The sequence below is a fragment of the Elaeis guineensis genome, chromosome 3, assembly GCF_000442705.2.
Source record: "Elaeis guineensis isolate ETL-2024a chromosome 3, EG11, whole genome shotgun sequence".
NCBI classification, from domain to species: Eukaryota; Viridiplantae; Streptophyta; class Magnoliopsida; order Arecales; family Arecaceae; genus Elaeis; species Elaeis guineensis.
The window spans coordinates 116,266,623-116,327,570 of NC_025995.2; the positions used below are offsets into that span (position 1 = coordinate 116,266,623).

At 38.4% G+C, this 60,948-nt stretch overlaps 4 protein-coding genes across 12 annotated transcripts; 2 read left to right on the top strand and 2 right to left on the bottom strand.

Annotated features, from left to right (window-relative positions):
• Positions 1-13,664: 13,664 nt before the first annotated feature.
• On the top strand, positions 13,665-19,982 carry LOC105040669 (protein trichome birefringence-like 39). Its single transcript, XM_010917316.4, has 5 exons — positions 13,665-14,072; positions 14,171-14,342; positions 16,863-17,038; positions 17,135-17,293; positions 19,374-19,982. The coding sequence occupies exons 1-5, from the start codon at positions 13,750-13,752 to the stop codon at positions 19,663-19,665; spliced, it is 1,122 nt and encodes a 373-aa protein (XP_010915618.1). The 5' UTR covers positions 13,665-13,749; the 3' UTR covers positions 19,666-19,982.
• A 3,478-nt stretch (positions 19,983-23,460) lies between these two features.
• On the bottom strand, positions 23,461-37,022 carry LOC105040668 (protein INCREASED PETAL GROWTH ANISOTROPY 1). 2 transcript variants are annotated; one of them, XM_073254557.1, is made up of 6 exons: positions 35,217-37,022; positions 34,783-34,914; positions 34,513-34,694; positions 34,291-34,414; positions 25,872-26,006; positions 23,461-25,778 (listed from the first exon to the last, which is right to left on the bottom strand). In XM_073254557.1, the coding sequence occupies exons 1-6, from the start codon at positions 36,438-36,440 to the stop codon at positions 25,662-25,664; spliced, it is 1,914 nt and encodes a 637-aa protein (XP_073110658.1). In that variant the 5' UTR covers positions 36,441-37,022; the 3' UTR covers positions 23,461-25,661. The 2 variants fall into 2 exon arrangements, with proteins under 2 accessions (XP_073110658.1, XP_010915617.1); XM_010917315.4 differs by having other exon boundaries at positions 34,303-34,414; positions 35,217-37,015.
• On the top strand, positions 24,008-25,690 carry LOC105040667 (uncharacterized). Its single transcript, XM_010917314.4, has 2 exons — positions 24,008-25,027; positions 25,167-25,690. The coding sequence occupies exons 1-2, from the start codon at positions 24,008-24,010 to the stop codon at positions 25,500-25,502; spliced, it is 1,356 nt and encodes a 451-aa protein (XP_010915616.1). The 3' UTR covers positions 25,503-25,690.
• Positions 37,023-41,242: 4,220 nt separating the features above from the next.
• On the bottom strand, positions 41,243-45,144 carry LOC105040666 (GDSL esterase/lipase At5g45910). Of its 8 annotated transcripts, none has more exons than XM_073254558.1 (7): positions 44,821-45,144; positions 44,226-44,441; positions 43,955-44,120; positions 43,640-43,855; positions 43,369-43,517; positions 43,014-43,290; positions 41,243-41,963 (listed from the first exon to the last, which is right to left on the bottom strand). In XM_073254558.1, exons 3-7 carry the CDS (start codon positions 44,016-44,018, stop codon positions 41,629-41,631), a joined length of 1,041 nt encoding a protein of 346 aa, XP_073110659.1. In that variant the 5' UTR covers positions 44,019-44,120; positions 44,226-44,441; positions 44,821-45,144; the 3' UTR covers positions 41,243-41,628. The 8 variants fall into 8 exon arrangements, with proteins under 8 accessions (XP_073110659.1, XP_019704586.1, XP_010915612.1 ...); XM_019849027.3 differs by having other exon boundaries at positions 44,644-45,144; XM_010917310.4 differs by having other exon boundaries at positions 43,955-44,123; positions 44,644-45,144.
• Between the last annotated feature and the right edge of the window lie 15,804 nt (positions 45,145-60,948).

A 60,948-nucleotide genomic window follows, 5' to 3' on the forward strand; every position in this document is an offset into this window, starting at 1 on the left:
AGCTCCTATGTGTCGCTGATGTTGGTAAGTCTTCATCCTTTTTACTCGATGTTGAATTATTTTTCTTTTACCGACTAGTTGTAGTTGCCGAGTAGGTGACTTAACCAATTTTTCTCTTTTTATAGCTGGCTCACGATGCAACAATTTTGTATGAGGGGTTGACCACCTTTGCATGGCTCAACATCCAGCTTGAAGATAAGACCTAGACTGCTCATGCTCGGATCGAAGTCACTAAAGAACTTCTCCACACTGTTGAGGAGTGAGAGAAAAAATACCAAGAGAAGATCACTTTGCTGGAAGCCAAGTTGGTGTCTTCCCGAGATAAGGCCACCAATTTGGAGACTCAACAGAAGAAAGAAAAGGAGGAGAAGGAGGAATCTGACAGGCTGAGGGCCGACTTTCAAAAGAAGGTTGAGTTGGTAGAAATTACCTTCAATGAGGAGAAGGGTAAAAAGCAAGAAGCTGAGGAAGCCACTCAAGAGCTGAAGGAAAAGTTGTCGGCTATAGAAACTTGGGCTCAAGAGGTAGCTTTTCGGGCATTGATCGAGTTTCAGGAGTCCCAAGAATATGAGGATGAGCTTGCCGAAGGCTCCGCGGGCACTTACTGACTCGGATTCAAGGACTGTGAGAAGGATATAAGCCGAATGCAACCCAAGTTGGACCTGAGCGGGCTGCAACCGAAGAACCTTCCAAACGAGGAAGGCTTGAGAAGCGAAGAAGCAGATGCCATGGAAGACCATCCTCTATCTTCTTAGATTTTATTTCTTCTGCTCTTGCCTTGTACTTTTGTTTCTTTCCTCAACTTTGTAATGAACTCATCTTTTTTGAATAAAATGATCTTCTTTTACTTTCCAATTTTGACTTATACTTGTGTTTGTTTGCATATCTTCCTTCTTTGCCTGTCTCTACGAAATGACTAAGTAAAATAGTTGGTAAGACTAAATAAGATAGATGGTAGGAAATTGCAAACTCATAACTGAGTAGATCATAACCGAATAGATAGACTTAAAAAAAAAATTGTAAGTTAAATAGTCGATTTTTATAGGAAACTTAGTCAGATTTGAAACATAGTTGTAGATCATTAGTCGTTGATCGTTCCATTGAATCGGAACTTAGTTGGTTAGAGAAAATTTTTTTATCTTATTTCAGATCATTTGATCCTTAGTCGACTGGGTCCAAGCCAATTAACTACTTTACTGTTTGCTTTGGCCTGCGTGCACACCGTAGTTGATAGGCTTGCGGCTCTTAAACCATAGCTGATATGCTTACGGTAGTCGGGCCTTACAGCTCATCAAATTATTTTGCTTTTTCATTAATCGAGTGTTAGCTGAATAACGTTTCATTGGGTACGAGCCGACGATGCAATTGTTTAACCGGATGTCAAGCGACCATGTTGTTCCATAAATTATCAAGTATTTGAACTATTCGACATAGAATTGTAGGAAAAAATTTTTTATTTATAAAGTATTCTTACTGATAGTACATCTATAGATTCTCGATATTTCAAATTCGAAGAATTTTTGTACCATCTAAGTTCTCAATTTTGTATACCCCTGACCATAGAATTGTCGAGATTTTGTAGGGGGCCTTCCCAATTTGAAGATAATTTTTCTTGCTCAGTTGATTTGGAGACTTCGGCTCTTCTAAGGACAAGATCTCCCACTCAGAAGATCTTGAGCTTGACTCAAAAATTATAGTACCGAGCTATTCTTTGTTAGTAAGAAGCCATCCTTAGTTGAGCTTGTCTTTGAGATACATTGAGCAAGTCCAGATCACCTCGTCGCTTATCCGAATTAGTCAATTCATCATAACGCTCCATCTGAGTCGAACGTAGATCGATTTCTATTGGGATCATGACTTCTGTTTTGAATGTCAATTTAAAAGAAGTTTCTCCGATCGAAATTTGAAAAATTGTTCGATAAAACCACAAGATATTGTAGAGTTCGTTGGTCCAATTTTTATTAAGCCTGATCAATTCTTATGTTTAGGTCTTGTAGTATTATTCTATTAGTTATCTCAGCTTCTCCATTAGATTATGGGTATCCGATCGAAGAAAATTTATGGATGATATGATATTTAGCATAAAATTCTTCAATTTTGGCATTATTGAATTATCGATCGTTGTCGGTGATGATCACTCGGGGTAGACCAAATCGATAGATGATAGATTTTCATAAGAAGTTGGTAATCTTTTTTTTCATTATTTGTGCTAGTGGTTCAGCTTCCACCCACTTGATGAAGTAGTCAATGGCTACGATGATAAACTTTCTTTATCCACTAGCAAGCGAAAAAGGATCAAGTATATCAACTCCCCACTGATCAAATCGTCAAGGTGCTAAAATGGTTGTAAGATGACTTGATGGAAGCTTTTAGATATTGGCAAACTTTAGACATTGGTCACACTTCTGCACTAAGTCGGCAGCATCTTTTTGCATGGTTAGCCAATAATATTCTTACTGAAGAATCTTGTAAGATAGTGATTTGCTCCCTAAGTGGTTATCTCAAATGCCTTCATGTACCTCTTAAAGATCATAGTCGGCTTTGGAAGGTCGAAAATACTTAAGCAAGGGTAGAGACACCAATCTTCGATAAAGCTGATCATCGATGATCACGTACTGAGCCATCTATCTCTTTATTCGGTGTGCCTCAGTAGGATTAGCGGGTAAGATTTTATTAGCTAAGAATTCGACGAACGGATCAATCCAGCTTGGCTCATGATCGATTTAGACTTGGTGCACTTCTTCTTCAGAGTCAATACTTGGATTCTCAAGATGTTCGATGAAGATTTTTTCTAACTTGCTGCAGTCAGAAGTAGTGAATCGAGATAAAGATTTAGTCAGATATTTTTCTAACTCATCGTAGTTCGATCAATACCCGAGAAGAATAGGATCTCGGATCTCATATTCTCCTCGGGATTAGTCGGCAATGAGCTGAGAGTCGGTGAATGCCTTTAGGTGTTTTACATCGAGATCTCTGGTGATCTTCAATCCAGCTATCAGAACTTCGTACTCAGCTTGATTGTTCGATGCTTTGAAGCCAAATTAGAGAGTATACTTTGTCACCATCCCATCAATGTTGGTTACAATGAGACCCATGCTACATCCTTGAGCATTTGAAGCTTCATCCATTTGTAGAATTCATGCTGGCTCTGAAGTCTCTTTATGGGGTTGATCTTTGACTTGACTATCATCGGTTAGCGTGCAATCGACAATAAAATTGATAAATATCTTAGCCTTTATTGAGGATCATGGAATATAAGAAAGATTGAACTCATTGTGTTCGACCGCCCATTTGGCCATTCTTCGCGAAGTGTCTAGGCATTGGAGTAGAGTTCTCAAGGAAAGATCGGTCAAGATCATTATCAAATGGGCTTGGAAGTAGGGGCACAGTCATCGAATAGTCATAATGATCGTGAAGATGATCTTTTCCATTTGACAATATCTTATTTCGGCCCCGTGCAACACCTGACTTATGTAGTAGATGGATTTTTGCACTTTATTTTTTTCTCGAACTAGCACCGAGCTAACAGCTTCAGAAGTCATAGCCAAATATATGAAAAGTTTTTTGCCTGTATTTGGCTTTGTTGGCAGTGGAGGAGAGCTTAAATATTTTTTTAGGTTGTCGAAAGTCTTCTGGCACTCTTCTATCCAAGTGAAATCCTTCATCTGCTTGAGGATTTTGAAGAAGGAGAGACATTGCTCTGTGGATTTGGAGATGAATCGGCTTAAAGATAAAACATATCCTGCTAATTTTTGAATATTCCATCGAGAAGTCAGAGGCTTCATGTTGAGAACAGCCTTGATCTTCTCGGAGTTGGCCTCGATGCCCCATTTTATTACCATGAAATCGAAAAATTTTTTCGAAGTGATGCCGAAGACGTACTTAGTCGGGTTAAGTTTCATTTGATGTCTCCTTAAGGCGTCAAAAACTTCTGCTAGATCATTAATATAGAGAGAAGTTTCATTGCTCTTTATGAGCATGTCGTCGATATAAATTTTTATATTGCGATCGATTTGATCTTGAAGATTTTGTTAATCAGTCTTTGATATGTAGCTCTGATATTTTTAAGATCGAAAGGTATGATTTTGTAGCAATATAAGTCTTTATCAATAATAAACACTATCTTCTCTTCATCCTCGGGCACCATCTAGATTTGATTGTATCTGGAGAAGGCATCCATAAAGCTCAACAGTTGATGATCTGAAGTTGCGTTAACTAGTTGATCGATCCGTGGAAGTGAAAAGCTATCTTTTGGATAAAATTTATTCAAATCAGTGTCGTCGATGCATATTTTTTATTTGCCATTAGCCTTTTTGACCATCACGATGTTCGCGAGCTAATCAGGATAAGTTACCTCACGAATAAAATTGACTGCTAGCAACTTGTTAACTTCCTCGTCGATGATTTTTTATCGCTCGAGAGTGAAACTTCTTTTCTTTTATCTCATCAACTTATGGTTGGCATCGATATTTAGTCGATAGACAATCACATCAGAAGGGATGCCTGACATATCTGAGGCAAATCAGACGAAAACATCAGTATTCTTCTTCAAAAAAATCACAAGCTTCTCCTACAGATCATCGCTTAATAAAGATCCGACTTAGATGGTTTTAGTTGGGTCTTCGTCATTGAGGGGTACTAAAATGACCTGCTCTATGGGTTCTTTCTGACTTTTTTTTTCTCTCTAATCCAGTCCGTCGATGGAAAGAGCTTCAGTTGGCTTCTTTCTTTTGATCATAGTTTAGCAATATTGTCGGGCCATATATTGATTTTTCCTCATTTCACCAGTCCCATTCCTCATCAGAAAGCGTACGAGCAAGTGATATATTAAAACAATTGCTCAAAGCGTATTTAGTCCAGATCGTCCCAAGATAACATTATAGATGGAAGGAATCCAGATCATGAGAAAGTTTAGTCGCATGATCGATTGCCAAGATTGTTGTCTGATAATAACAGGGAGTTCTATCTCTCTTTTTACTTTGATCGAGTCGCAAGTGAACCCAATTAGAGAAATATTGACTGATTTTAGTTAGTTAGTAGAAAGTTACATTCGGAAAAAAGCATCATAAAAAATCACATCAGCGGAGCTTTTATTATCAACAAGACACCATTTTATATCATAATTAGCTATTGTCATAGATACAGCAACAGCATCGTTATGAGAAGTTTGGACTCCTCGTAGATCTTCTTCAGAGAAAATAATATTGTCGTTTGTCTACTGATGTTTGGAGAAACTTTTCGAGTCGTCTACCCCCCATAATCTCAATTTTGTCGAGATCATGTTGATCACGTCCATCATAGGTTAAGCGTGAGTTTCTTCTTCGAAATACGACTGTGGTGGTGGATCAGCAGGCAACTACACAAGTTGGTCCTATAGATATTTTTTAAGATATCCCCATCTAATTAGGGCTTTGATCTTATCCTTCAACTGGATGTACCATTCAGTTTCGTGATTGTGGTTACGATGGAGCCGACAATAGCATTTTCTATTTTGAGATGATGGTCGAGACTTCATCGATTGAGGTCGTCAAAGGTAGCTCTCCTCCTCCATCTCCATAAAAATCTATGCACGAGTAGTAGTTAAAGGGGTGTAAGAGTCATACCTATTGTCGAAATTTTTAGGCCTCGAACTTGATCAGAAAGGTTGAACTTCTCTCTCAGCATGGGTTCAGCTTTGTCCCATGGAGGTTTCTTCCTTTTTCATTTTCTTCTTTTGACCTTTGCCCTCAGATTAGCATCGGTCAGTTGCACCTTCCTCGGTGCGAATATACTTCTGCGTGCACTCGAGGAGCTCGACGTATATCTGGAGAAGTATTTTGTCTAGAGAATAAGCAAATCTGGAGCTTCGTAATCTCCGCTTCATGGCCGCTATGGCTGTTGATTCATTGAGGTCCCAGACCTCCAAGGTGGCAACATTAAAACATGTCACAAAATTACGTAGAGATTCTCCGTCTTGCTATCTGATAGAGAAAAGACCATTTAAAGTTCATGGCATCCTTCTGCTGGTGCTGAAGTACACCATGAAAAGCTGTTCAAACTACTTGAGCAAATGGATACTCCCCAATTGAAGTTTGAAGTACCAGGTCCGAATAGTTTTTCAGAAAGTAACCGAAAAAATAATACAAAGGAAGGCATCGGATTCCTCTTGAAAAAGTATGAGAGTCTTGTAACTCTCAAGGTGGTCGAGTGAGTTAGAGGAGCTGTCGTACGGCTTAATCTGTGGCATCTTGAACTGACTGAGAATCGATTCAACGAGAATCCATCAAGAGAAGAGTGGACAAGTGTTGATGCCAAGTTCATCGGTAGGATCTCGATTATTTATCTGGAGCTGATTCAGCTGGTCATCCAGCTCCCTCAGTTTGCGGTCGTATTCGTCCAACCACCTCTGAGATTTATTAGGATACTGAGAATATCTTGGGATTGAGCCTTCCTCAGAAGAACTTGATAGAGATTGTGGTCTCTTCCCCTTGTGTGAAACTCGTCGATGAGAAAGAGGCCGACAATCCCTGGAGTTGGCACATGGGATGTGTCGGGAGTCAGGATGAGGTGAGTGTCGGATAAATCGATGACTCATCCAATAGGAATGTCGAGTCGAATGGTGGGATAGAGAACGGGGTCGGTGGCTATGCCGAGAGGGCACAGCACGCAGCGCTGGCTCCTCCGACCGTCGTTGTTGCCACTGTTGCTGTTGCTGTTTTATAGTCTATTGGAGATTGTGAACAGCCTCCGTCAGGATCTTTACTTGCTGTACTAGGACAGTAAATTACTGTTAGTCCGCAGTCACCATCGGTCGTGAAGCACTGGGCTCATGGAGAGTCACCGGAGGTGCATCACACCGTGATGAACATCGAGCAGAACTCGTGGAAGCATTTTGTGCTCTCGTTTTGGCCATTATGATGAAAAAATATTTTTTTTCCTCTTCTTGATGTGCCAAACTATTGCAGCTTGTCTCCGACAAGTTAGTCGGATGGAAATCGAGTTGTTGCGCTTGGTGTTGATCGACAAAAAACTTGCAAAACAAGTCTTCTTACTGGAAGTTGTCTAATGAAAAACTCTCCGATGCCTAAGTCAGCCAGAGAAAGAAAACAGCCAGAGCCAAAATGAGAGCTCAAAAGCCTATAATTAGCAAGGAAGTGCCTACCTGGTCTCCTGTAACTTATTACTTTATATAGAGCTAGGAAAGCTATTTCTATACAACTCTCATCCCTGAATACTCTAGACGTAGGAGTTATAATATTTAGTGGATGGTTATCTCATTAACTACTATTAAGGTTGAGTAATGGGCCATTCGTGGGTGATAATTACGCTCCACATTCATATGTAGTTAATGTTCATGCTGAATAACCGTCGTTTGATTCCCAAGTGTACAGGATTAGATAGTCGGTATGGCACCGAAGATGTAGTCAGTTTGGTGTTGGTTATATTTCGAATTCTATCGACTAATCGTCGATTGTATGCCGAACCAAGTTAGTTAGATGCCGACTTGATTAGGTCTATCGTCCTTAGTCGGTGGTCAAGAATTGTCGATCTTAGTCGATCGAATGCCAATTAGAACAAAATCCATTGATCCAAGTCGGATTGAATCATAACAACTCAGCCAGTGAAAAAGAATCGATTGTCGTGCACTTGGTCGATTGGGAGGCGAGAAAAAAGATTAGTCGGCTAAGCGATGAGAATTTATTTCAATAATTCTTATTTGCATTCTAAGAGAAAATAAAAATATTCTAATTCTCTGAAGTTCAATCTCTATTTTTTTTATAATATCCAAATTTTATTTCGCGTTCAATTTTTATTTTAATCACAAATCAAATATATCTGGGAAGGATCAGATATTCATGTCAATCATCCCGACTTCGGTCCCGAAGCAAATGCGCCCTCAATGCCATCTAACCTTCGTAACTTGTTAACGTCCAAAAAAGTAAAGAACCGTGTCAACATTGACTTTAATAGTCCGATCCAATTCTTGCCTCCTGGCTAGGACATCCAGGGTTTCGTCAGATCCTATCATGGTAATTGTAGTTTAAATTTAACAAGTTCTCACGCATAATTGTTTGTCTTGTCTCTATCCTCCTGGAGAGTCCTTGTCACCATAAGAATTAGTGCCAACATATGATGAACCTTGGTTGATGTCTGACCGCTTTCTTTTGGGCAAAACTAATAGTATTTGACAGTAAAATGTTTGGAATGGTGCCATGCTTCAGGTTTGTCCTTCGTCATTTCAAAACCTTGATTTCATTCCATCATTTCTTGCAGTTGAATTTGGGGGAGCTCGGATCTTTGCTTGAAGTACAAATATTTCAAGGAGGTATTCAACCCTAGGCTCCATGGCTGGAGTCTTCTTACAGTCAGCTGCAGAATATAGGCATGTTACCATCCCTTGCCACTTGGGGAAGAAGTCAAGGGTCCAGTCCTAGTTACAATCAACCTAGAGGGATGGAATGGAAAAAGAGTGAGAGAGGGGACGAGGGCATGGCATAAGTGGCATAATGGTACAGGGTAAATGCCATGATATGGTTGTACAATGTTAGTCCATGGGCTTTTCTAAATTTTGGACCATCTATGACCCATCCTTCAGAGCCATGATTGCATGTACAAGCCTACCATGCCGTCATCATAAAAATGATGTCGCATGCAGTACCACCATCTAGCTGGATGCACTTCCCTGTTCACAATTGTTATCTAGTCAAAAATGCCTGAATGCGGGCGGCCACCATCTTTTCTTCACGTCGAACACGTGTCAATCCGCACAAAAATGGCTAAAACTAAGAAAGTTTGTGTTGTGGGCAGACCACGGAGGGATCTACTTTAATAATTTCACATCGAACAATTTTGATGTGTATATATATTTAAATGAAATACGAACACGTATTTTTTCACGAGACATCTTTTGTCTTCCGACCGAAAGACAAAATCGTGAGAGATGGTGCTGTGATTCTCTGTAGCAGACACACGTCGTTTTAGAACGGACAATACTTCGTGGGGTTCGAGGCGATGCCTCCAACGACCCTTGACATGTGTGCATAATAGTTTGGATGTGAGATCCTAGCCTACATGGTTTCCTATTTGGATAAATTACATGCTGCTATACAGGGATCTAGTAATCTATTTATCAAACATAACATATTGTAAAATCTCAGGACCATATATTTTGAAAAATAATTTCTGGATCCTCTACTCTAACATATAACCTCAAGTGTACTGTTCGAGTGGAAATTGTAGCAGAGACTCTTCGGGAGGTACAAGAAAATTCACACTTTATTACTACTCTAAACTCAAGAGGTAAGGATGAGCTTCAGCAATTAAAAGCACTTCTTGATGGAATAATTCTTTCAAATGGAGAAGATGAAGTAAAGTGGAAATGGGATGGTTCAAAAGACTTTAAAGTACAACATTGTTACTCTTTTTTCATGTATGGGGGAATGGTGTCACACTTTGGAAAATTCAATTGGAAGCTATCCATTCCAGAGAAAATCAAAATTTTTAACTGGCTTGTATATCATAAAAAGTTTTTCACCGTAGAAAATCTTCGGAGGAGAAACTGGCAAGCTATCTCTGAATGCATTCTCTGTGGTAATGCAGAAGAGACAATAGATCATTTGTTTCTTAACTGTGATTTCACCAAAATGGTTTGGAAGGCTATTATTTCAAAATTATCCCTTCCCCTTCTTGCAGATTTCGTTATGGGATTATGGAATGGATGGAGAAAAACTTTAAAAAACAAAGGGAGAAGAGCAGCATGGGACTCGCTGGTTGTTGTAGTGGAATGGAGCATATGAAAGGAATGAAATAATGAAATATTTTGCTTAGAAGCCACATCACCGGATATCATCCTTAAGCAAGTAATATTTTTTTTACAAAGCTGGACGACTGCATATGAGAGACAGCACAAGCAGCATGTGATAGAGTTGATCGAACAATTGAAATGTTGAGACAAAAGTTATACATACGCTTGAAGGTGATCAGACTTCAAGAGGAAAAAAGGAGAAAAAGCTAATAAAGGGACAAATGAACAACATATATTTTCTCATTGGTGAAAGGCACTGATAGCAAGGATTAATGGCTGACTCTAGCCACAAAAAAGTTTCAGTGAAACAATTTTTTTTTTGTCAGACTGCACCTAGCAGTCTTACTTCTTCTCTTTTCCTATCTTTTTATATTGTGTACATATTTTTTTTTCAATAAAATATTCTGGGTGGTTCAAAGCCTCTTCAATCAAAAATATTTCTTGGCTAGCAATGCATTGACAAATTAATTATCTTGAATTAATGCATTTTTATGTGAATTTTCAAAACTTTTTGCAAGCAATTCTCAAAATTGATTCTGGACAATATAGTTAATTGGGAATTATTCGATACCTTGTGAGTTTTATACAAGACATCCGTCTTTTGTTCTTGTTTTGTTCTTTGGACTCCTATTTATATTTTAATACTCTCTCTTTTTTAACCTCTCACGTTCATCAGAATCTCTTATTGCTAGCTTTATTGTTTCCTAATGTTAAATCTGTCACTGTAGAGGGGGAAAAAAAGAAAGATATGATGTCATGCTTTGTCAGCCAATATATATTCTTATCATATAAAAGAACCATGTTTAACTGATTACACAGGATAAAATTTGGAAGTAGAAACAGTTCCATTTAGTTATTCTGTAATGAAACTTAGGCAGTCACTCATATGCTGCAACAAGTTAAAAGACATATTTCACATCAGTGACAGCAAGCCATTCCAGCACGGAACCAGCAAAGAGTCCGTCAGGTGCTGCAGCCATGCTTTTCTATTTAGATGTGTATGTGGAAGAGGCGGCTATGTCCAAAGTTTAGGCATTCGGACAATAAGGACGACAACGCCAGGCCTAACCGCTACTAGAGACTGAATAGAATCACCCTATTGAAGCACCCACAATCCTTCTTGGACTATACCACGAATTTCCTATACTCCACCGGATGCCAATGTACCTAGAAAAGAAAAAGAGGAGTTTTTAGAGCTATATATCAAATTAACCACTAAGCAACAGTTGTAGCTCAATCGATTCTTATGAGTGGGGTTGGACTGGATCTCACTAGTTTACCACCTTAAGACACTCGTGACGCAGTGTGATTTTTGTAGCAGGATTTTTTTTTAAAATATTATTTTTTTAATATTTTTTTAACTTATTTTTTAAAATATGGTTGTTTGGACGAGGCGGAGAAACCGCAACTTCAATATGAGATTTCAAATAATGTAGATAAAATATTTAAAATTAAAATTTAATTTTAAATTTAATATTAGAATCACATGGAACACACGGTTTTAATTTTCGATATGAAATTGCATCTTCAAGGTTTTTTTTTTTTCGTTTTGGAACGGTGCTATTTTTTTTTTTTGATTTTGAAATGTCGCTAATTTTTTTTTTATGTTCGACATGGTATGGTACCAGAAAACTTCATCAGGATCAGGAAAGAGAGGAGGGGGATTGCCGATTGGCTGGGGCAGTGGCCGGACAGTGGGGGCGGTGGCGTGCGGCGTCGGAGGGGGTGGGTGGGGGTGTTTTTGTGTTCACGCAGATGGCTGCTGGGGCCCGAGGGGGAGGGAAAGGGGTGGTGGTCGCACGGAGCCGGAGGTGGATGGCAGCGGGACGGTGCAGGGCTACGATGGGTGCAGCGAGGACGGTAGTGGGGTAGGGCGGGGCAGGGTCGCGATGGGTGTGCATGGATCGCCGCGATGGATGCCTCGCAAGGAGAGAGAGAGGCGACCATGGCAGTGGGGTAGAATGGACATGGGGCCCGCGACGAACGACATGGAGGATTGTGGTGGGGCGGGGCGGGGCTGTGGGGGGTGCGCTGAGGAGGTGGGTTTGGATCGATCGCCAGCAAAGGATGGTCGACCGGGAGGATGGGAGGAACGAAAGGAAGAAACGAAGGAAAAAAAGAAAAAAATATATAAATAATAAAATATTTTTATTTTATTAATAATAAAATATTATTATTTGATTAATAATAAATTAATATTATTATTATTTGATTAATAATGTTATTTTAAAATATATTTACCACTAAAAACCAATAAATATATTTCATTAAAAAGCAATAAATATATTTATCACCAAAATAGAAAATTTATATAATAATAAAATATATATTATTTTAAAATTTTATATAATAAAATAATAATTATTATTATTTTGAAAAAAAGTATTGACCTGCCTTTTTAGGCTGGTATGCAAAAAGAGACGACCCTATGCCAGGATACCACTTTTTGAGTGGTTTTGTATTCGCATGGAGCGATGGGGTTGCAGGCTTCGTCAAGGTCGGGGAGGCGGGAGGGGTAGGGGGCGGTGGTGCAAGAGGGACATCTCCTCAAATAATAATATTTTATTATTAATCAAATAATAATAATTAATTATAATAAAAAAATAATATTTTTATTAATCAAATAATAATATTAATAAAATAATAATATTTAATTACTAATTAATAATAATATTATATTATTAATCAAATAATAATATATTATTATTAATTAAATAAGAATATCTTACTATTAAGTAAATAATAATATTTTATTATTAATCAAATAATAATATTTTAATAATAAAAATATTATTTTTTACCTTCCCTTCTCTCTGTCTCTTGTCTCGACGAAGCCCCCATCCACGCCCCTGATTGTCCAATGTGATTTCAATTTATTTTTCTCTTACAATATTTTTTTCTTTTAATTTATATTTATTGATTTTCAATGATAAATATATTTTAAGATAATCTTATTAATCAAATAATAATAATAATAATTTATTATTAATCAAATAATAATTTATTATTAATCAAATAATAATATTTTATTATTTATATAATAATAATAATATTTTATTATTTATTTTTTTTATTTTTTTCTCTTGTTTCTCTCTTTTCTTCCTCCTACCTCCGATCGATCTTCCTCTGTTGACGGCTGACCTGCACCCACCCCCTCAAGTGCGCCATCTGTGGCCCCACCCCACCGCCGTCCTTAGCACCATCTACCGCAGGCCCCATGCCCGTTTCGTCCCACTATCATAGCAGCCTCCTTCTCCCCTCGCACCGCACCCATCTCGCCACTGTCCGCGCCGCATCTGCCATCCACCTCCAGCTCCATGTAACCACTACCTCCTCTCCCCCCCGACCTTAGTGGTCATCCGCGTGAACACAAAAACACCCCACCCTCCACAACTCCCTTCACTCTCCTCCGGCCATTGCACTCGCACCCATGCCCCTCCCCGACACCGCACGCCACCACCGCTGCCCTCGCTGTGCGGCCACTGTCTCAACTGATCGGCGGCCCCCCTCCCCTCCCTCCGTAGTGTCGGTGAAGCCTCCCGTCCGGTACAAAGCCTCCCGTCCGGTATTCCGAAATGAAGAAAAAAATAGTTTTTTTTTAAAATAAAAAAAAATGATACCTTAAAAATATAATTTCATCTTAAAAATTGAGACCGGACGTTTAACATTCGATTTTAAATTTAAATTTTAAATATTTTATTCATATCATTTAAAATTTTAAATATTTTATTCATATCATTTAAAATCTTAAATATTTTATTCTTAGAAAGGGGTAGAATGGGAAATAAATATAAAAAAAATAATATTAAAAAAAAAAAAAACCTTTTGTAGCGGTCATCATCATGTGACAAATACGTCCAAGGAAAACTACAGAGAGCCTTATTTTCCCCTCCTTATGTTAATCTCCCTCCCTCGCCGAGGCTTCTTCGCTCTCTTGTTCTACAGTATCCTATTCTTATTCTTCAATGGGAGTCAAAACCCATTCTGGGTTTTGGTTCCACTATTCTTGCTTAGCTATCCTGGTTGCCTCCCTGCAAGGAGCATTTCTAGAGGGCTATCACCATGAGAATGAGCAGCTCCATCATAATTCGACGGATGGGAAGGAAGGGACGAGTGACATCCGCTGCAACTGGTTCCAAGGGAGTTGGGTGTATGACAACTCCTACCCCCTTTACGACTCGTGGCGCTGCCCGTTCATAGACCCTGAGTTCGACTGCCAGAAGTACGGCCGGCCGGACAAGGTGTACCTCAAGTACAGATGGAAGCCAAATGGATGCGAGCTCCCGAGGTTGGCCGTAGGATACAAGTAGAATTGAAATACCTATTTTCTGTTGCTCACTATATCTGTGAATCTTCTTAACCTCTTGAGTTGGAAATGTCGCGTAGGTTTGATGGGAAGGATTTCTTGTGGAGATGGAGAGGGAAGAAGATAATGTTTGTTGGGGACTCCATAAGTTTGAACCAGTGGGTCTCGCTCAATTGCATGCTCCTTGCTGCAGTGCCCGATACCAGAAGCTCATTCATCAGAAGTGATCCCCTATCCTACGTTAGATTTGAGGTCGGTATCTCTCTCTCTCTCTCTCTCTCGCGGACACATCTCCATTGAATTCTTGGTTTAGTATACGTTCAGTGCAACTTTTGTTCGCTGGTTCTGCCTGCTCTTTTGTCTGCAAAGAACCTGGAATGACTTTGCGAATTGCATGTGCAGGCATACATTTTTCTTTTTTTCTCTTTTTAATGCTGAACGAGGGTATAAATCATGGCAGACAGCAGTGCATATTTAACCTTTTGCTTGAGGTGGTTCCCACCACTTCCGATGTCATGTGGTGTTCATCTTTTACCCAATAAAAGACTCTAACTCTCCAACTCAATACGGATAGACAAGATTCATCCACCAACAACCATTTGTAACCAGTCTGATCCATAGTTAGTACAGTAATTTTCTCGAATTTTAGAGTCCTATTCATGCCGACATGACTGATCGGGAGTGTGATTTTTTAAAATTGAGGGACTTCATCCGGATGGCCTCCTCCCTCCTTCAGCCCGATCCCCACTCTGCCGACGAAGGCAGAGAAATGGCAGGGAGACGGGTGCCGGCAACAAGGCAGGTGATGACAGGAAGATGGACAGAGGAGGTGAGGGGGTGTGGAGGTGGATGGAGGCCAATTGGCAAGGAGTTGAGCGACGACGGAGAGGTGGCCAGCGGCGAGGATGCAAGTGGCAAGGAAGAAATGGGCTCTAGTTGGGAGAAATAGGATCCACATATAGAAGATAGATCAAGGATGGGGGGGAGGCCGTTGAAAATATAAAAAATAAAAATGCTTTTTAATAAAAACGATATGGGCTCAGCCAGCTTTAGACCTGACTTATCTTAGAATATCTGACTTGGTTCAACCAAGTGGGAATGCTTTTCAAAAAAAATAATTAATAAAAAATGGCAACCAGATAATTGTCTTCGTAACTCTTATATCCAGTGAATAGTTAGGATTTTTCCCACCTTTTCATAAGAAATAATAAAAAAGCACCATATTAAATAATCATGCTAGACATCCGGTGTTTCTGGGAAAAGAAAAACTCCTATGTACTATTTCATTTTAAGATTAATTAAATCGGATCACATGCATGTCATTTTCTGGGTTGGGATGCCGAAAGCTACTCTCCCGTCGGTGTCTTGAAGACTCCAAGACTTCTTTCAAATGAACATTTTCTTTGTTAAATCAAACTCTTCTACCTTTGTTGACAGTGGTAGAGCACAGAGCACATAACACTCTTCTCCAACTTGCATTATTTTTTCTGGTAGATGCAAGAGTAACACCAGTCGTTTTTTCACACTTGTGTCAAACGTTTGAAAAATACCTCTCCAGGTTTGAAATAGAAACATCCCTTCTAACGAAACAGACATGCAACCAGTAAGTTATTAGGCAGCTCTTTAATCTCTTTCCAGGCCTACTACAAGCCTATTAATCTCTTCTAGAGACTGGTGGCTTTGCACTCTCTCCTAAAGCAGAGAGTTTTAAATGATGTGCGAGTCCGTACCATTGGTTGATTGGTAATTGGAACCTTGTCAACAACATCAAAGGTACCGGCAGCAATCACGCGTCCATTAATGGGTTAGTCTCAGTAAAAGTTGATCTTTATCATCTTCGGCCGTAAATAAAGACAATAGAATAACGAATAAAGTAGTCCAAAGGTTTCTGCACCGCAATACCAACAACCACTACATGATAAAGAATGCTCCGACCAGGAGGCCAGCAAAGAAAAAGGAGTGCAGAATCTACAGATATCACGTCATTTCTCTCTTTTTTTTATAAAAAAAATGTCATCTCATCTAGGAATGCTCGATCATATGACTCACCTAAAAATTGCGGGTATTCACTGATAAATCCTTCATAATACACATTCAGAGTGACGAATCCCACCTCTTTTTTAAGTTTTACTTGCTACCTGACTCACTTAAGTGCCTATTTACATTTTCCTCTATTCCTTTTCTGGTGGAAACTTGTTCATAAACAGCAGTAAAAGGTAGAGCACTGTGCACTGCCCCTTCGTCCCAAAACTACTTGCATTACATGGCAATTGCAATGACCGTGGTGTCTCGTCTCTTTCACCTTTTCTTTTTCTTCTTCTTCTTCTTCTTCTTCTTTTTTCCCGAACGAAAGGGAGGTGTAAGCCACCCAATTCGTCTTTTCTTCTTGTCCTTGTCCATTTCCTCCATGCTTCAAAGGCACCTCTGCCGGGTCACCGGCACGCCAGATGGCGAGGGCCCAGAGCCTCACCCACTACCAAGAAACACTTCGGGAGAGTCCTCTTTGGCCTGTGAAAGAAGACTTGGAAGAGCATACGCACAGATAAGTCTTCGTTGGAATACTGCTTTAAATAAATGATGAATCCTTGCGTCCATGATCCCACATGATTTTTATTTATTTATCTATTTTTGTTGTTGTTGTTGTTGTTTTGACCCTTCACCAAGACAAATGATGTAAACCACTTGCTTTTGTCCCACCTCCCATATTGGTAACACTAGGTCCCCTGATTTCTGAACCGAAGAAGCTAACATGGGCATGCAACACTGCTGCAGGACTACGGCGTCTCAGTTATGTATTACCGGACAACGTACCTAGTGGACATCGTCCGTGAAAGGATTGGACGGGTCCTCAAACTAGACTCCATACAAAGTGGAAGGGCATGGATTGGTGCTGACCTGCTGATCTTTAACACATGGCACTGGTGGACTCACAGAGGAAAAAGCCAGCCGTATGAGATCTATCCTGTCTCTTGAGACTTCTCTTTGTGGATCAAGTGGGTTTCTTTGCGGTAGAGTACATTACAGTATGGGCTTTTGTGATGTAGATGGGACTATGTGCAAGATGGAAACCGTATATACCGAGACATGGATCGCTTGGTGGCCTTCTATAAGGGACTTTCTACATGGGCCGGATGGGTTGATGCCAACGTCAATCCAGCCACCACTAAAGTCTTCTTCCAAGGGATCTCTCCAACACATTATCAGTAAGTTGTCTCGCAATTAATACATAAAAACGAAAAAGGATCACTCAATGACCAATTTAGTTGCAGTCTACTTCATGAGATATTTAATGCAAATGACGCTTATTGCTAAAGACCAAACTTCACGCAGGCAAACCAGGAAATTGATAGCAAGATTGTGATGGTTAAATAACAGTCAACAAGGGCCTAACTTGCATAACAAATGACATGAAGTCGGTTTACTTGCTGTTGTTTTAATAGCATTGCTCTTTGGTTCTGTTAGGTTGATATTTTAACTCTTTTCAGTTAATTTCCAGAGTGTTCGTTTCCATCGTTAACCTAGCTGACAAGAATTTTTACAGGGATTAGCTCTAGAAAAACCATTTAATTCTAGCTGCACTTGTATGTTAAAACACATGGCTATATCAACCCAAATCTTCCCTTGACACTGTACTGGTGCAGACAAAAAATTTATTGCATCAACTCACTTTTCTCACTACCCTTCCTTCCACATCAATTTTCTGATCTCCATCATGTTATCCTTGTTAATCACCTAACGCTTGAACCTGTTTGATGCTACCTTAGAATTATCCCTCCACTCTTGCACGCTTGCTGCAAACACCTAACTATACTTCAATCAGATTAGCTTAATCTATGTACGTTTCTAGAGTGCATAGAGCACAACATAGGCGCATTATGCCGACTGTCAGCTGTGGCTCTTTTTCTCACTTAAGGAGAGGCAAATTCTAACAAAGTGCACATATCTCCCAGCACAAACATTGACATAGCTGGAGTCTGGTCATTCCAATACAGCAGATATTTTTGTAACCGATCCTAACTCCTACAAATATCATGACTGCCAAATAAATTGTTTAAATCAAATTTCAAGATTTATTCTGCAATCATGAAAATTCTGACCAACATTCATCATTATCTTATTCTCTCGCCGCATCTAGTTAAGCATTTTATTTGTATGTCAGAATTGCATTGAGATCTCGTCTCCAGATCAGCAGTTAATCAACTATTTTCTTGCATTTTGCTTTCACTCCATTACCTATATCTATTTGTAAATAAGGCATTTTCTCTATCTTTCTTATATACTACCAAATGTTCTCTCTTTCAGTACTTGCTCTGAAATTTAGTAGTGTAGTTCCTCAGCAAGAAGTAGGCTCAGAATACTGACTCATAAAATGACATAGGCCATATCTAATCATTTTATTCCCTAAGTTTTTAAATGCGACTCTTCAAGTTCCTCATCGCTCAGTGTCATTATGTGCATCATCTAATTTTTACATCCACAAATCATTTTGCATCTTTTCTTGTACTTCCAAATCTCAGTGAATAGGTTAATAGAATATGCTATCCTCAAAGTTTCTATGAGATTTTATATACACTGTTCACTCTACGGAATAATTTCTACACGATTCTATTGGTCTTTTGACCAACTGTAATTTAATCTTCTATATCTTTCTTAAACATTTCTTAATCCCATCACATCTCATAACTTACTCTCATCTTTAGTAAACTGAATATATGCCCACCATTTCATGTTTCCCGAGAAATCCCTTTGCTTGTTTAACATACTTGAAATTTTTGAAGTCTTCTATTTCGTTTACTTTTATAACTCGGTAGACAAGAGCAAACTATTTTCATCAATTGTCCTACATCATCAGGTCCAACAGAAATTCAGAAGACCAAGATTCATTTAAAGCATGCCACTCATGCTTAGGCTATTTTAAGCATTTTTAGCTGATCTTTTTCGCTTTCCAAGATTTACCATCTAATCAACCGGCTTAAATTATAGTATTACTTTAAAAAACTGTTTCAATGGTTTCTTTTTTGTACTTTAGTATGCCTCATTTCCCCCTTTGAATTGCACAGCATCTTCTGGTATATTTTGGTTTCTCAGCTTTACTTTCTGCTTATAATGTATGCATGACAATATTTGCCCATATTGATCTCATATCAAACTTATGATAATTTGGTTGTAAGATATAGGAGATCAGAAAATATTACTTTAGAAAAGGATAATGTAATTTTTGTACCTTTTGTAGCTTATATATCTCTTGTCTTTTCTCGTCCTTGTGAATACTGTGGGAATCAGAGGAAGGGACTGGGGTGAACCAAATGCAAAGAGATGCTATGGACAGACTCAACCATTGATTAGACCAAGATATCCAGGAGGTTCCCTTCCAGCACAGGCCATAGTAAAGAGAGTGTTGCAGACCATGTCAATGCCAGTATATCTACTGGATGTCACGTTTCTCTCGCAGCTTAGAAAGGATGCTCACCCATCTGTGTACAATAGGGACGATTCAGGCATGGACTGCAGCCACTGGTGTGTTGCAGGCCTTCCAGATACCTGGAACCAGCTCCTGTATGCAGCTCTCCATTAATTATAGTGGAGATAAGGCTGTATGAAAGGAGAAGCAAACAAGAAAGATCTCACCATAAACTATTCTGAACACAATATTGTTTCTAGGATGGATTTTTCATTTCCAAGTTGTTTGCAACAGCCATTCATAATTTGTAAAACTACCTCTTTGCTCCCTGATGTTATCATGGAGAGCAGGAAATAATGTGTGTATTGTGAAGGAAGTTCAGAATATTGTTCTCAATAACGGTCAGATCATTGCTTTGTAATTTGGACAAAAAAAAAAAAATCAATGTTTTCAACTTCAACCTCAAGAATTAAAAAGCATGTCATTCAGAACGTGTGCATCACAAAGACTGGTACCATTTGCTCATTCAATTGACTCATATGGTCCATCGGTTAAAAACAACAAGAACTTCTATGGTCACTTGGTTGCTAAAGTGAGTGGAAATTACTGAAATGAAATTCAAAGGAGATCTGAAACCAGTGAAAAAGTGTCATAGAATAAAAGTACAAATGGCTTGCTCCAAAAATTGCAATGTATGGACCTGGTTCTCTCAAATCCAAACAACTTATGTTGAAAACCTAAAATTGCCTTAAGTTGTAAATCTTTCAGAATAATGTACACATGCACAAGTAGTAATTAGGTTATGCATAAGGTCTTTGATTTCGGTGAAATTTTCTAATCATGTCTCTATGCTGGAATTGTAGGTGCAATTCTAAGGCATTCCACCTCAATAGCATGACAGCACACATACTCTACACACCAAGGCCATGAGGTATCACTCCAATATTATTCTCACTAATCCTAACAAAGCATGATAGCTTCATACATTATAAGAAACAAACACTCTCGAGAGTTTTTCTCAGAAAATGAGGCGGCAAAATATTGTCAAATTTGCACCTTGTTAATATGTGCCAGCTTAATTAATCGATTATTCAGATATTTCTTGGCTAGCAGGTAGGTGTTGTCTTCAGCTCAGACATAATTAAAAACTTGTTTTGAGATCTAACCATGCGGTAAACCATAACCAAAAGGCTTTTCCCCATCCATTGGACTTTTATTAAGAATCCTTGTTCACCAATGATTCCTGTCTATTGGAGCAGTTACCATTAATTCCTGTCAAGAATACATTTTCAGATGTCCAGTCTTTTGTAATCGCTTGCATCTTTCCCCATCAATTTGCATCTTTATCAGTTTCAAGCCTCCTACCTTATTTGGCCCATCCTTGCACAAAGAATGCCATCTTGATCAGTGCTCCATCACCTTATCCACTACTAGAGCAAGTGAAAAAGAAAAAAAAAAAAACATGATTGTCATATGACAACCTTCAAAAAAAGATAGACAGGCATATAAAAATTTACAAGTAGACCTGCACCTAATTCACCATGTTCTTAATTACTCAAATGTGCTTTAATTCATCTCTCCATGTCACAATACAATATATCAAATTGGTGGAAGTAATTTCCTGAAGTATCTCATCCTGATAAAGCTTACATTATGTTGGTTCAACAAAGTTTGAGACCATTATCTTTTAAAGACTCTTCCTACAATCCTAGTTCAGCATTTTACCCTTGTATTTGCACTGTCATTGTTGTTAACTCATCTTCAACGAAAGGATTTTTTTTAAAAAAAAAAAGGAAAAGAAAAAGCTCGCAAGAGGATCTCTCTTTGATTAGGTACGCAATGTACAGCAGATAGACATATGATTTACAATTGATGTTTCATAATATGCTGATTTCCATCCTTCCTTTGCAAATGTTGTCCATTTATTTCTATCTTTTTGCTATGCTCCAAGCAGCAAACCCTTCTGATAAAAGATAAACTCAATCTTCCACCAAGAGTACATGAAAGGAGCACTCTTTTCTTTTCTTTCTGTTTTCCACTTGGTTATCAGCATCTTCAGGAATTCATGCCAAAATACTATATTCCACACCCTTACACATGGGATTCAAGAGCAAATTCAGATTCCTCCAAATGTTTCTTGCGAACTTGGATACGTTTGAGTGAATGCTGTATCATCCCCTCCTCCTAGAACCAGTCCACTATGTCATTTTTGATTCTCATCTCGATGAACTTATTTCCTATAATCCAATTAAAAAAATAACTGCCAAGATGTCGGCTTATATCTCATGCTGACTAATATATTCAAAGCTTCATCTTCACACTTACAGCATTCCCTCACATAAAAGATAAAGGCTTGACAAGTAAAAGGCCCTTATTCTTTAATCCCTAAACTCTGTCTTCATATCCAAATTAATCAGGTTAAGAATGAATACCTCATTAGGAAGGTCCATTCCATTCTGAAGATAAAATCCTACACCTATCCTCTCCCTGAGGAATCATCAGTACACGTAGCAGCTAAGAAGAAAAATTGAGACAAGCTGAAAAATATTCTCTACATATGAAGTCAAAACAAGAATATAACTACCCCTTTATATCAAAAAAGGAATACGACTACACCAAGTCCAAACATTCTAATCCCTCCTACAACATTCTTCAGAATTTATAACTACCCCAAGTCCACCCCCCGCCCCACACATCTCCCCCCGCCCCTTTATTTGCAGGCCTCTTCTAGGCCCTTCTCGATCTCTTCCTTCATTTTAACTTCAAAAGGTCTCCCAGAACAGCAGGAAAAAGCTTTCAGGACCCCACCCCACTGAAGCTCATCTGAGTAGTATTGACACCAGACGACAACCCCGTGCCAACCCGAAGTGCAAATCCTAAAAAATCTAGTGCCAATTTTCATTTTAGAGCATAAAAGACCTTATAAAGCAGTAAAGATGGAAGGGACGGCCAAAATATGGTACTTGTGATCTCAATAGAATCTGACTTATCTGAAGCAAAACTTTCTCATCAAGCACCCAAGCCAAGAAACAGATTTAGCAATAAGAAGCTGAATCAACATGGGGTAAATCTTATTAGAAAATATAGACGGCTCTTTCGGGCAACAGAGCGGGGAAAGTAATCGGTCCCATGCACTCGCGATGCATAAGCGGAGGACGCATGAGTCATGTTGTTTTTGCTCGATAAATTTAATGAGTGGGGAAAACAAATATATTTTTTTAATCTTAAGATATTGCAGATTAGTGTTAATCTTTTTATACAGATGGATCAATGTTATCGTGGAATTCACTTGGTAGAAAAGATAAATGGCGAGATATCTATCCGGAATTTCATATCCCTCCGCATGAGGAGTTATCCTGCCAAACACCACAAAATAGCCTGATTTTGGCAGGGTTTTCGTTTTTTTTGGTATCATTTTGACTGGGCTTTCTGCTGTCCTGGTTTTCAAAAGAGAATAAACAGACCCTCAAGAACCAGCTAGTTGTCTGACAATCCGGCTGAATCTCCTACTCGATTAATTATGATGCCTAAAGGGACATTATCAATCATAGCCTCGATTTCTAGATGGTAGATCACGTTGTGCTCTAATTTACCATTAATCGAAGAGGCAATGTCAGTGAATTATCCTCCACCAAATACACTTAACATCCAATGTCACAGTATCAAAAAGGAGTTTTCCCCGGCTTCCTTGAACTCCACATTCAACACAAAATACAGATTAAGATATCCGGCTCCTATATGAATAATTATGATATAAAAATCTCTAATGAAGAAACAGTCTCCAATAGAATTTGTTTAGTTGTTAATGCAACATCTAAGATTGTTTTGATTACCTTCATGGAAGGATGAAGCCAAGCAATACACAAATGAATGACGGGCTCCGGTTCGAATGGCTTCTCCAGTACAAAAATGATACCCAGTGGCAGCTGGCAGCCAAATTGAACATAGTGACCTGATCAGGTCCAACAATCAAAGTCAAAACCTTCTTATGATCTGGGCATTAACTTTATACATAAAAATCCAATAAACTGACCGATTTATTATGTAATATGATTTGTGACATGATCTGCGGTGGGTTCGGATATGGATGCAGCCGCACTAACCTAAAGCGACGAGCCCCGCCTCCAATCAAAACAGCGGTTTGGAGCCATGTGATGTGCCGTTGCAGACCCTGTGGTACACGCGGTAGGCACTTGCACGGTCTCACCATGGTTCATACGTGACGAAATGGTACGTTGTATCCTTATTGGATAGGTAGCACCCATCATCCATGACCAATCTGTATCGCATCCGTGGCGTCCCTTCGGCTCCCACACCATAACACGTATGCCCGGCCCTCGCCAGGTGTCTTAATTAAAGCCCTAACCGCCTCCTCGGCACCGCGCCAAACCGCTGCCCCACTTTTCTGGTTTCTTAAACCGTCACGTTCCTCCCCTTCTCCCACGCTACCATTCCCGTTCCAAACGCAGAGGAAATAGAGCATCATTTATACTAGCTTCCACGAATCGTTTCGTAGATGGCTTCCCAGAAAGAATCCTCCATGGAAGAAGAGCACGCGGAGCGAACAACCATGTCGCCGGAGGAGATCGGAAAGTACCGAGCCACGGCGCAGCAGAGCTCCATCAACGCCATCCGGGCCGCAGAGGAGCGCTACGAGAAAGCCAAGCAGTCCGGCGCCTCTGCGCTCCATGAAACAAAGGAAGCCATGATCCATGGCTCCGACGCCACCAAAACTTACCTGGCCGCCAAGGGTAGCGAGGCGAAGGACACCGCGGTGCACGGGGCCCGCGTTGCTGCCGAGAAAGCTGCAGAGAAGGGAACCGCAGCGAAGGACTACGTTGCGGAGAAGGGCCAGCAGAGCTACCACGCTGCCGTTCAGGGTTCCCGTGCCGCTGCCGATGTCACTGTAGAGAAGGCCTCTGCTGCCAAGGATATTGCGATGGAGAAGAGCCGGCAGGGGTATGATGCAGCTAGGGATACGGCAGTCCAGGCTGCAGCGAAGGCCAAGGATGTCACTGTGAGTGCCGGTAAAAGTGCTGCCGATTACGCGAAGCAAGCTGCCGAGAAGGCCAGAGATTTGACGATGAGCACCGGAAAGACTGCTGCGGATTATGCACAAGAGGCTGCAGTGAAAGCTAAAGATGTGACCGTGGAGACTGGAAAGCGTGCTGCAGATTACGCGCAGCAGGCAGGGGTGAAGGCCAAAGACGTGACGGTAGAAACTCGAAAGAGTGCCGCGGACCATGCACAGGAGGCAGCAGCGAAGGCCAAAGATGCAACCGTGAGCACCGGTAAGAGTGCAGCAGAGTCTGCCCGAGAGAAGGCGGTGGGAGCCAAGGATGTAACCGCCAGTGCAGGTCAGAAGGCTACGGAGTATGTTGGCCAGAAAGCAGGCGACGCAAAGGAGGCGGCTGAGGGTAAAGGTCGGAAAACCAAGGAGTTAGCAGAGCAGAAAGCGGCAGAAGCGAAGGAGACGGCCAAGGAGTCTAGCCAGCAAGCTAAAGAATATGCTCAACAAAAATCTACTGAAGCAAAGGTATTGAAAAAATGACCGTCATTTTTTTTCCATCAATTTATGGATAATCTCTCCTGTATGATGCTGGGGTCGCAATCTTTTTTGTCAACCGCATAGCTTATCTTATGAAGTTGGATGTATCTGAATTCTTTTGGTGTAGCAAAAGCTCGGGGAACAGACCCAGGAGGCGCAGGAGAAACTTCAGAATCTCTCACTCGGTGGAGAGGAAGAGGCTGGTGATGATAGCGGCTACGAAGAACCTGAGGAGAAGAAGAAACAAGAGAAGATGGAGCACAAGCAGAGAGAGAAAAAAATTGAAGCAGGAGAGAGCGGAGAGGCTCCAGTGCAGCAAACAGATCTGATAGTGGAAGAAGAGAGTGCAGGCACCACTGCTGTCGGGAACTTGTTTGAAGCTGTGGGTGCAGCTGTAATCGGAGCAGCCCAATCTGCCAAAGAGCTGGTTATGGGAAGACAACCGGAGGAGAGGAAAGAGTGAACAAATGCAAATGCATTAAGCAACAGTTAGTTTGAGCTTTGTAGCTTTCCTTGTAAAGTTTGGCGTCTTATAATAATGTGAATAGAACAGGGATGAACGTATAGATGAAATGGCTCTAGCAATTAGCACATTGTGACCTTCTTTACAAAACAGTTTCTGCTAATGGTTTTGGCCTTGGCTTTGGCTTTGATTCTGGCTCTGCTTATGGAGGGAACGAGATTTATCTTTCAGCTCCTGGAATGCTCGCATTGTTTCAACATCAAAACCACCTGCAAACTGGAAATGCCCAATAGAGAATTATTTAGATAACAGTTAATATCAAAAGTATGATGACCATTCTCAGGAGAGCTTCCAATTGAGTGCAAATACCTGGTGCACTCTGAAGGCAAATCTAACACCCTGCAGCATGAGTTCCTCTTCTTCAGGACCACCTGCTATGATCTCAAGCTCAGAAGAGACTCTTTTCATGTATTTCATTGCCAATTTCACTGAAGCTAGCTTGATCTGGGTGAAACATCCCATGGCAGATGTTAGGATCAAGTTCATAAATTAGCATTCCAAAAACTGGAAGCCCAGGAGAGGGGTTAAAAATTATTTAGCCCTAAATAACCAGAAGAACTGGTGGATGGAAAAGGAAGGTTGCACAATCTATGAAAAATCCTTCTGGATTTTCAAAGAATAAAAAAACTAGAGACAATTTGTGATATGATTTAAACTTCAGAAGCTTGCCTTTCGGTTCTATCTTGTCTGGCATTTTTGGGTCTAGCATAAGGGATGCATGTTTTACAAATGGCTGTAGATGCAGATATATTATATGTGGCTGTATAATCCTAACAAGCCGTATGAGAAGTCCATGCTGAAAGAGAGTCAATCGGCAAATATTTTGCATATTCAACCATCACATGTGGTATATAGCAAAATGCAAAAACCAACTAATACTGTATCATAATGTTATAGTATCTTAGACTGTTAATTTTACGCAGTGCTCTGATGTGTCAAACATAAGATAATCAAATATTCTACTGGATCTTTTGAAAAGGGATGGCTCTATATTACGAAGAATCTAAATTCTAACTTGAGCAGATTTTTGGAGATTATACCATTTCTCAGTACTCTTTTATTTCAAGCACTTTGGCTCAAATTTTACTAAAAATAAAAATATTCTATCAGTTGAAAGCCAAAAATGTAGCTATTTAAAATTCAAGCACATCCAAACCAATCACCGCACAAGTTTTGTTGAAATTAGTTATGTTTAAGGTTCTAGCAAACCCGGAAGGAGATGTTCCGCCGAAAATGATTCCTCACCTTTTATGTCTACTATCACAATATAATTTTACATGAGAATAGAGCAACGATCAAACCTTAGGTATCTCATGATTTTAATAATAAATCTAAATATTATGCTAAGAATTATTGCATTCAAATAATAAGCAACTATGATTGCTACATCCATGGGATGACCTTTAATGAAGCAATTATATATGTTCCTAAAGTTCGGTTGATAAATGTAACTAAACAAAATATAGATAGAAAAGAGGAGCATAGGATTTTAAAGATGGATTTTCTTAATCAACATCTATAATTTATATCCTCTCCTTTCAAACAGGAAAAGAAAAGGGTCCTACGTATTTTGATATTACAGCTTCGTGATCTTCCACAGCAGAAATGCAAGAGTGCATGAATTTGAAATTTAGTCCACTTCTTTCCCGTACAAAAGGAAAAAAAAATTGACACAAACATTGATCCCAAATTTGGACCTTAGCAGGTCCTGAGCTGATTAAAAGTCTGCTTGATGAACCAGAAAAATGTACTAGTTCCCGCAAGGGAGTGGCATCAGTAGATTAACATATATGTCTCATTGGTCATTTTAGAAATTCGATGTTTCTATGCACCACTAGGTAAAGAAAACTTTTTGAAAGGGCCAGAAAGGACGAGAAAGAAAAGAAAGATAAAACATTAAGAAAGCCATTGCCCTGTTCAGTATTTTGTGAAGAACTGTCCCTTCAATGTTGGATGGCATTGAGGAAACAAATTCCTTATTGATTTGTTAACTAAGTTATTTTCTTCCTGTTCACCTGAAACTTTAAATTTTTGTCCCCTACTGCTAAATGCTTCTATCTACTAATAGCCTTTGTAAGCAACATTCCTACTTTTGGCAATCATATAATATATCTTCAAACGTACCCAGGTTGGAGTGCTTTGAACAAACATTCTTTTAGTAATAACTTGGTCATCATGTGCTGTGCACCATGTCCAGTATGGTTTCTGATGGGCATAAGTAGCCCTTTGGTCCTTCTGAACCCTATTGCAACAATTTTTACCATATCCCCATTATTTTATGTGGAATCCTAAAAATAAATGATGAACTTCTCCAGTGAAAAGAGTAAGATATCTCTAAATAGTATAGATTCTAAGTAAACATCTTGATTTATCAACAGCTGGAACAACAACAGGCATTTTATTTCATTTAGTATATCAAAGTAAAACCTCCAATATAAAAGAACGGGTTTTCTTGGTTTTAGTGGAAAGACTGAGAATCTTCAGCTGGTTTCAAGTGTTTGTGGAAAGAAAACCAAGATGGGCATTTGTTTTCCAAACTATGATTTGTGTTTGTCATATATGTAATATCAAACCAACAAAAATATTCTTAGCCACTTTTGATTTTCTATTTACCTCGAATATGTTACTAAACTCGAAGAACAATTCAGAATAAACTTTGGATAACTAAGTGAGATCAGATATCATATTGATGGAAGGCTCTCCAAAATCATTAAACTAGGAAAATGTCTTGCAAGCAGGTGTTGGAGAAAAACTCCAGGGAGATGTAAGGCAGGCAGAACACTACACATTGAACATTTTGAGTTAAGAACTAGTAAATTAATTTGAGATTGGCATGAGGATTATTTAAAATTGCTTTTGCAAATGTTGCTTGAACATGGGTATGTGAGCCTGCCTTCTTTGCCTAGTAGACAGGATATGAAGGACTCCCTCTGATAAAACGTGGGACCAACCTGATATGATTATTGCTATATCACACAGATTTATTCTGCCTTTTTGTGTCCCTCTCTCTGATTCTGACTCCTAAAACAAGGTATGTTATTTTGAAATGAATAAAACATCTTATTATGAATACAAACACCTAAATGCCTTCTGAAGGACCTCATATAGCTTCTATTTCTATGCTATTAATAATCGCAGAAAATAAGAGTCATTGAACTGATTGTTCTTGCATACATTTCCTTGGTATTCAACCAATATGCTAAAAAAAATTAATATACTTGAACTTCGTATACCAATAACTCTTGGCAAGACTATCAACATTTTGCATGCAAACTATTGAAGTTCATGTTAATAAATGCAGATATATTTATAGATGTGCATGTTTCTAAGCATATCCCGACATATATGACATAACTAGAGAGAACACCTTTCCTCCTCTTTCCTTTTTTTTTTCCCTCAAGTAAGAGAAGCCTTCCCAAATTCTTTATTTTGGAATTCTAAATCAGAAACCTTTTTTGGTTTGAGTCTTTAGGAACCTTTAATGAGGGCTGGACCAAATAAAAAAACCAATATTGGATTTTGCAAGTTTTAAGGATCATAAAGCAGCAGAAGTCCGATGCTTGTCGACTTCGTGTATCATGCCACCGAACACGATTTGAAATTGTGAAGAGATGCAGATTATTACATCCAACAATCATTTCTTTTATGCATTTGGACTATGCTTCTAACACCATCTTAACTATTATCTACATTATTCATTCTCCAACATAACCAATACTAGGCCTTTTATAATATCAATGTTGCAAACATGTTTCCTGAAAATAAATTTTAATTGTTCCTATTATGCATAAGTAACCTTCCTGGTAACAAAGCACAAGTCAATATGACACGAGAATATTAGAAATCTCAATCAAACCCATTTCCATATAAGGAAACATACCAAAACATTGTCTCTCTACAATAAGAATTTAAGAAATAACCTGAGCAATTGACTAAGACACCTTAGATGATTACGACAAAGGCAAAACATAAAGGAACCACCCCCATGTGTACATATTAAAAATTTGAGGAACCACTTCTCTCCTATTTGACTTCATCCACAGCTTTGAGGAAACACCTTTCTCTTACTCATTTCTTCCTCTTATACTCTCTTGAACCTCTAGTTGAAACGATCATAGAGAAACAGCTTCTTCTTTTATACCCCTGTTTTTTGCGTAAGCTATAAAACCACTTCACCTCTCACAGAATGTAATTCTCTGTGCCAAACCTTTGGAACTTTAAGTGACAGCTTGACCCAATCTGACTAATGTTGGTAATTGCAACAGGAATTATGGGAATCAAAATTAAAACAGAATGCTCATAGAACCCAAGTCACTATTTCCTGATACTGAAAAAATGTAAAATGATAACAGAATATAGGATGCCAAAACCCAATGACCACTCATACATTTTTGGCATTATTTGTAGATGAGCAGATCCTAGCTTGTTGGTTCCTGATTATATGATGTAGAGTATAGTGAATCCTTGGCTTGTTCTTCATATTCATGTCAGTACATCTCTATTTAGTGATGACAATCAACTCAATATCCTCATATTTGTCAAAGTGGCCTAATGCATGTGTTAGTTTCTTTATGTCCAAAACTCAAGTTAAAACGGCATGATGAATCTTTAAAAAAGGTACAGGTCCCATATCACAGATATTAGCTTATATCTAAAGCTTTAAGAACATTCAAGCCATTTTTGAACAATCATATGACGTTGGCGGTATCTTTATTAATAATTAGCTCTCCATTATCTCAAAAGTTTATTCCAAAATATCATGTGACATAAGATGTTCTAAATAGTTGTTCTTTCCATGGTTAATCCTCAACAAAGGTCAGCGACATTATAATTCAGAATTCTTTTTCTAGAGCACCCTTAAGAATTCTTTTTCTAAATCACCCTTTAGAATTGACCATGTACAATACTACTGCTAGCTTAGCACCCTCAACAATCCGAAACTTGGGATTGCAATTGCTTTGACCTAGAAGTCCTTCAACTCCATTTCCATTGGAACAATCAATGCTTCAAAACATTTATTCATCATGTGACACTGCTTGTGACAATTGGATTTTTCAGTAACTCCTACATTTGATATAGATGATAATATAATGGGAAGAGACTCCTACTTCAGGAAGTTAATATGTCAACATCATCTAGCAAAACATAAACATTTCAATACGATCCAGCGAAATTGAAGAGCAAAAGGTGGTAGGGAAAATCATTCTAAATATATTTATGCCATAAGAAGTATGCAATAATAAGGCCACTTCAGAGGGACTCAAACCACCCATCCCACATAAAGGGGGAAACTTTATTTATACTTTCACATTCCCTTAGCATCTCTAAAACAAGTCACCTGAAAGTGTGGATCTATTAGATCCTTTATGATCTCTTTTAATTAGTTTCTACTCGTTTAACTAGTAAATGAACTCCTCTTTCTTATATAGTGCCCATTGTCAACAGCCAAAAGTGCAACCATCTTCATTTGCACCTTTGCACAACCAAAGGAAAAAGGTGAAGAATCCTTGATTTCTAAACAAATCATGTTAGTCAATGCAATGGATTCCACATCCTCTTTGAATTTAGTTGATAAAAATAAATTCTTTCTCAGAGTTTCCAGAAATCAAATGATAAGGCTTAAAAATGATAAAATAGATTCTTTCTCAGAGTTTCCAGTAATCAAATGATAAGGCTTTGCAGCATTCTTTTCATTTTCAAAGTCCACCAAAATAGAATCCCTCAGTTCATCTTTTCCTTTTTAAATTTTATACTTTAGGGGAAATTTAGTTAACACATTGATGCAATTGTGAGATTTATATCTAACTTGCAGGAAATCTACAGGCTCTTTTGAATATTTGTTTTCTAGTTTGCTGCTTGTCAGCCATGATCACATATAAACCATAAGACAGTCTGAGAAATAAATCTACATTAGTTTTCAGAAAGATAAGAAGCATCGAAAAGGAGTCGTAGAGGCTTGCCTCCTTGTGCGCTAACAAAAGGTGCACCCACATAGTGACACATTTCTTATCTTATCCTCTTAAATCCTAATCAACTAATGCAATGAATCATAGAGTTTAATATCTATAAACTCCATTTATTTACCTATCACAATCAGATATTAATTTATTAATGTCCTTGCCATGCCCAACCCCTTAAGGGCTTGTTTGGATGCTTGGGCCCAAAATCCCATAGGAATCATGGGTTTGGAACAATACAACCACCTACATGAGGCCTAATCCAGTCTGTCTTTATACATACCCAGAAAACTATTGCAGTGGGCCAGCGTGAATCCCATAGAGAGGAGAGGCCTAGCCCGGCCTCATTTAGATGGTTGTAAAGGCTGAAAGCAACGATTCCTATAGCATTTCATCTAGGGATGGCAAAATTGATCCGGCCCGATGGGTATACACCCTACCCGAACCCAGTCAAACCCGAAAAATAAGGTTTGACGGGGTTTGGGTTCGGGTTTGGGTAAAACCCGAAAACTATAGTACGGGTATGGGTAGTGCTATTTTCTATCCGAATCCGAACCCGAACCCGACCCGAACCTATGGATATGGGTAATACCCGAATCCATATCCGAATACACACACACACACACACACACACACACACACACACACACACATATATATATATATATATATATATATACATATCCGAATATATATATACATATACATATACATATATATATACATATATATACATATACATATATATATACATATATATATATACACACACATATATACACACACACATATATATGATCTCTCTCTTTTTCTCTCTCTCTCTCTCTATATATATATATAATTATATATATGTATGTATGTATATGTATGCATGTATGTATGTGTGTGTGTGTGTTAGAAGTGTGTATGTGCGTATGTATGTATGTATATATATATATAATTATATATTTGATTTATCTTTATATATAAATCTTAAATTTATAGTTAATGTGATAATTATATTAATTTCATCAATTATCGAATTATACTTGTATATTTTTTTCTTCATTCTCATTATCTTTTAGTATCTCAAACTTCTTTTTTACTAAATATACCAATTGACTGAGTTGGACCATTATTTAGAGGATGATGTGTTGCCTTAGTCTGATGATTTTGATATTTTGGTATGGTGGAAGCAAAATGGATTAAAATATCCTACATTACAAACTATTGCTAGAGATATACTTGCTATTCCTGTATCCACAGTTGCTTCTGAATCTGCTTTTAGTACAAATGGCAGACTTGTGAGTCCTCATCGAAGCCGACTCCATGCAAAAATAATTGAGGCATTGATGTGTACTCAAAATTGATTATTAGCTTCTAAAAGAAAAGGTATATTAAATTTAACATTTTTTATTATTTTATGTACTTTTCACTATATTAATATGTTTATCTTATTTTGAATCATTGATAGATGGATCATTAGCTACAAATACTTATGATGATGATGGTCATTTGGATTGTTCAGGTAATAATATTTTTACTTTATGATTATTTTTCTTACTTTGTTATATATATTTACTTAATTATATATTAATTTTTTAATTACTTGTTGCAGAACCTACTATTTGCCTTGAATGATTTGTGGAGTTGCAGTCATTTCATGAAATTATTTGGAAGTTTGGTGTTCAAATTCACTACTTTTTTAGCGTTATACTAAATTTTCATAGATGAAATAATGAACTTAATGGTTATGTTAGATTTTGAATGGTAGTTCTATTTCTATGTTGATTTATGTAAATTTGAACTTATAAATTATATTCTATGTTGAATTGATAATTTTGTTTTGATTAATAATATGCAGAAATTTATTTTGGTTGTTTATATGTTCTATGTTTAAATGTAATTCTATTTTTAAATTTGATTTCTATAAATTTGGACTCATAAATTATATTTTATATGGAATTGGTAATTCTATTTTTGATTGATAATATGCATAAAATTATTTTACTTTTTTTTGGGTATAGAATGGATGGGTATGGATTGGGTATGGGGCGGGTATGGATTGGGTACGAGGAAATGGGTTACCCACGGGTATCTCCGAATCCGTTGGGTATGGGGATGGGTATCTCTTTTTTTACCCGATTGGATATCGGGTAGGATTTGAGTATAGGATATTAAGTTCGGGTTTGGAGATGGGTAGTACACTATCCGATCCAAACCCTACCCATTGCCATCCCTAATTTCATCCAAACAGGCTCTAAATGATGTTACTTACCCTGGCTTCTAGAAATAAAAGGAAAGGTTCTTACCCTGGCTTCTAGAAATAAAAGGAAAGGTAATGTCAGGAGATCTATTCAATAAGAATGATGTCAGTTATCACTAATCACCTCTGCACCAGGACATCAATGTCGATAACTCGAGATCAAAATGGGACCCAGGGAGCAAAAGTAAAAGACTGCGAATTATAGAAAGCGCGTTAGCTTTGACAAAGCTAAACCCCTTATTCGGCAGCTATCAGCTTTGGAGAACAGAAGTTCCTTTTCCGTCCCATGCCATAGATACCGCTACATGGAGAAGAAACAAAGTTAGGAACCTGAGGCGTCCACCTCACATATTCACGTGACCACATGCTCACATGCATCGAGAACCAAAGGCCATCCACCGTATGTCACTTTGTCCTTTGCTCTTTGTAACATTATCATTTGTCATCTAGTAGCCCCCTCCCCCTCTTCATTAAGTCATTATCAGTTTTATTAAGTAATTAAAATTTGGCAAAGGGAAAGGGCAACCTGGTAAAGTACCTGGCTAACGAATCCAGCCTCCAGCATCCATTCCCAGGGGATCTGAAACCCCTTGTATCTCATCGCTGCACTTTCTCGGACACGTGACAGGTTATAAACCCCTTGCTCTAACCTGTTGTAGAATATTAAGAGCAATGATTGTGGACACTTAAATCAAATCACTTCCAGATAGATGAAGATATCTCACAGAAGAAAAGATGAAACAAATACTTCTCCAGAAGGGATTGCATCTTCTTGAGAGCAGAAGCGCAGGGCTGGCGGGGATCGTCGCGGAAGGACGAGGCCTCCGATTCCAACTTCTTTAGATCGCAGTAGCCAAAGGCGGCTTCTCGCATTGCGTCCGCTTTGTGCTCCGGCCAGTCGAAGTGCTTCAGCACCGCCCTCTCGTCCACCTGCCATGGCGTTTCCTAGTTAAAGCACCACAGCTCTTCTCCGAGTCCCTCTGCTTAATGTTATAACTAAGATGGTGACAAGGAGTACCAGGAAGGAAAGCTCTTCGTCGAGCCATTTGACGAAGGCGACCACGTCTTCGATGTTGGCGAACGCGGCGTTCTCCACCTCGTTTATGAGGAACCTGATGAAATCCCCCTGCGTCTCCACGTCCGTCTTTATCTGCAACAGGGTAATAGGAAAGCAATTAAAAAAAAGAGAGCTGGATTTGCTGCTGCTTGTCTAACAATAAAACCAACAAAGCCAATTAAAAACCCTGCGACCATGACGCAAATACGACCATGTCAGCTCACCAAAAAAAAAATACAAAAAAGGAAAAGGGTAGTTATGTAATTTTGATCAGAAGAGATTCACAGGAGCTTTGGTGACGATGACACCACCGTTGGCGGAACAGTGGCGATTACGTGAAGCTGGGTGTGGCGGAGAGAAGAGGGAACGGAGACGGAGACGGTGACGGAACTTACGGCAAGGAGGTGAGTGGACCGGTTCTCGATCTCGCCGATCATGTTTCGCGCGTTGGCCGCGGCAGGCGCGTCCGGCACTCCGCTGCCGGACTCCCGCTTCGAGTCCCTCCGCATCAGCGAGTGGTAGAATTCCACCACCTCTGGCACCCGCCTCACGGACGCTGCCGCGGATCTTGACCCCTTGGCTAGAGGCGGCGGCGGCGGAGGTGGAGGAGGCCGCGCTCCGGCTCCCGGGGCTGGCGGCAGTATCGGCAGCAAGCCCGCCAAGTTGGGAGCTCTGCTTCTTGTTATGGAGGTGGCCGTCTCAGAGGAAGATGAGGACTCCGATGAGGAAGAAGTGCAGAAGGAGCTGGAGGAAATGGAGGAGGGCAATGGAGGGGGTCTTGGAACCCTAGGAAGTCGAGGTTTCGAAATCTCTTCCCTGTCGCAGCGAGATTGTTGAGTCCTTTCAGCTTCCCCTTCCTCTGCCTTGAGATCTGTAGTCTCTGGCTTCTGGACTTCCTGATTCGAAGCGCTCTCGGTAGGTTTTGGGCCATTCCTCAAGTTCTTGAGAAGGTTTGACCTCGACGAGGCGTCGATGAGACCCTGCAACCTCTGGGACGAGGAGTCGATGAGACCCTGCAACCTCTGGGACGAGGAGCACTCGTCGATCTCCCCTGTTCGGCCGGAGAGGCACCTCGACTCACCGCAGCTCTGCTCCGAGACGATCCTCCTAAGCTCCTCGATTTCAACCTCCAGTTCTTTGATCCTCACCTCCTTCCGCCGGCCTTCCTCCTCCTCGCCGGCGATCTTGGACCGCAATCTCTCCTTCTCCAGCCGTAGTGCTTCGTTCTCCTCCTCCAAGTGCTCGGTCTTCTCCTTGAGCCGGCCGAGCTCGTCGTTCTTGGAGGATATCTCCTTCTCGAGGAAGGGGACGATGGCGACGGTCTCTTTGACGATCTTCTGCTCGAGGAGCTGGGTGCGGAGGCGGGACTCCTTCTCTTGGAGCTCCTCCACGACGCGAAGGAGCTCGGCGACGTCCGGCGGCCGCGGCTGGACCTGGGCGGAGGAGCGGGGAAAATAGACGCCGAAGGAGCGCGAAAAGACGGCGGCGCCGCCCTTTGGGTTGGACGACGGAGCCTTCTGGGACCCCGGGGAGGAGGAGGACCGTCGGGGCGTCTCCGACTTCGGTGTCGCCGGGCTCTTCTGGAGCCCCATTGCCGCCTTGACCTTTCCGGCCACCATTGCGAAGCCTTCGGCTCTGGCCTTTTCTTGTCGTTATATTACTTCTGGACCGTTCAGTCTGAATCGAACGATGGAGACGGCTTGCATCTCAACTGGTGGGGCGGCAACAACGAGGTGGTGTTCCGAATAAAAGAAGCGAGTGCGGATGGCTTTTTCTTTGCTTTCTCATTTTTTTAACCAAAGCGAGTGAGGGGAGGGTGGAGACATGGAAGAGATTCGACTCCTGCGTTAAAGATACGAAAGGAGTGGGAGGGAACACAGAAGTCGAGGAACGGTCTTCTTCCTCTCTTTTTTTCCTGGATCCAAAAAGTTTTGAACGGAGGAGGCATGGACTTCTGGAAAAGATTCTAATATATAGGCCAAGTCACATTACTTTTGTTCTAGTGTTCCGAGCACTCGATAAGCATTAAACAGCTCCTTCCATAGGAATAAAACGAAGAGCTTTTACTGAAGAGGAGAATTTTGTGCGCAGGTTTTTCGATAATTAGTGTGTGTTCCGACGGGACATTCGAACGAACACCTGGGAGGAGTAAATTCGAAACCAGTAAGAAAAGTAGCTGGAACGCTGCAACGGCAGGCATTGCTGGAGGATGCGGTGGGGCGCGATCAGCTGCCTGGGCCCGGATGTCAAATAGCCTGCCATGCGTGTCGCCAATGAAGCCAAGAAGAAATGCTCCGCTGACCAATCAATTTATGATTTTTTTAATATTTTATGAAAACGGTATGTAATTTATTTTATTGAATGGACCAGAAATTAATGGGGCCTACTTATACATTGAGACATTATCCGGTGCTAATTGTAGGAAAGAGACCAATCTTATTACTTAGTGTACGTAACGTTCCAGTTCAAATTATATTACTTATTAATTAATATTTTATTACTTGTCATTGAATAATGTATCAATTTTGTGTGCTAGAAGATTCTACTGCACCAGGAGGAGAAGAGACTCTAAAACACCAATTTTCTTGTATCAGGGATTCTTGTTAACAACACTCCCTTCCACGGAAAAGGGTATAACATGAAGCCGTGACAGGGCACACGGCAATCAGGGGCCTGACAAATCAGAGACTGGCTTCTCTTTTGGTAACGGTGTAGCATATTCTCACGGTAATTCAACCTCTATTCTCCTCCGGAAGGACTAGCCGTTTTGGGGTATGGTGGCTTCAGCAGTTGTGTCCAATTTCTTCTCGCGTGGCCTGAACGAATAATTGCGATGCCTTTAGTCCTTTCCCTTGATAAAACTATTTGGCCGCAATTATTTAGGCACCAACGTATTAGACCTTCTTGTGGGCTCCGACTTTTCCCTTGTCCCAATTGATGTGGAGTAGCAATCTAGACTGTCCCAACGAAAGCAGTGAAGTGGAGGGCCTAGTTTCAACATCAGTTGCTGCTCGTGTACTGCACTATCACGGGTGGCTGAACAAAAAGGAATTAGAGGTCCATAATTGAGCTTGATTCGTAAGTGGCAAGTAAGTTCCTACCTCAGAGATCAATTCGCAGTAATTTCTAATAGCGCACCATAGCATTCATGATTCTTAGCTAGCTACACTAGTCTCCAGCACCTGTCGGCTAGTACCAGGCCCAATGGACGTAAAAAAATAGAAGACGGTTGGGAATAGCATGGTACTAAGCTCTGATCGTTTTTTCTATCTACTAGAGTCTAAACTTTGTCCTGCAGTAGCTGGCATTTCTCCTAGAAACGGGAATCTTAACATCCACGGAAATGGAATAAGCGAATGGTGATCTCGGACCAAGGCCACTTTGCCGTAGGGGTGAGGTGGGCGCAAAACGACCAGATCACCGTGTCCTCTGTTTCGCTAGTGGCTTTGCCTTTATCAGCCGCTAATTAGGAGTCGTCCAAAGAGATATATTTCTTCCGGTGTTCAGCTGTTTGGCCATTTTATTCTGCTAAAGACCTCAAGGAATTGAACCGTTCCATAGCACGATTCCTCTCGTGATTTTAGTCAAGTGAGCGGTGAAATTTACTTGGAGGGGAAGAGTGAAGAAGATGCTGATAATAAATTAATAATAAGAGAGTGGCTGGCTACTCGAGTGAGTGCTGAAATGTGGACTAATGATGGGGGTTGATCACCAAATGCTGTGGGGGATAGCCTGTTGCGTTATTGGCAATCATACCAACTACGTGATCTTATTAAAGTGGAGGTGGAGAGGAGGAAGCATTTGTGCGCAAAGATCCGAGATGAATAAATGTCCATGGTGGCTGATGCAAGTATACAACGTATAGCAAAGATGGGCTCACTGTGCTATATATGTTCCCATTAAGCCTTATAAAGTTGATGAGGCATCAGACAATTTGGAAACATTTCTCATGAATGATGGCAAGCAATAGGCTCATCAAAAAGAAGAAAAAGAAAGGAAACAATAGGTAGATGATGCATGCCTGACTGATGATGCTGATGGAAGATCCAACTTCTGGTGGGCATGAAATCTCCTATTTATATAACAGAAATTTCCAATCATGCGTCTAGAATGCAACAACATATGTATAAAGCTGCATATGTTAGTAAGCTTCGATTTGGACTGGGAGTGCCCTTTGGATCGCAAGCTAATTTCCAACAACCAATTCTAGCATCGACCAGCACGTAGAACGTGAGATAGAGTGAAAATAGGGGAAAGATTTGGAAAAAAAAAAAAACATTCCTTTATCATGGTCCCTACGTTTCCTTGATAAATCGGTGTGCTGCTTTCATGTACTGGTTGTCTTTAAACTGTGTTTCCACTACAGACAAAGCATTATAGACAAAAAGTTGGTAGGGACATCAAAAATAGGTAAACTTGATTCCCAAGTGATTTTAATGCCGTTGTTGGATGATTGCATTTGATCTTTAATTTTCTATCCTGTCAGCATGAGGGCGGTCATAAGTCATAACTCATAACTATTGCTTGTGCATATAAAGTGAATTTATTTTTCTAAAGAGTTTGAGAAAAGCATGGCTATTGTAATCCAGAGGAAGAGAAACAGTGATGCCATTTGATATATTAGATAATATGAATGCAAAATGAAAGTGGAGAATCAAATCTATCAATGATTTATCTTCCGGTCACAATGGCCAAGAAGAAATTTATGCATATTCAAGGCATAGAATAGTCAAAGAAAGCATTAATTGGATGTTCTTGCCAATGTCAACTTAAGTTCCAGCGTATCACAACTTTTATTGTTGAAGCGTGAGGAAGGTGGATCAGTTGTTTTTTCAGCTCTCTCCACTTTAAAAGCTGGTAGGATCTTACTCGGACCAAATTCTGGAGAAGCTATAAAGACGAGGGTTGCTATAGTTAATCGGGATATAAAAATTAGATCAAGCTTAATTAGATGATCTAAAAAGAACACTAAACTTAATATTAACTATTGAAGCTACTACAAATAGGATTGAACAGGGTTCAAAAGGAAAGATTTATTATATCAAGAAATCGAATTACATGCTAAATTTTTAGAGACTATAACTAGACCATATGAACTCTGATTAAGACGATATTTTTTTAAAATTTTTAAATTGACTAACTTTTAAGCTAGCTCTATGATATCATCCCATCCCTTAAAAGGTTCAATTCATCAAGCAAACAAAATCTAAATTTCATCACTTAGGCCTCAAAATAGACTGATCAAATCAAGAATTTTCTTTTTAAAAAAGATTTTGACTAAGCATACCTTTCTATTTGGGAAGAATTAAGTAAAGCAAATCTCGATAAAGTTGATGTAGAAGTCAAGATCTTTTTCCTGTAAATTTTTTTATTTTTTTATTGTTTTTCACTAATTGTATCTACTTTAAAAAAATAAAATTTTATTTGAACTAGAAGAGAAATATAAACTAAATTATACAAGAATAAATCCCACCATGATGATTTAGACATCCTTAAAGTCAATGAGCCAAAACATATGGATAAGGCCTATCCACAAATGTGCAGCATATGGAGGCTTTTTGCAATGAGCTAAGTATCCATAGGCTAGAAGAACTAGCTAGTTTCGGCACAGTTTAAGGAGAGGCATGTGAATATAACTAAAATTATGTCGTGGATGTCACTTGTGTGTATGTTGTAAACATATAACATGATAAGTAATGATTGCAAATAATAGCTCAATATTCGGTGGTATCAGCTAGATACTTGATGAAATTTCAGTATAGTGACTATCAAGCCAACGCTGAGAGAGAGTTAAATTAGTTTCTTTTCCTAATAAATTGGGTGGCCATGCCATCCTGAAACATGGAAAAAAATTGGTGGGGGCTCGGGGTGGGGATAGGAAGAAGAAGAGAATAGAGATTATCCTCCGTTGTGAACAAATCTATCTACTAATCTTTCCTAGCCACCCAAGCATTTTTTATGAACTATTTTATTATCCTTTTTTCAGCAACAATGGTAATTCATCAATTCATTGGAAAAGGAACTAGATTAACAAAGATGAGAATAATGAGCAATTAGACTGGCTGTCTATAAACAGACGAGGGGAGAAGTAGAACGGGGATGGATAGCAGGACAAGGTTATTCACGAGAGTGGTCATAGTAACAATTCAAATATCCACCTCATTCTAGACTTCATAACATTGACCCAATCAGGGAAAAAAAAATCATCTTCCTTTTTTTTTTAAAAAAAAATCACATGCTGATTTCATGGGGCAATCAGTTTCTTCCCACGTTGTCAGACACATTAGTTCATCTTCATATCGTTTTCGACTTTCTAAGCCTCTATGCAGATGAGCCAACAATGATTCTCGACTGCATGACTGGAGCTTGGAAATTAAGTTATTTGTTCGAGTGGCATAAAAATGATATGTCCTTTCCTTTCATTTTCCCCCTTTTCTTAAAAAGACAAGTCCAACAACCGAAGACGAACATCAACAACTGAAGACGAACAACTCTTACAAAGGCTTTGGTCCTAACTCGTCTTTTGTTTTATCATTCCTCTTGCTTGCTTTACCATTCCTTTTTCTTATTGATGAACTAAAGATCAATCTAATGATTACATATGCTTGATATACATGCTAGGTACATGACCATGTGGTCTAAGATACCATGTAAATAGATACAAGACCATGTGGTAAGCAAATTACTGGAATTTTATTATGATGCGTCATTTCGCCATAACTAGAGGAAAGTGAAGTTCCTCAAGCCTCTTCATGAATCATTATAAAATAGATCCGTGGCAATCAAGCTTGTGATAATTCCACTTCACTATGAAGAAACCGAGCCACATGCCAAGAGAAATATACAGAATATAGTGGATGCCAAATGGTATAAAGTTTTCTGTTTTAAGAAATTTTGATTGGCTAAACTCGTATCCACGGCCACACCGCTTCTCATAAGGGGTGGGTCAGCAAAAGGACCATTCAGCAAACCCATGGCAATGAAACGGTAGGCAGCTTCCGTTAAATGGATGCCATCCCAACCTACGTAAGTCGAGGGATCTTTACACACGTTAAAACCTGGTTGACTGCAAAAAAGGGTTGCATTAAAATTATATGAGCCGCCACCTCCGCAGCAGACTTTTAAAGCTCCATTGCTGAATCCTGCAACATTATGATGAAATAGTTAACCGACGATATTTTTGCTACCAAGACTATAATAATTGCCCCTCCTTTTTTCTAAGAGGATGTTTTGTGTTTAAACATTTGGAGTAATTTCCACAAGAGCTTGACATGCACGGTCTATAAGACCAAAGCACCAATTTGTATCACATTCCACATATTTTATATAGCTCTTAACGAGTACTGTTAAGCATAAAACGACATCTCAAGCTTTTCTTGGGGATAATCAACGTATAGCCTACTTACACCAGTTCTCATTTAACTAGTTAAGCCAGGTTATCAAGCATAGCCGAACTTGACTTTTATAATAACATAGCCCAACATTATAAAATATGACAGCACAAAAAGATGGGCCGCACCGGGCAGCAGTCTGAGGTGCCACCAGCCCGGCCCAATCCAGCCCCTGCATCACAAAGGCATGCTTCACATGCGGTAATTAATGTAAGTATGATAAACATGTTCCACAACAAACGGAACTTCTAAAATTCTACTCATTTAATTGGAGTAGCTATGTGCCATCTAGGTTTCACATAATAGATCCAGGAAAAAGAAATTAGTTTTATGATTCAATGCATTTGAATGTTTTTAGCATATGAACTCGTGTGATTAATTTTCTTTCATAATGTCCATCATTAAATAGCGCTTTGCATGGCTTCCAAAATGCAATGAACCTCTTCCTTCTATCTGCAGCACAGATCACCAAATTGACATCGCTCCTTGAAAACCATGCAAAATGCAATACAATAATTGATATTAAAGTAGATTATTTGATGCGAAAAATACAGCCTGAAATCATATACAACAACTATTTTCTTCAGGTATCAGATATCCATTTTTAAGAATCTAATGAGAAAAATTCTTTTCAAGAACCAAATGAGTACCAAAAGTTTTTGTAATCTTAGCCCATATCGTTTTCTTTAAAAATATAATAATCATGAAAACACTATACCAATCATTTCAAAGAAATTAACCTAGAAATCCATCCGAGTGATGATGAGGATCTTGTTTTTATCTGTATACCGATGGACGCACCATAGCGTGTCGGATTGCGAGCCAGTCGAATTACTGGATCATAGTAATCCGCATAAGTGAACCTTAACCGTGCGTATTTGGTCCGGAACTGTTCCAATAACCGACGCAGCATCCTATTATGGTATCTCGTCAAATCGTTCAACTTGTTCAGGCATCCAGTACTGGGGTCATAGTCCTCTTTCTTAGAACTCATGTAAAGCGTGAGGAACACCCCAAAGCATCCGAGGGGTGGATCCCCCGCCACCACCAGGTCCACCGCCCCATTTTCAATCAATCTCTGCACCAAAATTGGATAAAACAAAATACCCATTTGTTCACTGCAATATTAATCCAGCATTTCAGAGAGCCTACGTACCTCGGTCACCGTCGACACTGCTTCGATGACTTTGGGCACGTATGATCTCACTTCCTTCAAGCTCCTCCTTGCTCTCAAGGGAGTGCTGTAATCATTCACTCCAATCTCTCCGATCATGAAGAGAGATTTACTGAAGTAGTCCTTGCAGCCTGCACCCATTTCATATGCAGCTAGCAGTACTATTATGAATCCAACCATGAGAACATACATAGATGGTACTGGTTACAGAACAAAGACAATTTCTAGTTTGAGTGGCGAAGGGAAAGACTACTTCTAGTTGAGTTGCAGAGAGAAGGCTTCAACTCCTCGAACCACCGAAGCTGGACGCTCAATGACTGATTGACCCTAGCGATATCGCCAAGGCCTCTCCCTTGGAAGAATTCAATGTCGATTGCTGTGGCACCCGAGACCGCAAAATTGGCTCCTTGATGGAAGTCTTTGCCGCGAGCTAAGAATGGTGGAAGGAAAGGGAACCCAAAAGCGCCAGCTGCATGATAATTAACAACGCAAACGTGAGTTCGGTTGATCTGGGATGACGCGTCCTGCTACCAAGCTACTATTAATAAATAAATTAAGATAGGGATACCTAGGAAGTCTATGATCAACCGTCCATTAGAAAAACGACCCGTCGGGCGACCAAAGAAGGTCATGCCATAAGGAAGGCTGCCGATTGGCAGAGTTGAAGCATTTAGGATGAGCGGCAAGTTCCCAGTGTCGGATAGGGAGTCCCCAAAGTTAAATATTGAGGAATACTGCTGGGAGACCGAGAAGGTAACATGGAAGAATATTAGCAAGAAGTGGAGGAAGATAAAAATGGAGAGCTTCATGGTAACAGTAGAGAGGAAAGAAAAGCTCACAACTATGTGCTATGGCTTCGTTCAAAACCATCTCCTTATAGAGTCTTTTCCTGTCGTTCAGCAGTTGCCTTCCACCTTTAGCAATTGGTCTCGAATGCCATGATTTAATTTCCACTCAAAAACAGAAGAATTCTATCCAAAGACTGGGACTCACCATCTTTCGCTTTGTATACCAACTTCCTTCGTCAGTTAGCTAATGACTTTCGCAAATGCTTGCTGCAGGTTTGGATACAAATCTGAGATGAGTTCTTCTCTCATAAAGAGTTTTGTCTGGTGGCGTAACTTGCGCCACTAGTACACGTGGTGATCCAAAGTTTGTTTAATGCGTATTTCAATGACAAAAACAGATAATAATAACCCGTGCACGAATGTGTTGTGGAGTAAATTAGCCTAGAAGAAATAAGTAAATAATTGATACCCGTTTGCCTTATTTTCGAGTGAGGGTTTGAGGGGGGTGGGGAGGTGGGGTTTGTGGTGGCAACGACAAGGATAAACAGAGAAGATATGATCTGGCAGGGATCCAAGCCCTCTCCATTTCAGGTCCGAAGAGGAGAACACTCAACACCACATAGAGTTCGATTAAATGGAAACTTACTGGACCCTAAATCCGGATTCAGAATAAAAGAGCCAGTCAAAAAGCTGCCAAAACCTTGACAAAGAACAAACTACCATTCTGGAATGAAAGCGAATCTGTCACATGAATGCGTTGATGAACCTTCAACACAGCAAGAAACTTTTCTTGGGCTGGTCAGATGGTGTTGGTGGCGATCGATTTCTGTGTGTTTCTGAGGAGTCGGGTAGGTCCCAGTCACTCCGCCCAGCCTGGCCCAACGCACCTAATTAGGCTCTCCGTCTCCTTCGCTTCTTGACTGAGAAGGTGATCTGGCCCTTTTGAGTTCAAATTACGGGATCTGAATGATCACGGTTTTTTCCGCTACACGGCAGCTGGCTTAAATTTAGGGAGAATTACACGGACACCTCCTCAATTTTAAGAAGCTTCAAACGGTCCTTCAAGTTTAAACTGCTCCAAACTATAACCCCGCAACCCCCACTCCCCACCCCCCACAGCCCCCCGGCCCTAAACTGCTCCAAACTATGGTCTGCCTCCTCCATTAGCAGACGTTAGCTAATCATGACACAGGACCAAAATACTATTGCCCTATTCATAGTGCGGATGAATAAAGGGCTTTGGAATGCTTTGAGATGTACAAGATAGATGGTTTTTAATCATGAGTCATGTACCAAAGATGTTTTGAAATCTATGCAGATGGATGAATGAGATTTAGAATATTTTGAGATCCATGCAATCGTGATCATTAACTATGGACCATATACGAAGGATGCTTTGAGATCTATGCAGGTAGATGAATAAAGGGGTTCTATGTGCTTTGAGATTTGTACAAATGGTGATTCCTAAGCATAGATCATATATTAAGGATGCTTAGAGATTAGTATAGGTTGATAAGTAAAGATGTTCGGAGTGCTTTGAAATCCATGCGGTGAAATTCATGTGGTGAGTGTTTCTTCACTATCAGCCATATATTAAGGTTTCTTTGGAATCTATGCAGACATATGAATGAAGGGGTTCAACGTGCTTTAAGATCTATATGGTGGGTAACAAGGTTTTAATTCCTGTAGAATGAAGCTATCCTACTTTTCTCATGAAATAGGATATGTTACTGTTCCATCTCATTCTGACATTTGGAATAAAAAATGTCCCAAGATGTCAATGCTGAAACACTGGTAGGACAGTCTCTATTCCGATATATGGGATAGTATACTATCCCAGTGTCCCATAGAACATTCCATCATGACCTAAATCCTTAGTGGGTGATTTTTTGATATAAATCATGTTTGGGATCTGTATCTGTACAAGCAAATGAACGAAAGTATTTGGAGTGCTTTTAGATATGTGTGGTAAGTGAACCTTAACTATAGGCCAAATATTAAGAATGCTTTAAGATATATGCAGGTAAATGAATGAAGGTGTTCGGAGTGCTATGAGCTCTATGTGGTGGATGACTAATTGCAAAGGACAAGAAAAAATTTAAGCATATTTAAGGCATACAAGAGCCAATGAAAGCATTGACTATGTTATTCTTGTTAATATCCAACTAAGTGCCAGCATATCACAAATTCAACTGCTGAAGCACGGGGAAGGTGACCCCATTGTTTTTTCACTTTTCTATCCACTTTGAAATCTAGTTGGTTGAGACTTGAACCAAATTTTGAGGAAGCTACAAAAATGATGGCTGCAATGGTTAATATAGACATAGAGATTATATCAAATTTAGATGATCCAAAAGGATCAACAAACTCAATATTGACTATTTTGACTATTACAAGTATGACTAGATAGGTGTAAGAATGTGTTCCGCTGCATAGGGAAGCCAAATTGCATACCAAATTATTGAAGCCTATGACTTGGCCATACGACATCCTGTTAAGGTAATGTTTTTAAGTCGAATAACCTTTTAAATCCTACAGTATGGTGCTGCTCTTTAAAAGGTATATTATACTAAGCAGTCAGTTGTATATTTTATCATTTGAGCTTCAAAATGAACTGATTAAATTAAAAAAAATTTATTTAGAAAAGATTTTGACTCGATATATCTTTTAATTTAGAAAAAATTAGATAATGATAAAATTGATATAAAAATCAAGATCTACTTCTTGTAAAATTTTAATTTTTTTATGTTTATTTTCACTAGTCATATCTATTTTAGAAAAAATTGAGTCATATTCAAATTAGAAAAAAAATTTGATCCAAATTGTGCAAAGATAGAACTTACTACAAATAAGTATTATTTATCTCAATTTATATTTCATCAATGAAAGCAACGGAGACCCGGACCTTAAATTTGTCATTTTTTTTATATTTTTTCCAAATCTTTTTGAGAGATTCAAATTAAGCGAGCTCAAAAAATTCTTCATTCTTTTAAATTATTTCATTAGAAGACTCGAATGATAAAATTAATCAATTTGAAGATCAATCAAGTTTAGAAAAAAATCTGGAGCAGGAGGAGTTTCATCGAATAGATGTTATCTCAAGTTTTAAAAGATTGAGCAGCTAAACTATATAGGAGAGGCTTATGCAAAAGTTGTGCTAGAAGTGGATTTCCATTGTGATGATTTAGTCATCCTGGAGATTAATGAGCCAAAGCATATAGATAACACCCATGAAAAAAAAATATGCAGCATATGAAGGTTCCTTGCAATGATCTTATTATCCACAAACTAGTTTTGGGGCTGCTTAAGAGAAGGCATGTGAATGTAGCTAAAGTTATGTTGCCGATTTCACTTGTGAGCATGTCACAACTTATAATATGGTGAGCAATAACTGCAACTAGCAGCCTGATATGAGATGGTATCAACTTGATGCTTGACGAAATTTTAACATAGTAACCATGAAATCAACTGTAGAAAAAGCAAAATTGGTTTCCCTTTTCTATTGGCTTAATTTGCCTCCCTTGGAAGAACAAAAAAAAAAGGGTCAGGGCGTGGTGGTGGGGGCAGGAAGAAGAAAAAAATAGATGTCATTCTTCACCGTGAACAAGTCCAATTAGTATCCTTTTATAGCTTATCAGTTTTTTTTTTATTTTATTTCAATCAAGTATTTTATTATCTTTTTTCCAGCAAAGGTCGTAATTCATCAATTCATTAGAAAAAGAATTAGAATAGAGATGAGAATGCTGAGCAATTAGATGGGCTGGCTACAAACAAACGAGGGGAGACTCAGACGGACGTACTGGGTATGTGTCACTCCCCGAACCCAACATCCGCATCGGATACGTGATGGTCGCACACTCCTTAGAGCAAGCCCTAAAGAATATGCAAGACCAAAATAAATCATTACAACCTTAACATCCATAACAATTAATTTCAATAATAATTCATAAAATCTTGTATAGGTACAAATTAAATTTCTTCAATCCTCTGATCAGGTACTATGACACTCTATCTATCCATCTGCTCATCCGTAAATCCAAGCCATAGTCAATCATAAACATCCTGTATCTCTGAGAAGAAAAAGAAAGATGAAGGGGTATGGCTTTACAGCCCAGTAAGAATTCCCATATCACACTGATATAGTAATATAGTCTGAAAAAAAGGATAAAATAATAAAATATAAAATCTCATGTTCAATGTCCAGAATAATGCAAACATCCATAAATTTTCTGTCTTGTTAAAATAGATGCATCATCATATGTTAACAGATGAAACACTTTTATTCAACAATTATTTCATGTCTTATCTTTCATTTCTCCTTTCATAATCACATGATTCTTAACAGTTTCTTTCCGGCTCTGGACTATCCAAGTCTATACCTCATCATCCGGATCGAATCCACTTAAAAAGTCTTTCAAGACTGTCCCAAGATGAGCTCCTGGCCGGCTGTCCCACGTACGAAAGTCCGTGAGAGACTGTCCCAGGCATAAGCTCCTGGCCGGCTGATCCACCTGTAAGTCAATGGGGGCAGTCCCAGGCATAAGCTCCTAGCGAGCTGTTCCACATGACAAGACTAGTCCATACCATATATCTCTTTCTTTTCATTTAATCATTTTGTGTTGATTTCATCGAATCAATTCCGACTTGCATTATGATCAATTTAGATATATCATATCCATATAATCATGCCATCAATCTCTGATACATATATATTGACATAACATACTAATGCTCAAAATCAAATAACAGTATCTCAGATATAATAAATTCATCGATCTCAAATTCGATGATGCAAAACCAATAATGCAAGACCAACAGTAAAATAGCATATTTATAATGGTGATCATGTACAGGGATTCTTACCTTTATCGATGACTGATCAAGCACAGAAATCAATATTCTTCTTTGATTTATGAATTTCACAAACAAGATATTCCACTCGACATCTTATGCAGACAATCATATCTCTTCATGATCCTGATCAAATATAAAAATCATATATGGAGAAAATTATCGATAATCGATCTTAATAACACAAATCGAAGATCTCTCTTAGGATTAACCAAAATTAGGACTTGTCTATGTATCAGGATCCTCCACTGATCCAGAAGACTTTTAGAGAGAGAAAATCCATGAAGAGAGAGAAAATTCTAGAGAGAGAAAGTAGAGAGAGAAAGTGGAGAGAGAAATATTCGTATCCTTCCGATAAGACACTCATGATCGAGATCATCAGAGGTCCTATCAGGGTGACTCAATATGAATCAAGTGTTACAAATTTCGAATAGGATCGGACTGGGATCAGATCTACCATACGAATTTCGGAGCAATCTCGGATCATCTTATTTTCATCTCAAGTTTATTCTACGGTCTGCGATGAAATCAAAGAATGAGAAAGACTCTAGAGAGACAAAATCCATAAAAAGAGAAAAAAATCTAGAGAGAGAAAATAGGGAGAGAATCTAGAGAGAGAAACTGAAGAGAAAAGGTAGAGAGAGGAGAGAGAGAAAATTTTTTCTCTCTTCTTTTTATTTTATTTTATTTTTATTTTTATTTTTCTCTTTCTCTTTTTCTTTTTTTTTCTTTTCTTTTTTTTTTTCCTTTTTCTTCCTTCTTCTTTTCTTTTCTTCCCACGGCCTCCCTTGGCTGAAACAGGGGAAGAATTAGAGGGTGGCTCGGCTCTGACGACGGTGGCAGCATGGCCGGAGATCCGACAGTGACGGCCGACAATCGAGAGCAAGGAATCGCCGGCGGCACGATCGGAGATCCGACGATGGGCGGTGGGGTGCGGCCGACAGTGACCAGCAGCGGACGGCCAGCAGCGAAGAGGAGAACGGCGGCAAAATCAAGAGAAAATTCAAAAAATAGGAGATTTCTTTTGCGACTGATTTTTGGCAAAGTCGGTGGCCGATGGAGAGGCCTTGGGCCAGGGGAGAAAGGGAAGAGGGAGAAAAAGAAGGGGAGGGGCTTACCTCGAGCTCCGGCAGTGTCTCCGTTTCAAATTTTCGGTGAGCACGGGTCTAAGAAAATCGGTAAAATGAGAAAGAAAGAGGGAGGAAGAAGAGAGGAGGCCGGGCTCTGGGATCCTTTGGAGGGAGGGGAGAAGGGGATTTATAGGGAATCTTTGGAGTCCTTGTTGCCCAAGGTTCCGCTCTTCCCGAATTCAATCGGAGAAGGGGAAGAAGCTTTTTTTTTTTTTTAATTATGGGCCGTGGCTAATTCTGGGCCCAATTTGGGCCGGGGTGTTACATTCTCCCCCCTTCAAATAATTTCGTCCTCGAAATTAAGTTATGTTGTTTGAGATATATTTCAAAGTATACATTCTTCATGTCATTCTCAAGCTTACAATAATGTCTTATATATTATTTATTTCTCATGATCTTGTTATAACAAAATTATTTGAAATCCCAAACTCATCCCTTCTTATTGATTTCTCAACTTTTTGAAGAACTGTAATATTTTGGACTTGTATTAATATACCATCGTTATTCGTCTAATATATTTCACTCGAAATTCATAATTATCTCAGACTATCCTTGATAGAAAAATAAATAAAGGTCAAACATCGGGCACTCTTTACAATCATCGATTTCTTTCTTCTCTTGACCTTCCAACAAATTTTATATGTAGACTCTCATCTTAAGAAAACCTCAATCTTCTATATCAGTCCAAGTAACAATATTAAATTTTTTTAAAAAAATATGAGATCTATGTCAGGACATTCTAAGTTTGAACTAATAACAGAACTATCAAACTTGTTAATAAACTTGAGATATCTAGGATTTCTTGGCATTATCTACAATAAAACAACCTACTAATAAAAATTATCCGACTATGATCAGATTAAAATCATTCTTTATTTACAACTAATGTATTCCATAATATCTTCGGAATCAAAGAATTAATATTTCTAATCAATTTAACCCACCATGCTTTTGCTGCGCACTTTGATATTAATTTATCAAATTATATAAGTCTATCAAAGATAAAATATCTTTGTAGGTTAGATCAATTCAGGATAGATCCAACCTTCAAATTTTATATAAGACTTACGATAAAATTTTAAGTTTCTTTATCTTTACTACCTTTGGGTATAGCATATAAAAATTAAATCTTGATTCACTTTCTATATTTGAAATCATTGCATAAGTTTCATCACTCTATAAGAATCCAACATATCTAGAATCAATTGGAGTTAACCTTAGATTTACCTTACAATCATTTAGATAATTTTTAAATCAATCTTCTTTTTTTTTAAAAAAAATTAATTCTAACTTGACAAACTAGAAGAACTCAAGCCAACATCCTTAAGTAGAATCAACTTGATTATTTCTTATAGAGCTCTCTTCATCATAACCCTTAACATTAATCAATAAATCCATACAAAATCTTGTCCCTTGTATAAGTCATTCAAAATTTAACACTAACAAGATGTCTTAGTTCAATAATCTAAACTTTGACTTGAATAATTAATATATTTCACCATCTTCAACAATCACAAGAAAAAATTTTAAAAAAAAATGTAATTCAAAGATAATAATACGAATTATTAAAGATTTTATCATAACCTGTATATCATACTCTAACAAAAAAAAAATTTTTTTCTTTAATTTAACAACAATATCAAAATACTTTTGACCACTTAGAAAGGTAAGCTTTTGACTTGAAATTCAATACAACTTGAAAGATCAAAGAATCATATTCAGAATATGATATTTTGAGTAACCAAAGATTTCACTAAGATGTGTATCTCATATTCTCATAATAAAATTCAAGTATATTTTTCATCTAAGATTGAGTTTCATATATGACTTCTTATAGGTTCAGTGTTCAAAAATATTTCTCTCTCATATGATATAATTTCTTTTTTAGACCATATCCTAAATTCCTTCTGATAAATTTAAATTTTGTAATGCTCGAATAATTAACATCAAAATCAGAAAAATTATTATGATTTCCTTCCATATAAGTTTAGCATTCCAAAATCATCGAGTATACTCAACATAACATATCAATACCTTCCGCTTACTTCCAGGGTCAATTCTTCTTATATTCAGGCCATCCTACTAATTGAAATCCAAGATATAACTCGTCAATTCTATTATAGCTATCATATGCCACTTATACGTAATTTCATCTTAATATCTATTGATTCACAATCTAAATATTGAATCTTCTCTTTTATATCTATCATGTTCCTCATGATTATAACCTAAGTTCAGATATCACTAAAATTACAATTCTGAATCATTATAACCTTAAACTCAAATACCACTTAAATCATATTCTCTAATGATCATAACCTAAACTCTAATATCATTCTATCGTACCTTTAATAATCATAATTTTAAACTCTGATATTATCAATCATACTCTATGGATTATAATCTCAAAGTTTTGATATCGCTTATATGACAGTCCCTAGTGACCTTAAACCTGAGCTCTAGTACTGTTCTATCATATTCTCTGATATCACTTTGTCACATCCTATTGATCATGCATAAAGTTTTAATATCTCTTCATAATCTCTAGTGATCTTAAACCTAAGCTTTGATATTATTCTATCACATCCTAATCATTTATATCGTAATCTCCAATGATCATAACCTAAGCTCTGATACCATTCTATCACGTCCCGAACCCAACACCCGGGTCGGATACGTGATGGCCGCACACTCCTTAGAGCAAGCCCTAAAGAATATGCAAGGCCAAAATAAATCATTACAACCTTAACATCCATAACAATTAATTTCAATAATAATTCATAAAATCTTGTATAGGTACAAATTAAAATTTTTCAATCCTCTGATCAGGTACTATGACACTCTATCTATCTATCTGCTCATCCGTAAATCCAAGCCATAGTCAATCATAAACATCCTGTATCTCTGAGAAGAAAAAGAAAGATGAAGGGGTGTGAGCTTTACAGCCCAGTAAGAATTCCCATATCACACTGATATAGTAATATAGTCTGAAAATAAGGATAAGCAAAAAAATATAAAATCTCATGTTCAATGTCCAGAATAATGCAAACATCCATAAATTTTTTGTCTTGTTAAAATAGATGCATCATCATATGTTAACAAATGAAACACTTTTATTCAACAATTATTTCATATCTTATCTTTCATTTCTCCTTTCATAATCACATGATTCTTAACAGTTTCTTTCCGGCTCTGGACTATCCAAGTCTATACCTCATCATCCGGATCGAATCCACTTAAAAAGTCTTTCAAGACTGTCTCAAGATGAGCTCCTGGCCGGCTGTCCCACGTACGAAAGCCCGTGAGAGGCTGTCCCAGGCATAAGCTCCTAGCGGGCTGTTCCAAGCATACGCTCCTGGCCGGCTGATCCACCTGTAAGCCAGTGGGTGCTGTCCCAGGCATAAGCTCCTAGCGGGCTGTTCCACATGACAAGGCTAGTCCATACCATATATCTCTTTCTTTTCATTTAATCATTTTGTGTTGATTTCATCGAATCAATTCCGACTTACATTATGATCAATTCAGATATATCATATCCATATAATCATGCCATCAATCTCTGATACATATATATTGACATAACATACTAATGCTCAAAATCAAATAACAGTATCTCAGATATAATAAATTCATCGATCTCAAATTCAACGATGCAAAATCAATAATGCAAGACCAACAGTAAAATAGCATATTTATAATGGTGATCATGTACACGGTTCTTACCTTTATCGATGACTGATCAAGCACAGAAATCAATATTCTTCTTTGATTTATGAATTTCACAAACAAGATATTCCACTCGACATCTTATGCAAACAATCATATCTCTTCATGATCCTGATCAAATATAAAAATCATATATGAAGAAAATTATCGATAATCGATCTTAATAACACAAATCGAGGATCTCTCTTAGGATTAACCAAAATTAGGACTTGTCTATGTATCAGGATCCTCCACTGATCCAGAAGACTTCTAGAGAGAGAAAATTCATGAAGAGAGAGAAAATTCTAGAGAGAAAAGGTAGAGAGAGAAAGTGGAGAGAGAAATATTCGTATCCTTCCGATAAGGCACTCATGATCGAGATCATCAGAGGTCCTATCAGGGTGACTCAATATGAATCAAGTGTTACAAATTTCGAATAGGATCAGACTGGGATCAGATCTACCGCATGAATTTCGGAGCAATCTCGGATTATCTTATTTTTATCTCAAGTTTATTCTACGGTCTGCGATGAAATCAAAGAATGAGAAAGACTCTAGAGAGATAAAATCCATAAAAAGAGAAAAAAGTCTAGAGAGAGAAAATAGGGAGAAAATCTAGAGAGAGAAATTGGAGAGAGAAGGTAGAGAGAGGAGAGAGAGAAAATTTTTTCTTTCTTCTTCTTCTTTTTATTTTATTTTATTTTATTTTTATTTTTATTTTTCACTTTTTCTTTTTTTTTCTTTTCTTTTTCTTTTTCCTTTTTCTTTTCTTTTCTTTTTCTTTTTCCTTTTTCTTTCTTCTTCTTTTCTTTTCTTCCCGCGGCCTCCCTTGGCTGAAACAGGGGAAGAATTAGAGGGTGGCTCAGCTCCGACGATGGTGGCAGCATGGCCGGAGATCCGACAGCGACGGCCGACAACCGAGAGCAAAGAATCGCCGGCGGCACGATCGGAGATCCGACGATGGGCGGTGGGGTGCGGCCGACGGTGGCCAGCAGTGGATGGCCTGCAGCGAAGAGGAGAACGGTGGCTGTTGCTCCTAGATTGATTTTGATGATTACAAAGCAGATTGAAGGGGTACCAATATTTTTTATTTGAAAAAGTCTTTGTACTCTTCAGGGGCAAAATCGTAATTTTACCAAAACCCTGATTTAATAGTATCATTTGGTAGAACAAAAGATTTGTGATCTATTGGCGAAAATTTCATTATTTTTGGACTTGTATTTTTGAAGTTATGCATGTTTGAAAACCATGAGTCGACTCATGAGTCAGCTCATGGCACAATGAGCAGTTTGGCACGCTGAATTTTTGGCTCGGCACGGCCTGTGAGTCGACTCATGAGTCGACCCTCAAGGCATGAGTCGACTTCTGCTGTTTTAGGCCAAAAGTTGCAGAAACCTATTTTCTGGTTGCTCCAACAGAGGTCGACTCATGAGTCGACCCCTGAGGCATGAGTCGACTCATGAGTCGACCCCTGCAACGGGATTTTTTCGCAACGGCTAGTTTTTAACCCGTTTTAAGTGCTTTAAATGCTCATTTAATGTGCTCTAACGGCTCTTTTTCTGTCTAGAATATTTTTCTCTATTTTTTAAAGCTATAAAAGGATTCAAAAGGTGGGAAATATAGAAGAGATTAAGAAGAGAAAGAAAGAGATTTGAAGAGCATTCAAGAGAGCATTCAAGAGCATTCAAAAGAGAAAGGGTTTCTCAAGCCAACTTTTCAGTCCTAATCAAGAGCTCATTTAAAGCCTTCAAGAAGCCATCAATCAAAGCTCACCAACTCCTCAAGCGCTCAATCAATTCTCCATCCACTTTGAGGAAATCCAAAAGGGGCTTCTTCTCTTGAGTAAAGTGTATTTAAAGTTATATTCGCTCATTAAAGGAGCTTCTCTTGTACTTATTTGTGCTATAAATTATTTTACTCATTTTGAGTAATTATTTTTGTTTTGGAAGGGTTCCAAAACAAGGGAAGGTTGATCCGAACCTAGAATCGAAGTGTATTGGGTTGGCTTGTACCCGAAAAACAAGTGGACTAGCTTGGGATAGCTAGTGTCGGAGTTTCCGACGTTTGTATTCGGGTTGAATACAAGTTTAGTGAATTGAAATTCCCAAGTAGGAGTTTGGGGAGTGGATGTAGGTGCAAGGTTGGAACCGAACCACTATAAATCCTTGTGTTTGTGGTGTGCATAATTGCTTCTCTTTAACTCTTCATTATTTCCTTGCATTCTTGCTTTAGGCAATTAATCTTGAACTAAGGTTATTCTCCTCATTCATTTAGCTATTGACAAACATTTTTCATAAGTCATTACTTAAGCTTAAAATTTTTAGAAACCCAATTCACCCCCCCCTATTGGGTTGCATAGCTGGGCAACAGCGGCAAAATCAAAGAAAAATTCAGAAAATAGGGGATTTCTTTTGCGACTGATTTTCGGCAAAGTCGGTGGCCGGCGGTGAGGCCTTGGGCCAGGGGAGAAAGGGAAGAGGGAGAGAAAGAAGGGGAGGGGCTTACCTCGAGCTCCGGCAGTGTCTCCGTTTCAAATTTTCGGTGAGCACGGGTCTAAGAAAATCGGTAAAATGAGAAAGAAAGAGGGAGGAAGAAGAGAGGAGGCCGGGCTCTGGGATTCTTTGGAGGGAGGGGAGAAGGGGATTTATAGGGAATCCTTGGAGTCCTTGTTGCCCAAGGTTCTGCTCTTCCCGGATTCAATCGGAGAAGGGGAAGAAGCTTTTTTTTTATTATTATTATTATGGGCCGTGGCTGATTCTGGGCCCAATTTGGGCCGGGGTGTTACAGTATGATGGCAGGATGAGATTATTCACGACAATGGTAATACTAACTATTTGCATATCCATCTCATTTCAGGCTTGCGAACGTAGACCCAAGCACAAAACAAATAATTTTCTTCTTCTTTTAAAACTTCACATGCTTGCTGATTTTGTGGTTCGATCTGTTTCTTCCCACGTTGTCATTGTTCATCTTCATATTGTTTTTGACTTTCTAGCCCACATGTACATGGGCCAACAATGATTCTCGAATGCATTATTGGAATATGAAAAGTTACAAGTCTCGGTTCTGAGCATTTATTTAATTTATTCTAGTGGCAAAAACAAGATATGTCCTGTCATTTGATTTTCTTTTTCATGTTTTCTAAAAGACAGCTACAACCACATACCAACCGAAAGAAATACAATAAAATAGCTTAAAATCTCATTTGACATCTTGAGATTTCTTTGAATATGTATTGAATATATATATATACATAGATATATATATATATATATATATATATATATATATATACATACATATATATATATATATATATATATATATATATATATATATATATATACATACATATATATATATATATATATAATATATATATATATATATATATATATATATATATATACATACATATATATATATATATATACATACATATATATACATATATATATATATATATATATATATATATATATATATATATATATATATATATATATATATATATATATATATATACATACATATATACATATATATATATATATATATATATACATACATATATATATATATATATATATATATATATATATATATATATATATATATATATATATATATATATATACATATATATATATATACATACATATATATATATATATATATACATATATATATATATACATACATATATATATATATATATATATATATATATATATATAATATTTCAACAATAATTTAAATTCAAAATTTAAATTTGAATAGAGAAAAAATAAGAGAAAAATAAGAAAAAGATTATCATAGCAATTTAAATTTAAAAATTAAAAATTAAATTTTGAATTGAAATAATTTATGACATATTATTATCCCCTCAAGCTGAGCGTTCGGTTGAGCGTAAAGCTTACACCGTAAATATCTAATATAATTGGAGTGACAACTTTTGATGAAGATATCAGTTACTTGATTTGCAGAAAAAATGAATTTGACATCTAAAAACTTGCGACCTATCAATTCTCAGGATTGAAGATGGGAGAGATGGCAAAAATATTATCACACCAAATTAAAGAAACAGAATGGAGAAAAATATGCAATTCATATAATAGAGAACGTAACCATGTAGTTTAGTAGTAGTTTGGACAAAATATCAATACTCTGTTTTAGTAAATGATCGAGCGACTGTTATTTACTTTTTGGCACTCTAAGAAATAGGATTAAATTTGAGAAAAATATAAAAATCACTTATGGAGTATTTATCAATGGGGCTGTTGGCTCAATCTGTATCTGAATGTACAAGCAAATTTAGTGGGCTAGGTCATAGCTAAAGTCCAAAAGTGATGGTACTTTTAAAAAATCGAAATATGCATTTGATTGCTACCATATGAGTAAAGGATCATTAAGAGGAGGACTATTCATATGATCTAGCTTTTTGGTAGAGCAAGAACTTGAATATGGTTTATATCCAAGCATGTTGGTGCATTGTAACAAATCTAGAATGTTTTGGGATTAATATAAAAAAAGTTTCCTTATTCATTCGATCTGCTTAGATGCAAAGAAAATATGATAGTAAGCCTATATTATTCATCTTAAATGAATCAGCAAGTTCCATAATAAGCTTGTAAAAAATAATATTATTATTGCCAGCGAAAATAATATCATCAACATAAAGAAGAAGATATAATATAATGCTATCATGATAGTATATAAATAGTAAAGGATCGGATTGTGAAATAACAAACCCCAACTCCAAAAATTTTGAACTGAATTTTTCATACCAAGCACGAAGAGCTTGATAAAGTTTATAAATTGATTTACACATCTAACAGACATGAGTAGATTTTAATGGATTAATATAGTCAGGAGGTTGAGACATAAGTATCGTTTCTTAAAGGTCGCTATATAGATTAGCACACTCTACATCAAGTTGATGGAGTGGCCAGTTGTGAGTCATTATGGTGAGAATAGCTTTGATTATAGTATGTTTAACCATGGGACTGAATGTCGCAATACAATCAACTCCAGATTATTAATGAAAGTCTTTGGCAACCAAACGAGCTTTATATTTATTGATAGATCCATCCAGATTATATTTAATTCAAAATATCCATTTGCAACCAATAATATTCATAATTGGCTGAATAGGGATAAGAATCTAAGTTTGCTAATTTTGAAGAGACATAAATTCAAAATCCATGGCACATCTCCGCTTTAGATTTTTTGAGGCTTATATATAATATGTTGATTCAATAGGATAGGATATAGTAAGGGCAGTTGGGAGAGGGTGGCAAATATGATATAGTATTTTATATTTAGAGATATCAAATTGAGATCAGGTGGTTATTAGATGGGTGCGCTATGGGTGGTTTGTTGGTTGGTCTGGGAGGAGAGTTTGATGATGGGTGGTGGCAGTGGTGGTAAAGGAGATTCAAGGGAAGAAAGATGAGAAATAATTTTATATTGAAATGATGGGATAGGTTCAATTGGGATACTTGTATTGTCATGTCATATAGTCATTGAATTGAATGTTATTGCCCTAGAAGAATCTTGAGATTAATATGTCGTACCTGCAAAATGATCTGAGAATGTATGATTATTGGTAGTCTAAATAATATTGATAGGTATAGAGTGTTAAGAAATACACCTCAAGATTTGATTCACATTGAGCCCACAACAAAGTTCAGCATGACAAACGGAGTCCAACAAGCTCAAGAACAGTCCAAACGAAATCCAAACGGAGAAGATTCGTGTAAAAGAAAGCTCGGAGTGGAGGCACGTCACACGAGGTGGTGGTAGCTGGCAGTGGGTCAGCGGTGGTGCCGCTGGGCCCGACAGAGATGCGCGGGCACACAGGTGCGTGCGGCCCAGCACGAGCGTGCGTGTGGGCCGACCCAGCATGCACGGGCGACTCAACGCCCCTACACGGTCCACCATGGACCGTGGTGCACTGGGCGGTCCATGGGACTGGCGTGGACCGAACATGCCGTCCATGCATGATTCAGGCTATTTTTTGCACGATCCAACGGTCCAGATCATAGCCGATCACGATCAGACGGCTGAGGTTGATTTCGGGTTTGATCATATGATCTGTGGCCCTAATGTGCATGATCGTACGGCTCTAGTGCAAGCCGATCACGATCGGACAGCCACAGGTGATTCTAGGCTTGATTGAGACTCTGTTTCCTGGTATAACAGTGTTTTAAAATTTTTACAGTCTATAAAACTCCGATTGACGAGCCGTCAGTTGTATTGGAAAGCTGGTGACATTTTCGTAGTGCAGAAAGGTTCAAGAGATATTTCAGAGAGCTTTTGTGAGGATTTTAAGATTTTTTGTTGAGAGACTCTTGTACAAAGGTTAAGTGGTGAGTTCCTCTTGTATTGTTTTTATTTTTTTCTTTTATAGTGAAGCTTGTATACCCCATGGAGGTAAGCTTGAGGACAATCCATATATTTGTATTGTGTTTCTTATTTTATTTCTTTTTTCTTTCTGCTACACCTTGTGGAATCAGATCCTGACGCAATAATTGGTATCAGAGCAAAGTTGTACCGGAGTGTAGGTTGCAGCAGTGGTGATCGAGATAGAAGATGGAGAAGACAAGCACAATCAAAGTGGAGATCAACAAGTTTGAAAGAAAGAGCAATTTCTCCATATAGCAGACAAAGGTGAAAAACATGCTCATCCAGCAAGGATTGATCGATGCTCTCTTATACAACAAAAAGCTGACTACCATGAAGGTGCAGGGTTGGAGGTGGCTCCAGATACCAACGATGAGTACGATCCGCTTGTATCTAGTAGATGAGGTGGTGATCCATGTACTTAGTGAGACTTCTTCAATGATGCTGTGGTCGAAGCTCGAAGAGTTGTATATGGCGAAATCTCTCACCAACACTCTCTTCCTCTGAAGGTAGTTCTACCAGCTGTGGATGACTGAGGGACAGAATGTACAGAAGTATCTCAATCACTTCCAAAAAATTTTCATCGACCTCTTGATAAGTGGTCTATTTTTATATTTATTATAGATATTTTTGATAATTTATGATGCTAACATCTTCTTAAAAACCTTAATTTCATGAATTTAT

Coding starts and splice junctions, on each gene's coding strand:
- LOC105040669 (XM_010917316.4), top strand. CDS start 13,750: ATGGGAGTCAAAACCCATTCTGGGTTTTGGTTCCACTATTCTTGCTTA. Junction 14,073..14,170: donor AATGGATGCGAGCTCCCGAG/GTTGGCCGTAGG, acceptor AATGTCGCGTAG/GTTTGATGGGAAGGATTTCT. Junction 17,294..19,373: donor ATCTCTCCAACACATTATCA/GTAAGTTGTCTC, acceptor TGTGGGAATCAG/AGGAAGGGACTGGGGTGAAC.
- LOC105040667 (XM_010917314.4), top strand. CDS start 24,008: ATGGCTTCCCAGAAAGAATCCTCCATGGAAGAAGAGCACGCGGAGCGA. Junction 25,028..25,166: donor AAAAATCTACTGAAGCAAAG/GTATTGAAAAAA, acceptor CTTTTGGTGTAG/CAAAAGCTCGGGGAACAGAC.
- LOC105040668 (XM_073254557.1), bottom strand. CDS start 36,440: ATGGTGGCCGGAAAGGTCAAGGCGGCAATGGGGCTCCAGAAGAGCCCG. Junction 34,415..34,512: donor ATGCAATCCCTTCTGGAGAA/GTATTTGTTTCA, acceptor ATTCTACAACAG/GTTAGAGCAAGGGGTTTATA. Junction 26,007..34,290: donor TTAGCCAGGTACTTTACCAG/GTTGCCCTTTCC, acceptor TGTTTCACCCAG/ATCAAGCTAGCTTCAGTGAA.
- LOC105040666 (XM_010917308.3), bottom strand. CDS start 44,195: ATGAAGCTCTCCATTTTTATCTTCCTCCACTTCTTGCTAATATTCTTC. Junction 43,518..43,639: donor TCTCTGCAACTCAACTAGAA/GTAGTCTTTCCC, acceptor AAATGGGTGCAG/GCTGCAAGGACTACTTCAGT. Junction 43,291..43,368: donor CAGTGTCGACGGTGACCGAG/GTACGTAGGCTC, acceptor ATTTTGGTGCAG/AGATTGATTGAAAATGGGGC.